The 72,089-nt window shown below is 40.2% G+C and overlaps 1 protein-coding gene and 2 pseudogenes across 3 annotated transcripts; all 3 read right to left on the bottom strand.

Annotated features, from left to right (window-relative positions):
* LOC143656331 (sorting nexin-5-like) overlaps nucleotides 1-5,751 on the bottom strand; it is a 9,510-nt pseudogene extending 3,759 nt beyond the window's left edge.
* Nucleotides 5,752-20,943: 15,192 nt separating this feature from the next.
* LOC143673389 (protein SPATA31F1-like) lies at nucleotides 20,944-54,717 on the bottom strand. 3 transcript variants are annotated; one of them, XM_077147840.1, is made up of 5 exons: nucleotides 54,487-54,710; nucleotides 53,965-54,010; nucleotides 53,396-53,456; nucleotides 51,899-52,395; nucleotides 49,263-49,824 (listed from the first exon to the last, which is right to left on the bottom strand). In XM_077147840.1, exons 1-5 carry the CDS (start codon nucleotides 54,628-54,630, stop codon nucleotides 49,466-49,468), a joined length of 1,107 nt encoding a protein of 368 aa, XP_077003955.1. In that variant the 5' UTR covers nucleotides 54,631-54,710; the 3' UTR covers nucleotides 49,263-49,465. The 3 variants fall into 3 exon arrangements, with proteins under 3 accessions (XP_077003956.1, XP_077003953.1, XP_077003955.1); XM_077147841.1 differs by lacking the exons at nucleotides 49,263-49,824; nucleotides 51,899-52,395; nucleotides 53,396-53,456; nucleotides 53,965-54,010 and adding exons at nucleotides 20,944-24,855; nucleotides 26,153-26,213; nucleotides 26,732-26,777 and having other exon boundaries at nucleotides 54,487-54,717; XM_077147838.1 differs by lacking the exons at nucleotides 49,263-49,824; nucleotides 51,899-52,395; nucleotides 53,396-53,456; nucleotides 53,965-54,010; nucleotides 54,487-54,710 and adding exons at nucleotides 20,944-24,855; nucleotides 26,153-26,213; nucleotides 26,732-26,777; nucleotides 27,416-27,666.
* Nucleotides 54,718-66,108: 11,391 nt separating this feature from the next.
* LOC143660491 (destrin pseudogene) lies at nucleotides 66,109-66,854 on the bottom strand (annotated as a pseudogene).
* Nucleotides 66,855-72,089: the final 5,235 nt, after the last annotated feature.

Raw genomic sequence — 72,089 nt, 5'->3', positions numbered from 1 at the left:
GAGGATCAACCTCTTCTATACAGTAGGAATTTTTTCAGTTAAAGGTATATTAGTAGCTCTTAGACTTTCCAACCACAAAGACTCTCAGGAGACGCTTCAGTAAACTGTTTATCTTACATCACTTTAGTCAAGGGAAAAACTTACCTATACCTCATTCATTGTTCTAGTTTCCTAGCTGCCAGAACGCAATAGACCAGAAACAGAATGGCCTTTAAAAAGGGGAATTTAATAAGTTACAAGTTTACAGTTCTAAGGCCATGAAAATATCCAAATTAAAGCAAGTCTTCAACAATGTCCAAACCAAGGCACCATCAAGAGATTACCTTCATTCAAGAAAGGCCAATGAGTTCAGTGTTTCTCTCTCACCTCGGAAGGCACATGGAGAACATGGCGACAGTCTGCTAGCTTCCTCTCCTGGCTTCCGGTTTCATGAAGCTCCGCAGGGGCGTGCTTCTTCATCTCCAAAGGTTGCAGGCTAGTGGACTTTGTGGTTCTCTATCATTCTGTTGTGGTTCTGTGGCTCTCTCCTCGTTCTCAAAAGGGAACTTGCTCCAAAATATCTCCTCTTTTATAGGATTCCAGTAAACTAATCAAGACCCATGTAGAAAGGGTGGAGACACATCTATACCTAATCAAGTTTAATACCCACAATAGACTGAGCCACAACTTCGTGGAGAAAACCTAATCAAGTTTCCAACCTATAGTTCTGAATAGGAATTAGAAGAAACCGTGGCTCTCACAAGACTGATTAGGATTAAAACATGGCTTTTCTAGGGTACATAAATCCTTTCAAACTGGCACACTAATCATGATACCCTTAAAGATGGCCACCATCTTAAAATCAAAAGAATAAAATGTAGTTTTTAAGTAAAAAATTTAAAAAGATCCTAAGACTGTGCCCAGATCCAATCATAAGTAATGAAACCCCTTTAGAGAGTCCCTATCAGGATTGTTTTTATGAAATAAGATAGAGCAGATAGAAACATCAGAGAGTATCATACGTAGTAAAAGTGTGATTGTCTCACAAAACTTTGGGTTCAGTTACACATTTTTAAACATGTACACGTGTACAGGATCATGTTGTAAGATATATTTCTTACTAAGAGTCACAGTAAAAAAAATTGACCTCTAAAACCCCCCAAATAAGTAAATCAATAATACTACCCCTAAAGGTTCCTGAGGAAAAATGAATGATTCTGGAAATTTTAATTACTCATGAGAAAGATACTCAGTGAAGGGAGTATGCGTTTCAGTTTTGCATTCTTCTTCTTGTGCCTTTTTCTTCACTATTGATGGGGGCTTGCTTTCCCATATGCCCATAGTGCCTGGGTCCACTGGAACTCATGAGGCGCCTGGGCAGTTTCTGGGGACTGTAGGCCCAGCCTCTCACCTAAAGAACCTTCTGAATTGATAGCTTCAGCCAAAGTTTTCACACATGCATGCACACACTCCTCTCCTCAGGCTGGATGCTCCTGTTAGGTCTGTGGACTTTTATAAGAATTTGAGAGAAAGCACGAGCCTTCTAGATGTTTATAACAGAGGAGGAACTTGTGACTCTCTGTTCCTACTGTCATTAACAGGTAGAGAAGTTGAAGGCCATAGCCAAAATGCTGCATTTCCTGGGTCGTGAAGCAGCAGATTTAGAATTTAAAAAGCTAACAGGGATGTGGGCTTTGGGTCCTCTGAATGATGCCCGATGAATGCAGGTGGCTGAAGGATGCGCTGAAGGAGAAGTAGATTGGCGAACAATGGTGTATACTTATGAACGAAAGCTGTGCTGCTACAAAAAAGAACGGTGTCATGAGCCTTGCAGCGATGTGAATGAACATGTAGGACATTTGGTGAGACAAAATAAGCCAGAAACAAAAAAACAACAATGGTATGGTCACCTTTAGAAAATGCTTATAAGAAAACAGAGGCCTAGATTATAAGCTTTGAGAGCAGACACATTAAGTCCGGAGTGGTGATTATTATTTCTGGATTTTGAGAGACTGTTTTATATATATAACCTGATATTTAGAGATAAGAACAAAGCCGAACAGGTTGGGGTTAAAGTCATTTAGAACATAGGGGTAAGGAAGACAGTGTCTGTATTTTAGAACCACACATACTCTTTGAGACCAATGGAAGAAAGGTTTATTTGACCTGAAACTGAACTTTTCTGTAGTGCATAATCTAATTCAACCTATCTGTTTAGCTCACTGGAACAACTGAAACACAGGGAGCACAGAATAAGAAAGAGGTCCTTTAATCCCATATAGCTTATTGTAATGCCTGGAAACATCCTAGTGTATATTAAGCAGATAACCAAAAGGTATTGGCAAAGTCCCCTGAGGGAGGGAAGAAAGAATATGGAACTATTAAACCTTACCATCAGGGAATCCCCTGATACTGTGTCAAACTTTAGAGATACCCAAATCAATAGGCCATGCCCTTGATCATGAGGCTTACTCTTGTGAAGCTTATATAGGTAGCAGAGAAGCTTAGACTACCTAAAGGGATGCCTAAGAATTACTTCTGGAGGACCTCTGTTGTTGCTCAGAGGTGGCCTCAGTCTCTCTAGGCCCAACTCTGTAAGTGAAATCATTGCCCTCCCCCTTACATGGGACATGACATCCAGGGGTGAAAGTCTCCCTGGAGACGTGGGAGATGATTCCCAGGGATGAAACCAGACCTGGCACTGTGGGATCAACAATTCCATCCAGACCAAAAAGGGGAAAAGAAGTGTAATTAATAAAGTATCAGTGGCAGAGAGAGCTCAAATAGAGTCGAGAGGCTACTCTGGAGGTTACTGTTTTGCGAACTTCAGGTAGACTTTGCTACCTATCATAACCTGCCAACCTCCAACCAGGACCATTCCAACCAATCCTAAAGGACACGTAGGGTAATACATATAAGATTCCACAAGGGTTCCAGGCACTAGAGTAACTTTCCAGAAACCTACAACCTGCAGATGGGTCCCTGTTCCAGAGAAGTCCTGAAATCTAGCCCAGCTTCTTCAGAACATCAGATAGTTCCATATTAGTGACAGACCCTTCCAATATCAAAAATTTAGAATTACCATACCCCAAACTACCCCAAAGAGAGGTATGGAAAGATCAAAGGTGATGGTGGAATTATACATAGAAGATAAGACTTAACAAATGAATATGAATGCTGAATCATTAAATTGATATCTCTTTCAGTCTCCAGTATTTTAGAGCAGCTAGAAGTAAAAACCTAAAATTGTGAGCTTGTGACTCATGTCAAAGTCTGAAATATGTTCTACAACTAATTGTGGTGCTGTGCTTTGAAATTTATAGCTTTTTTGTATATATGTTATTGTTCACAAAAAAAAAGAAAGAAAAAAGGCCGATTGTGATGATAAAAAAGTATTTAAGCCCTCTAACCTCCTATATTCTAGAGCAACTAGAAGGAAAAATATGAGGGGATCGTATGGTAGCCCATGACAGACTCTGGGATCTGTCCTGTAACCACTTGTTGAAGAGTCCTTTGAAAACTTTTTTTTTATTTCTTTGCTTTGTATATATGTTATACTATACAATAAAAAAAATTTTAAAAAAAAGCTACCAAGCATAATACCTGTTTTTTTTTACTGCTTTTATTGTCAAATATACATTTAGAAAATTCATAAAACATATATTTATAGTTAACAAGTCATTTAAAGCAGCACTTGTACAACCATTACCTAGTTTAAGATATAGGACATTACTTGTTCCAGGGGCCCTTCCCAGACCATAGCTCTTTCCTCAACCCCGTGCTTAGCCCTTAACTTTTTATGCTCACAGCAATGCTGTGAAATGTGTTGTATTCTTCCCATATTATAGACAGATAGATAGATAGACTAATGCTCAAGAGATTCAGTAAATATACCAGGGTCATACAGAGAGAAAGAGGCCAGGATGGGAATAGGCCCAGGCATCACTGTTTTGATTTTTAATTTTTTTCATTAAGTTGTAGTGAACGTGCAGAAGAAATTCACCTTTATTATTGCATAGTTCTGTGAGTTTTTACTGACCACCACCACAATCAAAATAGAGAACAATTTTATTACTCCCCCAAGTTTCTCAGTGCCCTTTTATTGCCAGCCCCTCCCCACAGCCCCTATCCCTAACAGTCAGTGATCTTTGTGCTATCCCTATAGTTGTCATTTTCTAGAATGTCATATAAATGGAATCATGTAATATGTAGTCTTGTTTTACTTAGTATGATACAACTGAGATGCATCCATTTTGTTGATTATTCATAGTTTTTTTGTTTTTTTGTTTTTGTTTTTCTGAGTAATTTTTTTTTTTTTGGTTTTGAATTTCTGAGGACAAACTGCTTACCTTCGTACCAGTTGAAGGACATTTGAGTTGTTTTAGTACAAGTGTTTATATGAACATTTGCTTTAATTTCTGAGATTGATCGGTTGTATGATAAGTGTATGATTAACTTTATGATGAACTGCCAGACTGTTTTCTGCAGTGGCTGCACCGTTTTGCATCCTCACTTAGAAATCTCCATAAGACTTCCTTTTGCTCTGTATCTTCCCTGGCAGTTGGTGTTGTCAGTTTTTTCAATTTTAGCCATTCTATAGGTGTGAAGTGGTATCTCATGGTTTTAATTTGTATTTCTTCAATGACTAATGATGCTGAGCATCTTTTTAGTCACTTGTTTGCCATTTTCTGATATCTTCTTTGGGAATTGCCTGTTCAAATCTTTTGCCCATTTTTTTCAGTGTTTTAAAAAATTATTAGTTAATTAATTTGGGAAGTCTTTATAGAATACATTCTGGATACAAGTCCTGTGCCAGATACGTGATTTGCAAATATTTCCTCCCGATCTATGGTTTGTCTTTTCATTCTTGTAATGTCTTTTAAAGAGCAGAAGTTGTTAATGATGATGAAATCCAATTTATCAATATTTTTCTTTTATGAATCATTCTTTTGGTGTTGGCCAGGTCATTTTTGTATGTGGTATGAGATATGGGATTTATTTATTTGGTTTTTGGCATAAGAATATGCGATTGCTCTAGCACCTAATGTTAAAAAGACTAACCTCTTTCTCTATTAAATTGCCTTTGTGACTTTGTTGAAAATCGCTTGACCATATATATGTGGATCTATTTCTGGACTTTGTATCCTGTTCCATGGAACTGTTTTTTCAGTCTTTATGCCAATACCACACTGATGCTATGGTAAATGATACTTTTTCTTTTAAATTCTAATGTTCATTGACAGTATATACATATATGATTGCTCCTTGTATGTTTACTTTGTACCAGGTGACTTTGCTAAACTCACATATTAGTTCTGGTAGTTTATTTTCTTCCTTTGGGATTTTCTACGTAAACAACAATGTTGTTTGAGAAGAGGGCAGTTTTGTTTCTTCCTTTGAGATCTGATTGCCTTTTATTACTTTTTCTTACCTTATTGCACTAACTTTCAGATTGATGGTAGTAGGAGTGGTGAGAGTGGACTTTCTTGCCTTGTTCTTGATAGTAAGAGGAAAGTATTTGGTCTTTAATCCTTAAGTATGATGCTAGCTGTAGGATTTCTGTGGTGCCTTCTATCACATTGAGAAGTTCCCTTCTATTCCTAGTTCTTTGAGCATTTTATTGTGAGTGTTAGATATTGCCAAATGCATTTCCTGCACTTATTGAGATTTGTATGGTTTTTCTTCTTTAGTCTATTGACATTGTAACTCATACTGATTGATTTTCAAATGTTTATCCAGTCTTGCATTCCCATGATATACCTACCTGGTCATGATGATTTACATATTTTTAATATATTGTTGGATTAATTTGCTGAAATTTTGTTAAGAGGTTTTGTGTCTATGATCATGAAGTGTTCTTTTTTATAGTTTTCCTGTAACATCTTTGCTTGCTTTTGTTATTAAAGGAGTATTCACCTCATGGAATGAGCTGGGAAATATTGCCTCCTGTTCAGTTTTATGGAAATTGGTAGGTTGTATTTTCTTCCTCAGTGTTTGGGAGAATTCACTGGTGAAGCCACTGGTCTGGAGTTTTCTTTGTGGGAAAGTTTTATTATTATTTTTTAATCAGTAAAACCAATTCACATACAACATGAAAATTCTTAATGTATGAACATTTCATACTTGGTGTGCAGTCAGTGGCCCATGAGAGCATCACATAGTTGTATATTCATCACCACGATCATTTCTTAAAACATTTACATCACTCCGAAAAAAGAAATAGAAAGAAAAAACTCATACATACCATACCCCTCACCCCTCCCTCTCATTGACCACTAGTATTTCCCTCTACCCAATTTTTTTTAACATTTGTTCCCCCTATTATTTATTTATTTTTAATCTGTATGTTTTACTCTTCTGTCAATACTATAGATAAAAGGAGCATCAGAACAAGTTTCACAATCACACAGTCACATTGCGAAAGCTTTATCATTATACAATCATCTTAAAGAAACATGGTTACTGGAACACAGTTCTACAGTTTCAGGCACTTCCCTCTAGCCTTTCTAATACACCTTAAACTAAAAAGGTGACATCTATATAATGCATAAGAATAACCTCCAGGATAACCTCTCAACTCTATTTGAAATCTCTCCGCCACTGATACTTTCTTTGTCTCATTTCTCTCTTCCCCCTTTCAGTGGAGAAGGTTTTCTCAATCCCTTGATGCTGAGTCCCAGCTCATTCTAGGATTTCTGTTTGTGGGAAAGTTTTTAAAACAATTTCAGTTTCTTTATTACATATTGGGGCTATTCAGTTTATCTGTTTTTTCTTAGTGAACTTTCATTGTTTGTATTTTTCAATGAAAATTTCCATCTCATTTAAATTTGTTCAGTTTATTTGCATAAAGTTGTTCATAATATTCCCTTTTACCATTGTAATACCTGTGGATACTGTAGTGATAGCACCTCTCTCATTCCTGATTTTGATAATTCATATCTTCTCTCTTATCAGATTGGTCTGGCTAGAGTTTTATCAGTTGTTCTTCTAAGAGAATGATTCTCTGGTTTTCATTAATTTCACTGTTTTTCTGTTTTCTATTTCAGTGGTTTCTGATTTTATTATTTATTTTATTCTGCTTACTTTGTATTTAATTTGCTCTTATTTTCCTAGTTTCTTCTTTTTATCACTAGCGTGCCATATATTTTATTTATTTGTATTGTTTATCATGTTTCTCACCCCCACCCCCACACTGCATTGTAAGCCCCTAAGGGCAAGGTTTTTTGTCTTGTTTTGTCTATTTCTGTATTCTTAATGCCTGCACGGATTTTGGCACATACTGGCCCTTAACAAATGTATGTTGAATAAATGAACCAATGGGGTAGGCTGAGGTTTTGCTGCTCAAGAGATTACATTCTAAGATTGACTCCTGGTTAAGAGTGTTTGGAATCAGGTTTGGGATTGAATCCTGCCTTCTTATGTGACTCACTACCCCCATGACCTTGAACTTCACTCTCCAGAGCTCCAGAGTCCACAACTGTAAAATAGGGGGAAAGAAAACTTCTTTGGCAGGATTGTAATGAGGAATAAGTGAGCATATAAGGACTACTCATCTAGCATAGTAGGTGGAACAAATGTTCACTCAGTAAATAGGAAGAATTAATATTTTTATTTTTATTGAGAAATATACACACACAAACAGTCCAACCATCCTATATAATCATTGGCTCACAATATCATCACATGGTTGTGTAGTCTTCACCATGATCATTTTTAGAACATTTGCATCACTCCAGAAAAATAAATAAAAGAAAAAAAAGAACTCATACATCCCATACCCCTTACTCCTCTCTCTCATTTACTAACAGAATTTCAGTCTACCCAATTTTTACCCTTTATCTCTCCCTATTAGTTACTCATCTTTTATCCTTTTTTTTTTTTTACTCATCTCTCCATACTCTGGATAAAAGGAGCATCAGACACAATGTTTTCACAGTCACACAGTCACATTGTAAAAGCTATATACTTATACAGTCTTCTTCAAGAATTAAGGTTACTGGAATACAGTTCAACGGTTTCAGGTATTTTCCTCTAGCCACTCCAAAACACCATTAACTAAAAAGGGGTATCTATGTAGTGCATAAGAATAACCTCCAAGATAACCTCTTGATTTTGTTTGAAATCTCTCAGCCACTGAAACTTTATTTTGTCTCACTTCTCTCTTCCCTCTTTTGGTCAAGAAGACTTTCTCATTCTGATGATATCAGGTCCTGGCTCATTCCAGGAGTCCTGTCCTACTTTGCCATGGAGATTTACACCCCTGGGAGTCATGTCTCACAAAGGAGGTAAGGCAGTGAGTTCACCTGCCAAGTTGGCTTAGAAAGAAAGCCCACATCTGAGCAACACAAGAGGTTCTCTGGAGGTGATTCTTAGGCATAACTATCAGTAGGCTTAGCTTCACTGTAGGAGAAATTATTTTTGAAATGTGCAAATGAGCCGTACAAATTATGGGAGTCCAGAGAACTAGAGTTCTGCCAGCTTTTCTTTTTGGGAGGTCCTAGGGTGGGAAGAAGGGTGAGGAGTAATGAAAGACAGTGTGTGGAGGCGGCTTTGCTGAATGAAGACACACATATTTAGAACAATAAACAGCAAAGCAGTGAGATCTTGGCATGGAGATGGGGGCAGAGGGACCTATGGTCTTATTGGGCTCAGGGGAGGGGGCTATAAGGGAGCCATACACCAGAGGGGGTTGAAAGATTGGGGCAGACCATGACTCTAGGCATGGCTGTCTCTCTTACTGGCATTGTGTCCCTCTCCAAGTGTCTGTAAAAGTGGGGTCCTTGTGAATTCTAGCAAGGAGTCTGAGGTAAGCCATAAAGGAGTGTCCATGATAGTGACATGGTATCTGCACTGGGGAGGTGTTGCCTTAGCAGGGAGGTGATGCCTTTCCTAGTTTCTTAAGGTGGAATCTTAGATAATTTGAGACTCTTCTGCTCTTTTAATATAGCATTTATTGCTATAAATTTTCCTTTAAGCACTGCTTTAGCTGTGTGATGGTTAAGTTCATGTGTCAGCTTGAGTAGGTTATGGTGTCCAGTTGTTTGGTCTAGCAAGCACTGGGCTGATTGTTACTGTGAAGTTATTTTGTAGATTTAAATCATTAGTCAGTTGATTACATATGTGGCTGATTACATCTACAGCCAACAAAGGAAATTGCCTTCAGCAATGAGAGAGGTCTCATCCAATCAGTTGAAGGCCTTAGAGGAAGAATTGATGTTTTTGCATTCAGAAAGAATTTCTATCTCTATTTCAACCAGCCAGCTTCTCCTCAGGAATTCATTGAAACCTTCATCAGTGTTCCTAACTTGAGGTCTGTCTTACAGAATTTGGTTTTGCCCATCACTGTGGTTGTATGAGCCAATTCCTATAGTAAAGCTCATAATATATACATACATATACATATACTTATACTGATACTTATATTTATATATCTTGTTGGTTCTGTTTTCCTGGAAAACCCTGACAAATAAAAACTGCATCCCTCACTTTTAAATATGTTGCATTTTCATTTTTCACAGCCGAAATATTTTAAATTCCTCTTTTAATTTCTTCTTTGACCCTTAAGATATTTAGAAATGTGTTATTTAGTTTCCTGAGAATTTTCCTGATATGTTTCTTTTACTGATTTCTCATTTAATTCCATAGTGTTGGAGAACATATACTGCATGATTGAAAACCTATTAAATTTCTTTATTTATATAAATTTATTCTGTGGCCCCACCTATAGTCTGTTATGTTAAATATTCCATGTGCATTTGAAAAGGATGTATATTTTGTTGCTGGATGAAATCTTCTAAAAATGTCAATTAGATGGGGTTGGTTGGTAATCTTCTACTGTCTAAGGATCTTCGGTCCACTTTTTCTGTCAATTATCGTTAGCGGGGTTTTGAATTCTCTTACTTCAATTGTAGTTTCATCTATTTTTCCTCCTAGTTCTATCAGTTTTTGTTTCATGTATTTCAGCGCGGTGTTACTAAGTGCTTAAATGTTTAGGATTTTTATATCTTTTTGATTAATTGAGCCTGTTATCATTCTAAAATGATCTTTGTTTGCATGGTAGTTAGTTTTCTTTACTTTGAAGTCCGGTTTGATTAATCCATCCTTTGCTGGCTTATTACTTATACCTTTTTAAATTTTGTTATGTTTTGTTTTTACAATGGTCGTTTTAGGACTAATACAAATTGGAATTATCTTTCTGGTGGTTTTTTAATGTGTTCACTTTGCTGGGTTGAACTAAAGTTCCCAGAATCCCCTTCCCTTTATGTTTCTGGTTTTGAAGGGCCACAAGGGAGATTCTTATGGAGATTTGGAGAGCAGACATGAAGCAGCAGCCATTGTATAGCTAACTTACATATCATTTGTCTGCTGGCTTGACTCATTGGTTGGTTGCAGGCTGGTTGGTTGCAGGCAAGTTGCAGGTTGGTTGCAGGCAAGTGCTCCATCTTTCCCTTGATCCTCCATCAGCTTCTTCCCCTCCTGAACCAGATGTGTGTGTTTAGCTCCTTGATGAAGTGTCTTAGGTTCTGCAGAGCATTCACACCACCAAGTGACAACAGAATTGTTATTTTCCTTCTCCTGGGAGTCAGCTCATACTTGTGAGTTCCAGCTTGTTCTTCCTATCTAAAATTTTACATTCATGTTTCCTTCCAATTTTTTGTCTTGTGGACTTCAATCTCCAGCATCAGAAATGAAGATAGCAATCTTACAGGACTGCTTAAATCAGCTCCCACACTTAAATAAGGTCAAATCTCTGTAACAAATACATGTACATATATATATTTATTTATATTAACTATTCCCTAGTGGTTTTTCTTCCTTGATTGAACTCTAACTGATACAAGCCTCAAGTAGTATTATGACACTGAGAGTGCAAGAACATTACAATTTCTCTTATACTTCTGACCTATGTGCTATTTTCATTTGTTTTACTTCTCCATTTCTGATAAACCTCAACTACATTGTGGTTTTTATTTAAAGTCAGTTATCCTTTTTTTCAGTTATCTTTTAAAGTAACTTAAAATTAAGAATAGAAATTTTCTATTTACTCATATAGTTATCATTTCTGTGTTTGTCATTTTTTTTTGTATAGTTCCAGATTTCCACATGGTATCATTTGCTTTCTGCTTGAAGGACTTTCTATAACATTTCTAATAGTGCACATCTTTTGGTGATGAATTCTTTCAGCTTTTCTATGTCTGAAAAAGTTTTCATTTTAAAAATTGAGATATAATTCATATACCATAAAATTACCCTTTAAGGTGTATAATTAATGCAACCATCACCACTGTCTAATTCTAGAATATCTTTATACCCCCAGAAGAGACACTCTACCCATTAGCAGTTCTTCTTCATTTCCAGAAAGGAAGCATGGCATGGACTTGTGTATGGCGGTGGCTGTGGTCATTATTTGGATGTGTTATATAATATCACAATGACCGCAGTTTCTCAAACATGAATGCTCTTCAGATTTCCTTGAAAAGCTTATTAAAGTACAGAATTAGAGGCCCTATACCCATCCTTAAATAGAATATTAACAGAGTGGGACCAAAGAATGTTTATTTTTACCAGGTTGTCCAGAAATTCTTATGTACAGACAGCCAAGTTATTAGGAGGGGTGGGATAGGGTGATCCATTTGGGCCTATTCTGCTTCCCATGCCAAATTCCAGATGGGAATAAAACCAGTAAAAGCAAACCAAGGTAGTCTGGGAAAAGGAACTCGGGTGATGCCCCCTTAACCTCCCTCAGAGGGGACTTTCTTGCCTAGCATAGCTTGTGGGAAAAATTAGGGGAGAGATGGTAGGGAATAGGAAGGGACTGTGCTGATTCTTCTCCGAAGATGCCAGGCTCTCTGTCTCTAATAAAACACCTTACCTGTCCTTCTATCCTTGTTGATGCCACCCTGGGGGACCTTTCGTTGGTGTCCATAGCCACCTTAGGTCTTATCCTCACATGCCTTTCCTGGATTCATAAAGTTCTTTCTTCCTCTACCTTAAGGACCTATCTCTTAACTTGAGTGTACAATGGTGGCCCAGCTTCAGGAAGATGTTCCATCCTGGAAGATCTGGAGCCTCCCAGCTTGCTCCTGGGCTTAGAACCTAAATTAGGGGCCCTGAGGGAAGGGAAGGAAGCATGGGGCTTTGACCGAGGTCAGTAGTTTGTCAGACAGAATGCCAAGGCAGAAGACAACTGCCGTGAGAGCAGGAAGGTGATAACAAGATCCTACCCCAGTCTGGGCTAGAGGAGTCTGAGCCTCTGGTGTGGGGCTGGAGGCATAAAGGTGAGGCCATGAGGGAGTCTGAAGGGGGGCTGAGAATGTAAGAAGAGTTCTTACCCTTCTCTGGGACCCCAAGTCCTCCCATCCAGCCATTCCTCTATCTCGGCTGCTAACCTGGGATCCTCCAACCCCCATCTAGCTTGAACTCCATGGCTGGGTATGGAGTTCTAGAGCCTGCAGCCCTGAATCAAATCCCTCTCTTAGTCCTCAGCCTAGATAGGATGTGGAAATTGGTGGAGGGAACATGAAGATTCAGATGGCAACTGGTCTAAAATGTAAGTATCACCTGAGTTCCAATCCTTTTGGTGAAGACTTTGGCTTGGTGAGCTTCTGAAACTTTGGTAGTATTTGGAAATCTCTCTGGGGTGGCCGAGGTGCAGAGGAGTGCTACACTGGAGACCCAGTGGCCTAGGGGTGGGAGTGAGGAGGTAATACCAAGCTGACTTCAGCTTTGCCCCTGGTGATGAGAGCAGACCTAACATACTCTACCACCAGATTGAGACCCTGGAGTAGGAAGAAGAGGTGGGTCTAATTCTAATTCATGCCTCACCTCAACCAGTGCCAGCCAGCCCACCATCCATAACGACAGGTGCTCTGGGTTAGGCTCTGGGATCGTGGTCCTAGGTGTGGGTATTGTAAGAGTCTGGAAATCCCACATTGGGAAGTGGTTATATTCCCTCCTGCCCTAGATCCCAGGCCCATCTGCTCCTGCCTGGCAGAGGATTCCAAGGCAGCAGATGCACCTAGCTTAGTAGGCAGAACCTGGGGAGGGGTATAGTGGGAATTTCAGCTCAGAAGCTGGGCTAGTCCTGGAACAGGGCTTTGGGTGGGCTTGAATTTCCAGCAAGGATCAAAGGGCCTGGATGCTTTGGTACTTCTGGGTTTCCAGCTAAACATTAAGCCCTCCAGGGATAAGGTGCCCTGTGGACTGTATAGCTGTGACTGAAGAGCTAGTAAGCTCCTTGGGGTGCAAAAGACATATGACATTTATAAATGTTTGGTATTTGTGTGCATAGGGTGGTTACAGAAATTACTTGGTATGTATACCCACCTAGAGTTAGGTTAGAGTTAGGATTATGCTTAGAATAGAAAGTGTTGATGTAGTGGTTACAGATTGGAGTTAGATGGAGGTAAGCATAGGACTGGAATCATGGTAATCTTAAGGTAGAACATGGAATAGGTTTTGCAGTTCAGGTTGATAACAGCTGTTGTACCTTGGGTTAGAATTGTGTTAGGATTGGAGTTGGGCATTGCCTGGGTAAAGGATTGGGTTTAAGATTGACTTAGAAAACAAATTTTGTGCTGTGGGTATTTTTAGGCTTCTAATATAGTCTAAAGAGGGATTTAGCTAAAGTATATTGTATGGCATTGATCTGGTTTAGATGAGAGGTTCTTGGCCATTTTTGACCTTTCACATCTGAGGAGTATGAGTGGCCCCTGCAGCTATGATTGTCAACTAGAGAAAGGTAGTCACCCCGCTCCTGAGGAGAGGAAACATCAAAATTTTCTAATAAAACTTAGTTGTTTGTGGAACCTTCCTGATGTACAGTTGGTCCAAGGGTCACACTAGAGTAGCTAGTTCAGAAGTGTCTTTGGAAATACGATGAAAGCTGGGATTAGAGTACATATGGGACTGGATGGCTGTATGTTCAAGTGTCTCTGTGAGAGTCTGCCCTAGCCTATCACTTTACCCACCCCCTTTTCTCCTGATGCACTCCAGCTGCCCGTGCTATTTACCAAAATAGGCTTCTTTCCCGCAGTCTGGATTCCCAGGAGTCAAGTTGCCTGCTTAGGGCCCTGGCCCTGCAGCCTCTGTGGCAGTCCTGACCTTGGGAATGATATACTCTGGAAATCCCCGGCATGCTCCTTGCCTGACCATGGACCCAGAGAAGTTATAGTGGAGGAGAGGGATAAGGCAAGGGGAGATGGGGGGGCAGTTGGCAGTGCCCACTCCTCCTTCTGGAAACAGGGGTGTCCCTCTGGCCCCTTCTGAGGCCCCCTTCCTCCCCATGCTCTCATCCAGATCAAGCATTCAGGGCCTGACTCATTGTCTTCAGGAACAGGAATGGGACATCTCTGTAAGCCTGGCCATACCTGTTAGGTATCTGGTATTCCATGTTCCCCAGCACCTTATCTACCTGCGTGGTGCTTCTTTCACATCCCTCTACCCCAGCCCAAGACAACCCAGCCTCCTTTCCTCTCCACCAGAGGCCCAGCCACCTCTTCCAAGGTAGATACAAGAAGGAGCACTTCAATGGGATCTCACCCCTCACTCCTGTGCTCAGCATATTTTGCCCTCCCTAACTGGGGTGCAGTGAGCAGGTAGAAAAGTGAAACAACTGTGGTCCCATCCTGAATGACTTAGCATTTAATAGGAGAAGTGATGTTGGGGAGAAGCCGTTCTCCTCCCACTGCTGGTGCTCCTTTGCTTGAAACTACCTTAGAATTCTGAGGGGCCCATCTGGGGAGCCTCTAGCAGGTCAGAGCTGCTCACCACGACTTGATGCTACTTCAAAGGCCAGAGATGAACAGGAAAGTTCCCAAGCAAGCAAGTAGCATTTCCCAGTTCTGGAGTAGTAAAGTTTTAGAGTTTGTGCCTTGCTTTAAGGCCTTGGTTCTGATTTTACCAGGGTGGGGTTGTGACAGGTTGTTACAGGATGTGCTAAGCAAGCCATCACTCCCCACTCCCCCGCCCCCTGCAGCCCAACAACATCCTGCCTGAATTCATAGAATCTGACTCCGTTTTCTCTTGGCTATTGACTTTGCTGAGAACTCAGAATCTTGAAGTCTCAGTTCCAGCTCATCTCACTGTCCCCAGCCCTTGATCTAGGAACTTTGGTCAGCAGTTTGAGCCCATGCTGGACTGGGGCAGGTTGGGTCCTGTGAGGCCATGGGAAGGACTTGCTCCACCCTAAGCCAGGATGTGTGCACACTAACCCTGGCTAACCACCTAATGCTGCTGTGACCCTTCTGAGTCACTTCCCTTTACTCTAGGACTTCATTCTAATCTGTCCCTGTTCTTTGGCTCTCTTCCCAACTGCCACCAGGTATGGAGGATGTGCCTGCCAGAAAACTTTGGTATTTTCAGGTGCTTTAGAAAAACATCTTGAGAGTTTTTCTTTCCAGCCCACAAAATGGGCTGGGTCCTATATCTTAGGCACAGAATCACCACTTAGAGAAGGAACACATGATTCTTCATATCCTGGCAGTTCAGCTGACAAATTGTGCTAAACCCTACCACTCGGAGAAAGGAACTCCAACCCACAACCACCTCTTACTAGTTTGATGGAATGGTGAGTGATCCTGGATTTCCTTAGGAATCACTGAGGCATCATGTTCCACTATCCTCTGTGCCACTTCATAAGGAAGGTATACTACTTCCTGCCCTTTCTCCAACTCTTGGCTCCAATGTGGTGGGTAAGGAGGAAGATACACAGATAGCACATTTGAGGGATCCTGGGTGGTCAATGCAGAGCTCCATCCCATCTGCCCAGTGCAGCCTTTTTGTCTTCTTGCTTCCCAGTTCTTGCTCCTGGTACTCTCTAGTCTCATACTGAGCATGAGCATGAGGATGTCATTTCTGCCCTGTTTCTCTCTCTTCATACTCATGTTCTTTCTCTGGCTCTCTGCTCTTACAGCTTTCTCTGCAATCTCTCCGTAACTCCAAAGCTCCAAGAGTACCTGCTCTACATTCATGATCAATATCTTCAACCACCTTTCATGCCTTAGATCCTTTTTTATACTTATCTCATGGCAATGCTATCCTGTCTCATGGTTTTAAATTCATCTATCTATCTATCTATCTATCTATCATCTATCATCTTTTACCTATCTCATTGACCTATCTACCAACCTACCTATTTATCTATTCTATTTGCAGAGCCTGGACCCTTCCCTGAACTCCATACCATATGCCCAGATTGCCTAATCAACATATATTCCAGTACTCATTTCAAACTGTAAAAATGAACTCCTGACTCCCTGCCTCCACCACCACCCAATTGCGCATACCAAACTGCTATAATTGAAGTATTGCCCACATCAATTAATGACAATTTCATCTTTCTAGTTGTTCAGGCCAAGAATAGCCATGTCATTCTTAAGATTCTTTCTGTGTGTCAACATTTAATCCATCAGTAAATCCTGTCTTTGACTTCAAAATGAATCCAGAATCTTTCCACTTGTCACTCCCTCTGCTGCTACCATCACTGCAGTAGCTTTATAACTAATCTCCCTGCTTCTACTCAAGTCTGTATCCCTTATAGCCTATTGTTAACACAGAAGTCTGAGTAATCTCCTTAAAACAAAAGTTAAATCATGTTATTCTGCTGCGCATACCCTTTAATAGCTCCCCCATTTCGCTGAGTGAGAGGCAGTGTCCTTGCAATGGCCTATTAGGCCCTATGCCATCTAACCCCTGTTATTTCTCTGACCTCATCTTCTACTACTTTGTCTTTGCTTCTTTGTTGTCAGACTCATTGGCCACCTTGATCCTTGGAACTTGCTAGGCATGCTTCAGCCTCCAGACTTTCGCATTAGCTAAAATTTCTAATTGGAATGACTGACTTTGTCATCTCCTTCAAGTCTTTGCTCAAATCTTGATTTCCTAACGTCATCTACCCTGAAGTCAGTTTAATCTGCACTCTTCCCCAGTCCTCCCCAACTCCTTTAACCTGATTTTTTTTCATCTATCCAGTCACGTTCTACATAGTGTATTTTTTACTTATTCTTACTTTAAGATACCTGCAAAGTAAGCTCCTTGGAAGCATTGGGCAGTGGGGGACGGGGTAGGGGAGGGTCTCTTTTGTTTAACTGCTGTATCCCCAGTGTCTTTGGCATTTAGTAGGTCTTCAAGAATGGGTGAATTGCAGTTTTGACAGCTGATCAAATGGTATCTAAGTTAGTGTTTTATGCTTAGAATTTAAGAACTTTGCTATCTGAATATGTAGATCTTTTTCCTTGTTGCCTCAGTTTTAAATTGGTTTATGAAACTTACTGTACAAACACAGGCTTTACAATGATTATATGGATACTTTATTTAAATATGTCTATGGTTAAGCTAACTAAGATCCATTTTTGGTGGTTCTAAGTGTGTTGTTTATTTTCTTAAATTAAAAAAAAATTGTTTTTAAAGAATGGGTGAAATGATGCCATCCATTCTCCACCTTGGTAATGTCATCCTGAACCTCAAAATATTTTAATGTACTTTTATAATTAATACAGAGATTTTTCCAGCTAGTCACTATTTTGGTATGGCTATTTTCCTGACATGCTTTGCTGATGTTATAATCTTAGTCTTGATTGTAATCTGAATCCCATTCTCCACACCCTGTAGGCTAACTTCTACTCATCATTTGAGACTCAGTCTAAGCATCACTTCTTGAGCAAACGTTCCATAAGAACCCCACAAAACTAGGCCATAAGTCCCCGAGTGTTATTTCACCTGCTTCCTCTAACCAGCTCTCATCACATTGCTTTTAATGACTTTTTGACTTTCTATCCCTGATACCATATGCTTCAAGGGAGCAAAGCCTGTATCTTCATTGTTGTTTCTGGCACACAGTAAGTACTCAAATATTTGAACTCTTGAATGCAGTAGTCAGGTCAAGGTCATTTTTTGTGTGTGACCATTCTGAGAAGGACTTTTCAGTTAAAAACTTCTTCCTATGCATGCCTACACTCTGAAGCATTAATCACACCGATATACTGAGAAACTTCTAAACTGGTTGCTAAACAACCACTTTCTTGAACCCCACAAGCGCTTTCCTGCTACCCTGTTCACCCCAATCTCTCTGCCCAGACTTCTAAACTTCACCACAATCTAGCAAGTAAAGAATTAATGCTGGCAGTGCAATGGTGGCTCAGTGGCAGAATTCTCGCCCGCTTGGCCAGAGACCCAGGTTCAATTCCCAGAACCTTCCCATGCCAAAAAAAAAAAAAGAATTAGTGCTAGTCATAGCCAGGGGTCTCCAAGACTGACACTGGGAAACAGTTTGGTGAGGCGGAGAGTCCGTGTTTTAAGGTTTGAGTTAAATTGGTACCTTCAGACCAAGATGAAATTTTTCCCCCTTGCTGTTGGCTGTACAGTCTGGAACTCAGGGAAGAAGACAAGATCATAGAATGCATGTGATAATCATCAATACAGTGGTAAAAATAGAAGTTTAGGTACGGCTAAACATTTATCCTCTTAACAGATGAAGAAACTGGGGCTCCAAAATGTTAGGTAAGTTGTCAAATTGCAGCGTTATGATTCTCACCCTGATACTCTCCCATGTTCCATCCCTGTGACCAGACCTTAAAACCTGCATCTGCCCCAAAGGTCAGACATTTGACCAAAAAATTGTAAAAAGATTTTGTAAAGTTCTACTTGGGTTGTGATTTTGCTTCCTTTTGTCTCTGTATCTCATCTTACTCTGAAATAATTCTCTGGCTTCTTCAGCCAGAAGTTTCCTTTCAAAGGGAAGGTGATGACCCAAATCTTTTACCCATTGTAAACCCGCTACTGAGTGGAACAATCACAGCCCTGAGCTCTGCTGTTCAGCTATGGCTCCAAAAGACATCTAGGGGCTCCAGTTTTCCTTCAAGAGAGACCAGTAGCTGTCACAACCCAGTAAACAGCAGATGGAAGCACTTGGGTCTTGTTAGGAGTTCAAGGGAATATGGCCTTAATGGCCACCAATGAGGGGTCAGACCCTTCTGCTCCCTGGGCTACTAAGGCTGCCTTTGGTGGTAGACGATCCACTTAGTGATGGCATTGGGGGTGGGGGTTCAGGTTTGGCTGAACAGAAAGGAGGAAAGAGTTCTAAGAATGCCCCAGTATGGCAGGCTACCCAAGAGGCCTCTGAAAACAGGCCTCCTAAAACAGACTTCATTTGGTCTGTGTGTAAGGGAACATGTCACGGGACATTGCTTGGAGGGACTTAGATTTCTTAGCAGAGCTTAAAGATCTCAGTTTGTCTGTCAGATTCCCTTTGGGTTTCTCCATTTCATCCAAAGAGTTTCAGAGAATTATACCTAATATTTTAATTAAGGATAAATAGGTATTTCCCTTAAGCTGCAAATTATTAGACTTTCTTTGAGAGGCAAATGGGCCAAGTTCCACCTCCATTCTGAGCAGCTGATCTGTTTGTGAAAGACTCATGTGTGGCATTAGATTCTAGATTCCTAGCATTTTCAGTGGCCAGACAATGGATGGGGCACTTTCCACAAGACTTAGTCTCCTTTTGGCAGTCAAAGTGAATAGATTTGATGTTTCTGCAAATGTAGTTGTACATAAAGAAGAGATGGGGAAGGATGAGGAGGAGCAAGTTGAAGTTGAGAAGTCTGGAGCCTGCAGGCTTATTTGATGTAGTCCTTGATGGGGGAAAAGACAGGAGTCATTCTCTGAGGGCTAGGCACCAGCAGATCCCAGGACAGGATACAACTGTTCAGTTAAGCATCCTTTGCTTATCATCAAAGTATATTCAGGAAGGCAAGGCTAGTAAGAAAGCAGGGCTGTGGAGGACCCCAGATATATGTGGTGTGTAAACAGGACTCAGCTATACGGACAAAGCCAAGCTGCTGGCAGTTAACTCGAAAGCTGAGATATGTCTAGAAAACCCCTTGAGTCTGTGGTTTTTTCCCAGAAATTTCATGCTCAACTGACTGCTTTTCTTCACTCTGTGGGCAAGCAGAGAACAGCTCAGAGTTTATTCATCTATTTCCCCCAAGAGTACCGGGACCTTGGGCCTGCTTCCTGGCTCTGGACTCTTCAATGCAAACCAAACTGGCTGGCTTTGCTCCCTAGGTACATGAAAGCTGCTCTCCAATACATCTCCAGCTACATGCTACCTTTCACTGTTTCTCTCCTTGTCCCTGGGAGTAGAGGGACAGACTCTTTTCAGCACCTATTCTGATTTTCATTCTAGAAGGCATTCGTACAGCTGAGAGGTAGTGGAGGTTGGAACCAGGCAACAGGACAACAGCAGGTTACCAGATGGGTTCCCCAGAAAAATCTCAATAATAACAACAGGGAGGAAAGGGGGAGATTCTATATTTTGGTGTTGACATCTATCAAAACACGAAATGCAAAATCCTCTCCTCAAGGATGGAGCCCATGGTTCTCTTAGATAAAACCTTGTCAATGCTATCATCACATCCATGTGGTTCCTTTGGGGACCAAGGATATAATGGGAAGCTATGATTGAATCAATTCTGACCTCACCCTCAACACACATTAGACAAGGTATACTCTGCTCAAGCCTATTTATCCACAGGGCAGGGTAGGCTGAGAGGAGTTGTGTGGAATGCGGACTATCTGAAATATGGATTTAAGCTCCTTCCTCAGGTAAGGATGCCTTTTTTTTTAATGACACAAAATGGTTTAATTAATAAACAGATAGCAGCATAACTTAGGACTATAAAATAACAATACATTTGTTGGGTAAATTCCCCCTTCATTTGGCTCCTTAGGGACACTTCAGTTGAAATTGGGTCTGGAAGAACTGGTGAAAGCAAGGATAACTCTTCCAAGGCACAATCTAACTGCACTTGACATCACCCAAAGGAATAATATGACATTTCCTTCATATTTATTTTAATGACACTTTCTATAGATATATTATTTACAAGGTATGGATGACTTTTTAATCTCCCTCATGGCTTTCCTAAGACACTGCTGTGGAGAGAAGAAAGAACAAACAGGCAACTCTTTGCGTAGAGATACAGAGTGTATTTAGGGTGGTGTTCTGCCCCACCTGCACATTAATGAAAATGGCAATAGCAGTCCTCGTCCAGAGATGCAGACAGAGCTCTGGGAGCTTGCAAACTCTCTTTGATTGCATTGGGTCATCCTAGGCAGACCAGTGTTTCCTCAGAGGAGGGAATCGGGACCTATGGTAGACTCCCTGATTGGGAGGCACAAGCCTCTCGATGACAGTGCCGAGGGCAGTAGCAGAGTTGGCCCAGGACTGAGGAAGAGTGGACCTTATGAGAGAGCTTCCAGAGCTGACTGTCACGGGACTGAGGGCCATGCAAGAAGGCCAGGCCCACCTGCATCTCAGTGCGTGGAGATTGGAAGTTGATGTCCCCTGTTGTCTTCTTGGACTTAGCTCTTGCCACAGGGTCTTTTGTAGGGGCTGAGACCTTTTCAACAAATTTTTTTCTTGTTTTGGCTGCTTTCTCAGCTCCAGAGAGAATGGATTTCTCATGCTCTTTGCCTTTTGTCTTGGGGTTAATACAGTGCAGAAAGTGTTTCATCTTATTTCTCAAGCCAGACTCTGGAAGGCTGGGGCTCCTGTGAGCATGGGCTCCCGTCGCCCGGCCCTGTAAAATCTGACCATGCAGAGGCTTTCCCTGAATTAGTTCGTTCAGGAAAGGCTGGGCCTGTGAAGAGTGAGGCACCATACACTGGGCAGTCTCAGGAATCCTTTCTGCTTTGATGATGACACCTAGCTTGGTTTGATTGTCTTGCAGATTATTCTTTTCAGATGCTTTTCCCCCAGGGACTCCTGGAGGTAGCTCAGCGAGCTTAAACTGAGGACAACGCTGGAGACTTCGCTGCTGACCGGGAGCTGCCCGAGGTAAGTTATGGCTTCTTCCCCAGGGTCCTCGGAGTGTCCTGTTCAGAAGTGTCCCTGCTGGCCTCTGGTCTTCAGCAGGGTGTCTTTTTTCTCTGATTGTGGAGAGCCCAAACCCTGCATCCCCTTCTCCATAGTCCCCTGCTGTTTTGGGTTTCCGCACATCCTCTCTCTTCACTGTCAGCGAGGAAACTTTGGCTGAGTCCTTGCTCTTGCTAGGGCTGTGGGGTTCAGGGCTCCAGGCTTTCTCCAGGCTGGGGTTGTTCACTTCTGCTTCCATCTGAACACAAAGCACCTGGGCCTCTGTCTTGTCCCCACTTGGCTGTGCGATCTTTGAGGTCCAGTGGGCAGAACCATGGGGTATTGCTCTGGAACGTGCTTGGTTTTGGCTCTGCTGAACTGACTTTAGCTCAATAGCCAGCTGATCTTTCAGGTGGGCCCACTGTGGGTCTGGGGCATATGGACTGTCTGGTGGGAGGGGGAGTTCCTGGAGCAATGTTTTCCCTTGGCTGTTCAGAGACTCTTCACAAGTCTCCTTTGTGGATATGTTATCTGGGACCGCTATGATTTGTTCCCTGGACTCCCTTGCCTTTATGGGAATTCCCAGTTGTATCTCTAGGGCCTTTTTTCTCAAATGGAAATTTAGTTTATTCAAGACGGGTGTCTGGAGTGAGTAGTTGCTAATAGGCTCCCCCTGGCACTCTGGAGGCACTACCTCCATCACCCCTTCCTCCTGCACTTCAGTCTGGAACTCCTGTGCACTGTCTGCAGAAGTTTCATTGGCATCTTCAAAGTCTGGCTCAGGATCTATACATTGGTCTTCACATAGGATTGCCTGAGTCTGATGTTCTGTTGGGCACACAAAAGGCTCAGGGACCATCTCTGTGATGGTACATTGACTGGCAATTGCTGGGATCATGGCCCTGGAGAGAGCCACATAATAAAGAGCAGGCAGCCCTGACAAGAAGGCCAAATATTTGTGCCGTAAAGTCGTCTCCAGCTTCTCAATCGCTACCTCGGACAGGGCCTGGGACAGCTTAGAGTGTTCATTGCTGGCATCTGATGAGGCCTGTTGTTGGCAGCCAAGGGCCGTTGGCATCCAGGGCATAATGTCCTGAGGTAGGTCAGAATCAGCTGCTGCCTGCAGCTCTACAGGCTTGCTTTCTGGAATGCAGGGAAAGGAAGCCACTGCCAGGCCCCCAGGAATTCTGCAGTCCCAGGAGCTAGCCACAGGGGCAGGGACATTACCCTGGCGGATCTGCTTACATTTCATGTCAATGTGTCTCTGCAGTATTGCCTTGGCCCTAGAGAGCAAGTATGGCATGGGGTGCAACAATGGGGACATGTTGGGTGAGAACAGGTCAGTGGACCCATTGGCTTCTGGGGCTGCAGGCTGGGAGACATGCACATTGGCCAGGGCAGTGCTATTCCAGGGTAGGGCCTGCTGATCAGTGGGGGATAGGAGCAACTGGATGGACTGCTGGATCTTCTGGGGTAAGCCCCAGCGATGGTGAATCAATTGTTTCTGGAGATGGAATTCTAGCAGCCTCTTGGCATGTTCTGGGAAGAAGAGGAGCTCCCTCGTGAAGACTGAGATGTGCTTTCCTGGCCAGGAAGGGTCCACTATCTCAGGAGACTGGGCCATGTCATGGGGTTTATATGTCATGGGGCCATGGCCTTGCTGAGCTCTCTGGAAAACAGCTGGCAAGCCCCACTGAAGCTGCAGCTGCCTCTGCAGCAGGTGCCACTCCAAGGCTTCACATTCGGCCAGAGTCAGAAATGGGACATTCATCTGGGCTTGTTGATGGTCAGGTGGAGAGGCCCAATATGGGGAAGGTGAGGCAGAAGATAGTGGTGAATGGGGTCGACTTTTTGGCAGCAGGGAGAGGAAAGACAGCTCATTGAAAAGAAAAGGAACATTCAAGGGGGTCTTGGACATGCTCCTATTAGTGGAGAAGCCTTCAGAACCCAAGAAGGTGGCAACGAGGGACTCACTGTGCAGAGAAGGGAGGCCACAGAATAACTGGCTATATTTCTGCTGCAGATGACCCCCTGAGTCATCATCCTGTCCCCCAGACAGTGGATAAATGTCCCTTAGGACTTTAACAGCTGGAGGGGGTAAGGTCAGAGCCATATGGTTTGAGGTTTGCTGGCTGTGGTATCTTTGTTCTCGGTCTATAATGGACCATTCAGAAACCCAGAAGGCCTGGATGGGCTGGCCGGTCATACATGAACCCCAGGTCTGGTGGGAAATGGTCCCAAGTTTTTCAACAGAGGCCTTAGAAATATTATTCAGGATGAGAGAAACTGGTTGGTTATTTCCAGGCTGGTTAAACAGTGGTGGGTCTGGCATAAGCTGCTTCAGGGACTCCTCCACACGTCTGGGGAGCCCCCACCTCTGGAAATGCATCCATTTTCTGACATGTAACTCAAGAAGCCTCAGGACTTCAGGACTGAGGAATGGCAGGTGGGCAGGGAGGGCCATATGCAAAGCCATAGGATGAGTCAAGTTAGTGAGCTCTGGGTTCAGGGGCAGCAAAGGGACCTGGGATTTTAAAGGCTGCTGGCCTTGGTTCCCCTGAGCAATTTCAGAGCTTCTCGTCTTCTTCTGGTTCACTGGAACTTTAGGCCCCTCAAGCCTTGAAGGAGTCACTGACTCTGTGGCTCTGGGCACATCTGATGACGAAAGTCCCTGCCCTAGAGGCAGGTGTTTAGTCAAGTAATCTTGGATGCTGAGTATACTGGGTGACTGGGCAGCTGTCTGGGTTAAGGATTTCTGATCTGTTAATTGTGACAGTGTGGAAGTTAGAGATGCCATTGAAAGCTCCCTAGACTGCTGGGATGGCTTCTCCAGAGTCTTCTCAAAAGAACCACTAGACATGGATGTAATCTCTAGGCAAGAAGAGACCTGCGATGCCCCTGATGAAATGTTCTCACCCGCCAGCAGTTGCTGAGTCTCTAGAGCCACAGCGTTGCAGACAAGGCAGGAGGGATCTGCACACAGGAGCTGCCGCACACTTCCCTTCTGAGGAAGCCAGCCATGGCTAGGAACAGAAACACAGCAGCTGTTACTCAAGCAGTGTCCTCTGCCTCCTTGAAAGAGTATGACTTGGGGGATAGGCACTGCCCTCTGCTAGTCTTATTAGCTGTAAGGCCTACCCTGCAAGAATCTATCCCTTAGGTTTTCTTCCTGAGAAAATGGCATTTGGTGGGTTAGCACTGGCTGAGCTGAAGATCTGGAATGTCAAGGTCTTGGACAGCCCAGGAGAGGGGAGGACCCTAAGTGAGTGCCTGGAGTTTGGGAGTCCATTGTTGACCTGTTTTGAGAAGCTGAATTAGGAGATGGGAACCATGCATATAGGGCCACCAAGTGGTTAGCTGATGTGACATCGCCAGGAACATCATCAGGCAGAACCCTGAGTCAGTTTTGTTTAGGGCTAAAAACATCAAAGCTTGGTAATGAGCATTTTCATATTATGGGGGATGATATCCTTGTGGGAACCACATTCTGCATCCTGGGGGCTGGGCCCTGTTCCTGGCCCATGTACAGAATATCTGTTTGGAACCAATCCTGTCCTCTAGAGAATTTTTTTTTTCATTTGGTTGTACAGTAATGAACTTTACTTTCCAGTACTTTTCATAAATACAAGTCATGTGTATACACATCACCCTTCCATTTAGGTATTTCTAAATGAATCTGGATTAAATATTTTGTATAGGAAATAGTAGGCTTTATTTTATTGAAGAGTGGGTATATTTTTTGTTGCAAGTGAATGTAAGTGTGTACAGATTATATAGTCCTTTGCCTTTGAAAAGATATAACTATTCCTCTCTTGAAATGTCTCTATAGATCTTAAGAAGAGGTTAAGCTGATAAGCTTCTATCTGATGGCTGTCGCAGGACCTGGCCTTACCAAAGACCAACCACAGGATTAATGTCAGCAAGATCCAGACACTCAGAGAAGTCTACCTTTGAAAGGGCTTAGGTATAAATAGAATATGATAATGATGACTTATTTATGCAAAATCCATTCCCTTGACTGGATAACTGTTTCATTGCTGTGTTCAAGCCCATGTAGAGTCTTTTATGAACTAATCAATAGTTAGCCCTTGAATTCCAGGTTGCTGTGGCTCTAGCACCAAGAGCAAAATTGAGAGATTCTTCCCTCTTGGGGTATCTGACCCTCTCTACTCTGGCGACCTTCTCAGCCTGTTAACCAGGCTCCACTTTGCATGGCTCCTGCCCAGTCCTTATAGCTTTTCTCATCCTTGCCCTGGACCAAGCTGACAGCTCATCAAAGGCGATGCTAGAGTTTGGGAAACAGTGAAAACAAGAGATCACCTTTTCATTAGGGAGAGCAGCTCCTGCGTTTTCTCAGCTACTTTCTTGGAAGCTCTCCTATCTGAGAAAGCAGAATTGTTATGTGGGATGGGAGAGAGATCACATCACATCCTAGGAAACTGAGTAATAAGACCATAGACTTTGAAAAGAGGGTGTAAACCACAAGAGCCAAGTCTGTATATATCTTAAAACATTTATGGTGTGCTATCTCAATCTTAATTTCATTTGATATCACATCCACAGCCTGAAGCAGTATTGTCAATTTCATGCCTATTTTATGGGTAACAACATTGAGACACAGTGGCTTCCTCAAAACCTTAAAACCAGTAGATGACACAGTTTAGGACTTCTGCCTACTTCCTTATCTCTTATTCCTAGGGAGATAAGGCAGAGAGGTTTGGAATATACCCAGGCTCTGATATTCCATTCAAGGAAGAATGTGAGAAGTTGTCATTTTTGGAATTGGAGCCTTCAGTGATTAGAGGACCTGGCTCTTGGGCCCTCAAGAGCCAAGGAGTCAGGATCTATGAGGCTGTTGCCTGTAGTGGAGGGGAGTATGAGGAGAGATTGAAACTTTACCTCCTGATGCTCCATCTTTAGCCCTTTGTCTGACTTTTTGATGGCACTTAAAGACAAAAAAGTTAAATGTGAAACTTAGACAACATTTTCTTTTTCACATTCATAATGAGACAAAACCCATAAATATTTCCTAATCCCTTTGTATGTTTTTTATATACTCTCTGACTTTCTTTTCCCCACTTCACTTTTTTTTTAACTCATTTTCTTTCTGTATTCATTTCTGACTCACTTTGAGGCTCTTCTATACTCCATACTTCCCACCCTATTTCAATGGTAGTTTTGAGGAAGGATCAGGATGAGAAAGAAGATGAGGAGAACAGATTAAAGGGTAGTTGTTTCCAGTTGCCAAAGGGCTTCAGCTTACTAAATTCTTAAGCACCAACCAGAAAAATCACCCAAATTGGGAGGACTTCTGAAATCCAGTGATTAAGACTCTATATCCTCTACCACACTTCGCCTCAACCCAACCAGGTAGAGAGATTTTTGGCTTTTTAATTAGAGTACACTGTAGGGAGGGCCTGGTAAGGATTAATTTCTAGGCTCTAAGAAGAAAAGCACTATTCAGTAGTAACCGAATGTATATTTTTTAAAAATTGAAGGGGGTGGTAAGGAGAGAAACTGATAATTTAAAAGTTTCCTAACTAAGGCTTAACCAGTTTAATTTAGGTTATAGTGTCTCCATACCCTGCTGCAGCTTCTCGTGGGTTCCAACTTTAATCCATTACGACTCCTTTTCACTTGCCAAATAATTAGAATAATGATGAATATGGAGCTGCAGGTATATAAGGGATATCCAGCACCCCACAGAATATAAGTTGGGCTCAACATGGTCCAAACCTCATTAGCATGAGGAGACCAGCCATCCCTGAATCTAGGCGTCCAGGATCCTGGTGCCTAATGATTCCTAATGCTATGCCTTGTCATCTCTACCTCACAGACGATGGAACCAGGCCACCAGACTGCATCACAAAGCCCTCCTGATTCCCAAGGACATAGTAATGTCGAAGGGAAGTTCGTGTACTATTTTAGTCTAGAGATGAGGGCATCTGTTTGTCCGTGAGAGTTAGAGTCTGGGACCAAAGGTACCACAGTCACAGGCAGTGTCTGTATTCCCATTCTCTTTCCATTTTCCACGCCTACATTAAGCTGATGCCTCAGTTCTCTAATTTAAGACAACATCTTCTCTCTTCCCCAGAAAGCTGAGCGTTTATGCACACAGGGAACCTTATAAGAAAGAGTGACATTAATAGAAGCCCCTCCACCAACTCCCCCATCATTAGCTGGTTATATACCTGAAAAGCACAAAACAGGTTAGGGCAGCCAGAATTGGTTAAGGCTTGGAAACAAAGAACTTTGATGTTACAGGTATTATTACTGGTGATTAATGGAGATTAAGGCAGAGGACCTTGGCTGATGTGGCAGGAAAACACCAAGGCAGCAGCATCTTTAAATAACACTAAGCAGAGTCTTTGTGGGCAAGAGAGGGTAAACACTGCCTTTAAGGAACGCGTGTGAATGAGGCTCACTTCTTGAGGCCTGTCCAACACTTGATATTCCAGACCTGCCTCTGTAGCGTTACAGTATTCTGCCAGCAGAGATGGCAGGGACCACTTTCACCTAAGGAACACAAAGGAGTTACTCATGGTTGGATCTAGTCCTCTATTCTTGATGTAGGTTGTTTGCCTAAAGAGTTTTGTTTTAGCTTGAAATTTCAAAACCTTAGGCTGGGCCGGGCAATGGGGGTGCAGTGGCAGAGTTCTCACCTGCCATGCTGGAGAGCTGGGTTCGATTCCCAGTGCCTGCTCATGCAAAACAAACAAACAAACAAACAACAACAACAAAAAAAAACCTTAGGTAGGGCAGGTGTTTCCCACTCTGCCCTAGAACCCATTACTCTTATATCTATATCCTGCTTATTCATTTATACACTTATGTTCCCTCCTCGGCCCTTTGGTCATTGTACTATATCGCCAATACACTAGGATTTCTCAATTTTCTTTGAGAAGTTCTTGCTCTAATGAGCATGATTCTACAGCCCCAAAATGAATAGGCTAGAAATCTCTGAAAAGGCTATTTGATTCTTCTTCCAGTATCCAGTACCCCACCCAGCAGGTGTGATAAACACTCAGACACTAAGCGGGTCAGTATCAAGGGTAGAAAGACATTTGAATTTATTGCATGCCCACTCTCAGGATACTTAAAAAATCTAGTTTCAAATATAAGATTAACTTCACATATAGCAAGAGTCAATGATTTTCTTTAAATAATTTTATGTCCTCTTGAGGCTCAGGTCTCAAACATAATCTTTCAAGAGAGAGAAAATTGAGAATCAGGGTGACCAGAAAGGGTTCCTGGGAAAAATGTGACATTGGAGTAGGGTCTAAAAGTACAGGCTGTAGGGGAAAGGAGAGCATTCCAGGTGGGAGCATAACTTACCAACAAATGAAAACACTGAGGCATGGCGCACAGATTTCCTTTAGCAATGAGAAATGAAGTTTAGTTCTAAACAGATGTGCAGTTGGGTGGAGTGGAGAGGAATTGTGAGGGAAGATTGGCGGAGCAAGCCTGAGTCTACTTGAAAGAAAGCCTTGGCGTTTATTTTATTTCAAGCACTACATTTTTTTTGAAGGAAAGTTACCTGAATACTATTATAAATGATGGACTATAGTTAACAGTACAATTATAAAAATGTTCTTTCATGAATTGTAACAAAAATGCCACACTAATGCAGGGTGTTCATAAAGGCATCATGTGGGAACTCTCCATTTTATACATGATTTTTCTCTAAACCTACAACTTCTCTAATAAAAATAAAGTAAACGTACCTATTCATAGAAAGTTCAAAAGGCACAAAGGGTATATAGTATGTCTCTTTCCCATCCTTGTCTCCCACCTCCCATTTTCCTTCCCTGGAGTCAGCTACTCCTCTTAAAATCTTGTGTATTTTTTTCCAAAGTAATCTATAATACACAAAAATAAATGAATTTTCATGTTTTTCTTTATAAATGGAAGCATATTATGCACACTCTTTTCCTTCTATTTCATTTAATAATATAAATATATTTAGTGCATATAATTTTCTCTCATGTCTGTACTCTCTTGACATGGCTGTATCACAGTTTACCTTCAGTGCCTTATTTTTGGATGTTTAGTTATATTTTTTACTATAATAATGCTGACGCATGACTCTCATATATACAAGTCTTTGTATATGTATGCATATATTTGCAGGAAGAATTCCTAAGAGTGAAATTTCTGGGTCAAAGGGTGTATTTATTTAGTATATTAAATATTGATATTGCCTATATTGTATCATACTACACAATATTGATATTGTACAATATCAAACTCTCAAAAAAGTTTTAGTGCCTCTTCTCATATCCTTGTCAATTTACTTTGGCTAAATCTTATAACTTGTCCATCCAAGAGGTGGAAAATGTTATCTTGTAGTTTTGTGAGTTTTGTAATCCTCTTCTCAAATGATTGTCTATCTCAAGTGATTGTCTATCACAATTAGTTTGCATTTCTAGAATTCCATATAAATGTAATCATATCCTTTATGCACACTTACATCTGTCTTTCATTTGGCACAACTATTTCAATGTAACCATTTTGTTGTGTGTATCAGTGGTCATTCTTTTTTATTGCAGATTAGTATCCCAATGTATGCATATACCGCAATTTCTTTATCCATTTACTGATTGATAGACATTTGAATTTCACCTTTTTTTAACTTGGAAAGTCAGGTTTATTTACAAATGTTCTCTTTTAAACAAAAATGTCATTCCATCCCTTCAAAATACTATAACTGATAATTTCCACAAAAAACATTGCAAAGTTTTAACCTTTTTACACAAAATTGTATTATGGGGTGAGCAAATAACCTCTCAAGATGGTCTAAGACTTAAAAACAAAAGCATACGTACAGCTTATCCAGCATAAATGTTCTATTGTCAGAAAGAATGAATGATTAAATTCACACACCTTTAATGTTTCCACCAGGAAATGTAAACGTGATCATTTTGGGGGAGGTAAATCCTTCACAATAAACATAGTCTTTTTATGTAGTATAATTTTTTTTGTATTCATCATCATGATCATTTCTTAGAACATTTGCATCAATTCAGAAAAAGAAATAAAAAGAAAACAGAAAAAAAATCATGCATACCATACCCCTTACCCCTCCCTTTCATTGATCACTAGCATTTCAATCTAAATTTATTTTAACATTTGTTCCCCCTATTATTTATTTATTTTTAATCCATATGTTTTTTTATTTAAAATTTTAAAAAAACCAAAAAACACCAAACAAACACAAACATTCATAACTTTTGATCATTCTGTTCTACATATATAATCAGTAATTCACAATATCATCACATAGTTGCATATTCATCATCATGATCATTTCTTGGAACATTTGCGTCTATTCAGAAAAAGAAACAAAAAGAAAACAGAAAAAAATTCATACATACCATACCCTGTACCCCTCCCTTTCATTGACCACTAGCATGTCAATCTAAATTTGTTTTAACATTGTTCCCCCTATTATTTATTTTTAATCCATATGTTTTACTCATCTGTCCATAAGGTAGATAAAAGAAGCATCAGACACAAGGTTTTCACAATCACACAGTCACATTGTGAAAGCTATATCATTTTACAATCATCTTCAAGAAACATGGCTACTGGAACAAAACTCTACATTTTCAGGCAGTTCCCTCCAGCCTCTTGGTTACACCTTAACTAAAAAGGTGATATCTATTTAATGTGTAAGAATAACCTCCAGGATAACCTTTCAACTCTGTTTGGAATCTCTTAGCCATTGACACTTTATTTTGTCTCATTTCTCTCTTCCCCCTTTTGGTCAAGAAGGTTTTCTCAATCTCTTGATGCTGAGTTCCAGCTCATTCTAGGATTTCTGTCCCACGTTGCCAGGAAGGTCCACACCCCTGGGAGTCATGTCCCACATAGAGAGGGGGAGGGCAGTGAGTGTGCTTGTCGTGTTGGCTGAGAGAGAGAGGCCACATCTGAGCAACAAAAGAGGTTCTCTTGGGGGTGATTCTTAGGCCTAATTTTAATTTTAAGTAGGCTTAGCCTATCCTTTGTGGGATTAAGTTTCATATGAACAACCCCCAAGATTGGGTGCTCAGCCTATTGCTTTGGTTGTCCTCACTGCTTGTGAGAATAGCAAGAATTCTCCACTTGGGAAGAAAGGAGAAAAAGTTCCCCCTTTCTCATCATTCCTCCAGGGGACTTTGCAAATACTTTTTTATTCGCTGTTCAAATCCCTCTGGGATTTGTCAGGGCATCACTCTGGACAAACCTACAAAATCTCATGCCCTACTTAAGGTTCCATGTACTTATGGTGTTCATTTAAGCTGTCCACATAAGTTATATTAGGAAATGCACTAGTCAAAATATAAATTTTGTTATGTAGTATAATTTAATTGTGATTTTTTAGGATTGCTCTTGTAGGTTTGTATTTATGCTAATTAAAAAAAATAAATCATCATTGTAAAAAGGGCACAGACTTTTCTACACAGATTTTCCTACCAGTAGAAATATGGTTGAGTCTAATTATTCAGGCAAATCGATTAAATAATAAATGCATGAAATACCCTAAAACAAAGACACAATCATCATGTGAATGACTGATTTACAAAATTAGACTTCTCCCTGAAATCAGAGAGGTCTGCTCCTTAATAGTTAATATAAATTTGATTTTTTCCCATGGCTGAGACAATATGTAGCCACATTATTTAACCAAAAAGTTGTACATTACCTATTTATTGTTTTATATGTAATAATTAGTTTCAAAAGTCTTTTATAAATTTTTTCTAGGGGACTAATCAATCTCACATCATAACTAAGTCGTAAGGAATGTCAACAATTTGGGAAAACAAAAACAACAAAATCATCCCTGAGAAGTAAGGGAGAGAAGAATCTCTTATGAACATAAACGTGACAGTCTTGGTCCTTTTTAACAAATTTTATCATGGCATGGTAAAAATATCAAATGTATTTCAGTTCTCAATACTATCTCTGTTGTATTAATCTGATCTTTTTGTAATGAAACTACAAGTACAGCATTTTTAAAAGTCAGGTAAATAAGAACTCTTATTTTATTGTCAACTTTACATTTTTGTCAAATGCAACGTTGGCCAGCTAAGATATCTATGTTCCAATAATGACTGAAGAAATAACTTCTGCTTGCATTGCATGTCTTCTTCCGGGTCTCCATTTCCCTTGTGTATCTTCACTCAAATTATAAAAGTAATACAATTGCAATTGGGTTTGCTGTTATCAATGGCACTCTTACAGATCAAATGAAGTTCATTAGCTGAGATTTAATACCTGGCTTCTCTCCCAATCTGTCCATTCCCTGCTCTGTTCTCCAGCACTGTTCTTGAGGACGCTCTCCTCGCGCTGAGTGGCTCTGGCATCGCCACACAACAGGGTCCCTGCAGCAGCAAGGACAGGATAAAGGCCATGTCTCCCTGAGCCGCTCTGAGCCCAACCGTTCACGCTTGCACTGCCGACCAGGACCGAGCGCCATCACTGTCTGCGCTCTCCGATTTTACCACTTTTGGTTATTACAAATAATGCTGCTATAAACATAAATGTATCAGTCTTTATATGGACATATTTTTCCTTTTCTCTTCGGTTAATGCTCAGGAATGGAATGACTGAATCCTGTTGTACTTATGTTCAATATTTAAGAAACCATCAGATTGTTTTCCAACATGGAAAAAATGGTTGTACCGGTTTTTTTTTGTTCCCACTAAGAGTATATGATACTTCCAGTTACATACATCCTTGCCAATTCTTGGTATGTTGTCTTTTTAATTTTAGCTATTCTAATAGCTGTGTTTCTCACTGTGGTTTTAGTTTGTGTTTCCCAAATGACTAACAATGTTGAGCTTCTTTTCATGACCTTACTGTGCTCTCCATATATCTTCTATGGTGAAGTATGTGCACAAATATTTTGTTCATTTTGTTGACTAATTGAAGTAAATTGATCATTCAATAGCAAAATACAACCAACCCAATTAAAAACGGGCAAAGGATTTGAATAGACATTTCTCCAAAGAAGATAACAAGTGGCCAATAAGCATATGAAAGATGCTCAACATCATTACCCACTAGGAAAATGCAAACTAAAATCACAATGAGATACTACCTTATACACGCTAGAATGGCTATAGCTAAAAAAATGGAAAACAAAAAATGCTGGTGAGAGTGTGGAGAAATAGGAACACTCATACACTGTTGGTGGGAATGCAAAATGGTGCAACCGCTGTGTAAAGTAGTTTGGGGATTCCTTGAAAAGTTTAACAGAGAACTACTGACAATCCCACTTCTAGAGACATACCCAAAAGAACTGAAAGAGGGACTTAGATATTTGTACGCCAATTCCATAGCGGGATTATTCACAATACACAAAAGTGGGAAGCGATGCAAGTGTTCATCAACTGATGAATGGATAAACAAAATGAGATATATACGTTCAATGAAAAATTTTTTTTGCCTATTCTATGTTATCTATCTTTTCAAATGCATTTTAGAACATGATTTTCAATTTCCATAGTGTCTAGTCTGCCTTTAATCTCATTTAGTATATTTTTCATCTCAGACATTGTACTTTTTATCTCTAGAAGTTTGTTTACATCTTTTAAAAGTATCTTCCATGGTTCTACTTAACACGTTCAGTGTTTTCTCCTGCTTCTTGAATATCTTAATACTGTTATATGTTTTATTATCCTCATCTACTACTTTATATATATAAATTCTGGATCAGTTTAGATTGGTCAATTGTCTTCCTCCTCATGGAGTGTATTTTCCTACTTCTTTGTATGCCTGATAGTTTGGCTGGATGCCAGACATTATAAATTTTACTTTGTTGACTGAAAGATATTGTTGTATTCTTGAGCTTTGTTTTACTTTAACTTTTTGAAGTAACTGGAAAGAGTTTTACTTTTTTTTCGGATATTCCTATAAGCTTTATTGGGCAGACGATATCAGTGTTTAAGTCCAGGATAATTTTTCCTCACTACTGAGGCAAGACCTTAAAAAAAGGTAAAATACTAAAGAAAAGTACTGTATCAATGTCCTATTATTATAAGGTTTTCCACTATTGTGCTGGAATAGGCTCTCTGCCTACATCTGCATGTGATCTATGGCTACTATAACAGTATATCTTTTTAGGTGTTTTTTAATCCCACCTTAGATGCTTTACTCACATGCATGTACTGCTGAATATCCAGTGGTACCTTCTTTAGGTCCCCAGAGTTTTGTGTCCTGTCTTTTCTTCTGGCTGCTCTGGAACTCTGGCTGCCTCTGGTCTTCTCGGGCTCCCAGCTCTATCCCTTAACTCGTGGTGACTTCTGGGTACTGCCTGGATTCCTCCTCCCTGTACCACAGCCGGAAAACTTTGTCTAGGCAGAAGGCTGACACCATTGTAAAACATACTTTATTTGCTTCCCGTTTCTCAGTGATCATTGTCATTGGTTTCTTGATTTCCAAAGTGTTGAGAGCCATTGTACATTTTGTCTGTTTTTCAGTTGTTTCAGACAGTAGGGCAAATGTAAGTCCTGTTACTCCATCTTTACTTAAAGTGGCAGTCTTAGCAGAGTTGTACTATTTTCATTCTATAAATCTTGCATGATTTTAGCTGAGGGTTTATTCCTATGTTTTTCATCTTATTTTTTCTATTGGAAATGGAATTTCTATTAAATATTTTTATTGGATACAACAAACAAACATACGAACATTCTTGACTTACAAATATTTTATACATGGTGTACAATCAGTGGTTCACAATATCATCACATAGTTGTGCATTCATCACCATGATAATTTTTTTGAACATTTGCATCTCTCCAGCAAAAGAAAGAAAAAAGAAAAAACTCATACATGCCATGCCCCTTACCTGTCTCTCTCATTGATCACTAGTATTTCAATCTACTCAATTTATTTTAACCTTTGTTCCACCTATATTTGTTTATTTTTTATCCATATTTTTACTCATCTGTCTATACCATAGCTAAAAGGAGCATCAGACACAAGGTTTTCACAATCACACAGTCACATTGCAAAATCTGTATGACTATACAATCATCTTCAAGAAACGTGGCTACTGGAACACAGCTCTATAGTTTCAGGTACTTCCCTGTAGCTACTCTAATATACCATAAACTAAAAAGGGGATATCTATATAATACATAAGAATAACCTCCTGGATAACCTCTGACTCTGAAATCTCTCAACCACTGACACTTTATTTTGTCTCATTTTTGTCTTCCCCTTTTTGATTGAGAAGATTTTCTCAATCCCATGATGCCAAGTCCTGGCTCATCCCAAGATTTCTGTCCCACATTGCCAGGGAGGTTTATACCCCTGGAAGTTATGTCCCATGTAGAGGGGGGAGGGCAGTGAGTTCGCTTGCTGTGTTGGCTTAGAGAGAGAGAGAGGCCACATCTGAGCAACAAAAGAGATTCTCTGGGGGTGACTCTTAGGCCTAATTTTAATTATAGGTGTAGCCTATCCTTTGCAGGGATAAGTTTCATATGGGCAAACCCCAAGATCGAGGGCTCGACCTATTGATTTGGGTGTCCCCACTGCTTGCAAGAATATCAGGAATTCTCACAATGGGGAAGTTAAATATTTCTTCCCTTCTCCCCAGTCCCCCAAGGGGACTTTGCAAATACTTTTTAATTCTATGCCCAGATTACTGTGGATATATCGGGGCATCACTCTAACCAGTACATTCCAACAAGATCTCATGTCCTATTCAAGATTCCATGTAATCATGGTGTTCAATTCAACTGACCATACAAGTTAAATTAGGAAATGCCCTAATCAAGATATAAAATATAAATTTTGCAGCAAGTAAACATATCTCCCTTTAGTCTCACACAGAAGTGGAAGTTTTAAAATATGAATGACCATCTATTTTCAACACCCTGCAATACTGACATTCCTTTGTTCTTCCTCACGCAACACATTTTTAAATTTGTTCATTTAGTCAATATCATTGTATACTCTAGGCATTCATAAAGTACACCATCTGTCTTTATCATCTATCTTTCCTTCTGGTTTCATACGTACCCCTAACCCTTCTCCCTCTGTCATTCTCACATTCAGCTTCATTCGCTGTACTTAAATTATTGTGCTACAATCAGGAAGTATTGTGCTATCCATTTCTGAATTTTTACAGTCAGTCCTGTTGCACAATCTGTATCCCTTCAGCACCAATTACTCAGTCTCAACTCTGTTGCTAGCTCCTGATGACCTGTGTTCTTAACTGAAATTCTCCAAGTTCACTCATTAACGTTAGTTCATATCCATGAGACCATACAGTATTTGTCCTTTTGTTTCTGGCTAATTTCACTCAGCATAATGTCTTCAAGATCCAGCCATGTTGTTACATACTTCATGATTTTATTCTGTCTTACAGCTATGTAATATTCCCTGGTATGTATATACCACAGCTTGTTTAGCCACGCATCTATTGATGGACATTTGGGCTGTGGAAATGGAATTCTTCTTCTGTAATATCTTTTAACTGATTCTTGCATATATGTATGGTTGAGGCCATTCATTTCTAAATATTAACTTCATAACCAGGATTAAATTTTTCAGTTTATTTCATTGTGTTTTAAATAACCATCATCCATTTGAACAGTGAATAAAAAAGTGTTTGCAAAATCCCCTGGTGGATGGTGAGAAAGGGGGAAAATCCAGCTTCCCCAAGTGGAGAATTCTTGATATTCTCACAAGCAGTGGGGACAACCAAAGCAATAGGCTGACCCAAAAAAGAAAAAAGAGAGAGGATACAAATAAATAAAATCAGAAACGGAAGAGAAGGCATAATGACTAAACTTGCAGAAATAAAGGAGTTAATAAGAGGATACCATAAGCAACTATATGCTATAAACTAGACATCATAGATGAAATGGACAGTTTCCTGGAAAGGCATGAACAACCAACATTGACTTGAGAAGAAATAGCTGAACCCCAAAGAGAAGGCTGGGAACAGGAGATGCCACCATATGCCTTGCCATGTAATGAGCTAAGGATCCCAGAATCACCACAGTCTTCAGAGAGAAAGCATCATTTTGTTGGGCTTTCTTTTAGCCTCAAAACCATAAGCTGATAAATTCTCATTGTTTAAATTGACTTTTCATGATTTTTCTAAGAGCAGCATAGGAAACTGAAACAATTATAATAATGGATTATAACCTGAATAAGAATCAGTTAATCCATACTGATATGAATAAAAATGGGAGAAGGAAAAGCTCTTCCTTACAGAAGAATGCCAGTTATAAATATAGAAGGAATGATGAAGTTTTAAAATCTGTAAAGGTTTCTGCAACTGGTGGGTGAAAGTTTGATGAAAAATGGGATATTTTTAATAGTCTCAGAAAATCTTCCCACAAATTAAGGTACTACCTTAACCAAAAGCTGACATCACCAGTATTGGGACAAATCAAATCATATGCCTCCTGATATAATGCACTGAGAAGAACACAACATCACTTCGGTTGTATTCTTGCCAAAAGAGCATAACTTGAACCTAAACCTGGGGAAACTTGGACAAAATCAAATAGAGGAATATTCTTCTTCAAAATAACTGGTCTTGAGTGATTTGATCAGTGAGTGGAAAAGTATTTAAATATTTAAATATTTAAAGTATCTAAATATTTTCATCAATATTTAGAATTGCAAAGCCCCCTTTGGGGAATGGTGAGAAGGGGGAGAAATTCAACTTCCCCAAGTTGAATTCTTGATATTCTCACAAGCAGTGTGGACAACCAAAGCTATAGGCTGAGCCCCCAGTCTTGGGGGTTGTTCATATGAAACTTAACCCCACAAAAGATAGGTCAAGTCTATTTAAAATTTAAGCCTAAGAGTCACCCCCAAGAGAGCCTCTTTTGTTGCTCAGATTTGGCCTCTCTCTCCAGCCAACACAACAAGTAAACTCACTGCCCTCCCCCTGTCTATGTGGGACATGACTCCCAGGGGTGTGGACCTTCCTGGCAATGTGGGACAGAAATCCTGGAATGAGCTGAGACTCAGCATCAAGGGATTGAGAAAAACCCTAGAATGAGCTGAGACCCAGCATCAAGGGATTGAGAAAACCTCCTCTACCAAAAGGGGGAAGAATGAAATGAGACATAGTGTCAATGGCTGAGAGATTCCAAACAGAGTTGAGAGGTTATCCTGGAGGTTATTCTTATACATTAAGCAGATATCACCTTGTTGTTCAAGATGTAGTGGAGAGGCTGGAGGGAACTGCCTGAAAATGTAGAGCTGTGTTCCAGTAGCTATGTTTCTTAATGATGACTGAATAATGATATAGCTTTCACAATGTGACTGTGTGATTGTGAAAGCCTTGTGTCTGATGCTCCTTTTATCTACCTTGTCAAAAGATGAGTAGAACATATGGAATAAAAATAAATAATAAGGGGAACAAATGTTAAAATAAATTTAGTTTGAAATGCTAGTGATCAATGAAAGTGAGGGGTAAGGGGTATGGTATGTATAATCGTTTTTATTTTCTCTGTTATCATTTTTTTTTCTGTTGTCTTTTTATTTCTTTTTCTGAATTGATGCAAATGTTCTAAGAAATGATGAATATGCAACTATGTGATGATATTGAGAATAACTGATTATACATGTAGAAACGAATGATATGTTAATGTTTTGTTTGTTTGTTCTTAATTTTTTAAATTAATAAATAAATTTTAAAAAATAACTTGTCTTTACTCTTCGCAATGGAAAAATCAAACAAAGATTGAAGGAGACTAAAGAGACAAAGCAACTAAATGCAGCATGTAAGGAAAACATAGCTATAAAGCACATTAAGGGAATAACGTTGTCAGTTTTATTCTTTACAAAAATGACTCCGTTTTCTTGATGGGTTAGACTTTCAGGGAGCAAGTATAGAAAAGAGTACATTAGTATTCTGATGTAGTAGCCCAAGATAGACATAGTGGGGTCTGAAGCGGAGTTTAACAGCAGATTTAGTAAGAAGTTATCCAACTTAATATATATTTTGGAAACACATTGTGCCGGTCTGAATCTGTGGTGGACCCCAGAAAAGCCATGCCCTTTAATCCTCATTCAATATGGCTGGGTGGGAGCATTTTGATTATTCCCATGGAGATGTGGCCCACCCAATTGTGGGTGGTAACTTGATTAGATGATTTTCATGGAAGTATGTCTTCACCCATTGAAGGTGGAATTGTTTACTGGAATCCTTTAAAAGAGGAAATATTTTGGAGAGAGTCCTTTTTGGTAGAGCCATGAGAAAGCCAGCAGATGCCGCCATGTTCGCCATGTGCCCTTCTAGCTGAGAGAGAAATGTTGAACGTCGTCGGCCTTCTTGAACCAAGATACCTTAGATTGGACATTTCTATAGACTTGTTTTAATTGGGACATTTTCTTGGCCTTAGAACTGTAAACTAGCACCTTATTAAATTCCCTTTTTTAAAAAGTCATTCTGTTTCTGGTATATTGCATTCTGGCAGCTAGCAAACTAGAACACACATCTACTGATGGATCGAATCTTTAGTGTGAAGGGCAAAAAGAATTTTTTGAAAAAAACCTCTTTATTCTTTTTTTTTTTTTTCACATGGGCAGGCACCGGGAATCGAACCCGGGTCCTCTGGCATGGCAGGCAAGCGTCCTTGCCTGCTAAGCCACCGTGGCCCACCCGGAAAAAAACCTCTTAAGTTATTATTTGCCTAAAGAATTGGATGGATGGATGGTCCTATTTAATGACTTGAGCTTAGGAAATGCAATTTTTAGGGGGCATCAGTAATTCATATTTGGCCAGACTATGTTTGAGGCACCTTATACATTAAAGTGGAAATGTCATGTAAGGAGATGGATGGTTTATAAGTCAGGGCATAGGTCTCAGCTGGAAATATAAAGCTGAGAATCATTAGGTAAACATAATTGAAGCCATGTGGCCAGATAAGTTCTGAGAGAGAGTATAATTAGAGAAGGGGAAAAAAAATGAAGTGGTCAAAGGATAGAGTACTGGGTTAGTTCAACACTTAGAGGCCTAGTGGTGGAGGAAGAGGAGCTAGCAAAGGAAATTGAGAAGGAATATATGATGAATTTGAAAGAAAAGGAAAGTACAGTGTCTTGGAAGTTAGAGAAAAAAGTGTTTCAAGACAAAGGGAGTGATGAACTGTGTCAAATGCTAACAAAAAGTAAAATAAAGAGAAAATTGGCCATTGGATTTAGTAAGATGTGGGTCATTTGTAACCCTAACAAGGTCCATTTCAGTGGAATCATGAGCAGGAAACCTGATTAATGTATATTCAGCAGAGAGTCGGAAGTGGAAAAGTAGGGCAAAAGAGTGTAGACAGTGCTTTCAAAAAATTTTGCTGTGAAAGTGAGCAAAATCATTGGCTTATAAATATAAAGGATTAGAGCCAAGGTTGTTTTTTTGTGTGTGTGTATGTGCACAGACACTAAATTTAGTACTGCCATACTTTTGTGTGCTGATGAGAATGATCCAGGAGACAGGACGAAATTGATGGAATGATGAAGAGAATACTCGATGGAGTTTCATCCAGAGGAAAGGCAAAATATGTGTAAATGGATGGAGGAATATTGGTAGAATTTGTGATGAGAAAGTGAGAGCATTTCTTTTCTAATTGTACTTATTTTCTATATGAAACTGTAGTAGTTCATCAGATGAGTGTGAAATGGTTTTCTTGGGGAGTAAAAATATCTATAGTGTGAGTGCCCATTTGAGATTATGGTTATAAATGTGAAGTGATTTCAGTCAGCACTGTGAAATGATTTTCTCCTGCAAAGTTGGTCTGTGTGGACTAAGCAGGTGATTGGGTTTAGCCAGAGTGTGAATTTTACCAGGCAAGAACTATAGACAGAAAGAAGGAACAGGTGGGTTTGGCATTTACAAGTGCTGGACCATGGGCCCTAGGCTGGCTAAGAAGGGAAATGAACATAGGATAAATAAATAAGATAGTGGAAGAGTGTAGTTATTGAATGAAGTCTTCCCTACATTGGAGACTATTGGAGAGAGACATCAGAGAAAAGAATCTAGAAAAATAGAGTGTGATGATATGACAATGGAGTGTCTGTAATGGAGATTTTTTAAATGGTACATTTTTTGGAGATGACATTGTAAAGGTGGGTGGAGGAAGAGATCATTGTTGCTAGGAAGGCCTAGGAAGGGAATGTCCAGAGTGCTAAATAGTACATCATAAGTAGCTGGTGAGTTAATCAAGAACGGTGATAGAAGTGGCGCTGGACACACATATACACATATATATTTTCAGACTGTGACAGCACTGAATTGAAGTGATAAATGAAGCAGTGACATGATAGTTGTGCTGGTTTGAAAGGATGTATGCCCCCTAGAAAAGCCATGTTTTAATCTAAATCCAATTTCATAAAGGTAGAATAATCCCTGTTCAGTACTGTATGTTTGAAACTGTAATCAGATCATCTCCCTGGATGACGTGGTTTAGTCAAGAGTGGTTGTTAAACTGGATTAGGTGACGATATGTCTCCACCATTTGGGTGGGTCTTGATTGGTTTACTGGAGTCCTATAAAAGAGGAAACATTTGGGAGAATGGGAGATTCAGAGAGAGCAGAGAATGCTGCAGCACCACGAAGCAGAGAGTCCACCAGCCAGTGACCTTTGGAGATGAAGAAGGAAAATGCCTCCCAGGGAGCTTCATGAAACTGGAAGCCAGGAGAGAAAGCTAGCAGGTGATGCTGTGTTCACCATGTGCCCTTCCAGATGAGAGAGAAGTCCTGACTGTGTTCGCCATGTGCCCTTCCACTTGAGAAAGAAACCCTGAACTTCATCGGCCTTCTTGAACCAAGATATCTTTCCCTGGATGCCTTTGACTGGACATTTCTGTAGACTTGTTTTAATTGGGACATTTTCTAGGCCTTAGAACTGTAAAGTAGCAACTTATTAAATTCCCTTATTTAAAAGCCATTCCGTTTCTGGTATATTGGATTCCGGCAGCTAGCAAAATAGAACAATAGTCATAAGGAGTTTCTGGGATGGCAGAATCTAAAGACATGAACTTCAGAGGAGCTGGAGTTTTTGAGGGAGGAAGGAGAGGTTGTGTGGAAGTGCCTACCCTACCTCCAGACTCTGAGGAATGTGGAGTATAGGAGAAAATAAAACCTCCCTCTGAGAAGGCTGTTAGAACAAGGTATAGGAAATGAGTAGAGAGGAAGTTGAGATGTAGGGAAGTTTTCTGATAATCAACAATACATTTTAGTGTATGTGCTGCCAAAGTGAGCACAACAATACATTTTAAAGAGCTGAGGGGAAAGGGTTGGGAGGACAGGGATGGATGTGGGGCAGGGGAGAGGGAGTACCCTATTAGAAGATATTCAGAGCAGTATTGAGGTAAGTGTTTATGCCATGCTGGAAATGAGAGGCTTGACTTCTGGTGGTGAATCAGGTATATAGTGGCACACGGGCCTAATAGGATTGGTCCTGAAAGTCAAAGCACAAAGCAAAGGTAAGACTTGGAATTGCAGATCATGGCCCCCGAGCCTGTGGATGAGTGAAGATCTCCTTGCAGCTGGTAAAGCCACCTCTTGTGGAGGTGAGGAGCCAAGACTGTCTGAAGTAGCGCTACTTACCTGAGAGCATAGTCTGGCCATCTCACAAGTATCCAGCAGTCAGTAAACCTAAATGGGAACCCATTACCACTTCCTCAATATACTTCTGTTTTTCTCCATTTTGAGTATTATTGTCATGACCCACTCTGTTTCAAACAGGAAACCTGGGATCATATTAGATTCCTTCCTCTAATTTCCGCTTTCAAAATTGCTCACTATGTTGTATCTGTTCCAATGAAAATTCCAGCAGGCATTTTTGTAGAAACTGAAACTTATTGTAAACTTCATATGCAATTTCATTGGACCTAGAATATTCTGTAAAACTTTGAAAAAGAACAAAGTTGGAGGACTTCTATACTCCCTGACTTCAAGAATATTTTAAAGCCATAGTAACAAAGACTGGGGTTGGACTCAAGACAGGAAAATAGATCAGTGAAGCAGGATAGAGATTTAATCAGTAGAGCCACATATATAATCAATTGATGTTTTTACAGAGTACAAAGACACTTCAGGAACGTGTGCATATCTTGAAGGTACTGATGGTTTCAGGAGGATATACATATGTCAAAACTTATCAAATTGTACACTTTAAATGTATACAATTTATTGTATGTCAATCAACCTCAAGTAAAGCTGTTTAAAATACAATCTCCCTGACTTGAGAGAACATTAGAGCACTTTCTTTCCTACCAAAATGAACTTTGATCCATATCTCATACCATACACAAAAATTAACTCATAGCTGACCAAAACTTAAATTTTAATTCTAAAACTTTAAAATTCCTAGAAGAAAATATAGAAAATCTCTTTTACCTTGATTTTGTATCTTGATGGGTTGGTTACAAAGTTTTATGTATTTGTCAAAGCTCAGTAAGTTTATGTACCTGATATAATGAATTTTATTGTATGTAAATTTTACATGAAAAACCGTAGTGATAGGTTGAATTGCAGTTCATTATGTACATGATGAAATATTTAGGGGAAACTACTGATGTGTGGAATTTATTTCGAAATGCATTAAAATTAAGATGGATTAATGAATGGATGAAGGCATGGACAGGTCAATATGTGATAAAGCAAGTATAAGAAATACTAATTTTAGAATCTGGTGGGTATAAAATGTTTACTGGAAAATTCAACTTTGATGAAAATTAAAAGTTTTTCAGAGTGGAACATTGGGGAAAAATGGATCCTCTATGAAGTGCTCTCCTTAAGAAACATTTTAACTAATACATGAAGAAAGAATGAAAGACTTAGAAAACCACCATTTTGAAGTCTCCAGTGAATTGATGGATCTAGTCAATGATCATCAAAGGCCACAAGCATCATGAAGGGACAACCAGATGTTATATGGCTCCTGCTGGAAGTACAGAACAGCACCTGTGAAGTATTCTAGCCAAAAAGAATTGAACCTGAGTCTTAATGAACTTCTATGCCTAACTACCGATTTACAGGAAATAATGGGGCCAGAAGAATATGTTAAACCACATAGATGGAATCAGCAGAATCAAACCTTGGAGATTTCTACAGGGCAAATTATTTGTTTGCTTTCACAAATAAATTACAATTTAAAAAGAGAGCAATGGGGAAGAACCTATATATTAAAAGAGAAAGAGAGGGTGCACGGGTGGTTCAGTAGTAGAATGCTTGCCTTCCATGTGGGAGACCTGGGTTCAATTCCTGGACCATGCACCAAAAAGAAAAAAAAAGAGATGAGACTTATCAACAAATTACGGTATGTGGAACTTATTTAGGTCTTAATTTTAACATTACCCCCCCCAAATAAATGTAAAAAATAAAAATTATATTAATCTTTAAAAAGTGAACCATTCATCAACAATGCCATCCTGACCAAAAGGGGGAAAGTGTAATAAATAAGGTATTAGTGGCTCAGAGATTTCAGACAGTCAAGAGGCTACACTGGAGGCCACTCTCACACATGCTTCAGTTAGACATTACTACCTATTGTAACTTGCCAAACTCCAACCAAAACCATTCCTGCCCATCCTAAAGAATACCTAGGGCATTCTATAAGATTCTACAAATATTCCATGCACTAGAGTAACTTTCCAAAACCTACAACGTCTAGATGCGTCCCTGGACCAGATAGATCTTGAAATGCAGAGGGGCCAGCCTCTCCCAAGCATCAACTAGTTCCATCGCCCTATCCCATATTATCAACAGCCTCTTCCACGTGGGGTTATACAGAGAAGGTCAGGCTTAACAAATGAATATGAGTGCCGAATCATTATACTGATGTTTCATTTAGCCTCCAGTACCTTAGAGCAGCTAGAAATGAAAACCTAAAATTGTGAAGTTGTAACCCATAGCAAACTCTGAAATCTGTTCTACAACTAATTGTTGTGATGTAGTTTGAAATTTATTGGTTTTGTGTATATTATTATTTAAAGAGGAGGAGTATAACAGAGAAGATAAGATTTGACAAATGAGAATGGCTGCTGAATCACTATTGGTCTCCAGTGTCTTGGAGCAGCTGGAAGAAATGACAATCATAGAACTGTAACCCATACCCAACTTTAAAATCTGTTCTATGCCTGTTAAAATGTACTTGGAAATTTATTGCTTTTTTGTATATATGTCACATTTCACAATTTAAAAAAACAATTTAAAAAAGTGAGCCATTCATGGGAATTTGGACACTAATTGGATAGTTGGTGATATTAAGGAATTATTATGAGCTTCTTAGATATGATAATGATATTATGAGTTTTTTTCCTCTAAATTTTGGTCTTCCAGACATCATTACTGGAATGTTTACAGATACATGGAGATTTGTAATTCCCTTACTTTTAATCAGTCTTTCATATATAGGTTTGATCCTCTCCTCCATTTAGCGTTGTCTTAGTTTTCCAGGACTGCTCTCTATAAATACCACAGACCAGTTGGCTTAAACAACAGGAATTTATTGTCTTACAGTTTGAGGGGGTAGAAATCAACAGGATTGTGCTGTCTCCAAAATCTGTGCTGTTCTGGCAAGCCACATAGCCATCTCTCTGCTGGTCAGTTTTCTCCTGTCTCCTATACTGACTGCTTATAAGGACTCCAGTCATATCGGATTAGAGTTTGGCCTTACCTAAACTAATAGAATCTTTGAAGATTCTACAAACAAATGTGTTCACATGCAAAAGACTGGGGTTTAGGATTTGAACACGTCTTTGTGGAAGGCATGATTCAATCCATTACAAACATTAAGGACTTTAGCTTTGTTAATAAAGCCTAATTCTGTTGCAGCCCCACAGTTTACTCTCAAGGTCAAAGCCACTTCAATTAAAAAATGATTTAGGCTCTTATTTGCATTTTAATGTTTTCCTTTTAATGGTTCCACTCTGCATTTTCTGCCCTTTCTGACATAAACTGATCTAGAAAACTGAGCAGTTGTAGTGCTCACAGAGACTGGTCAGGGCTGGAATGTGGGATTGTTTTTTTAGGTTTTTAATGTTTGTTTGTCTTACTGGTGGATGTCAGCTTCAGTCTTCATCAAGATTTCTTTAAGGATAAAATCCGAAAACCACAGCAATAAATTCATTAACAACTGATATAGCTTAAAGTGATTCTTGATACTGTTACAGAGAATAATAGGCTGTAGCAGGACTACAGTGTGTTAGGGGATACCTGTAGTTAGTTTGCTGATATATTATTAATGGATCAGTAACCTAGTTTCTTAACTAGGTTAAGTGCCCTCTTGTGTTCTTTCATCTTCTTCCTCCTAATTGGCTGGACAAGTAACTCTTGTCTTAGCTGTTCCATAACTCTTATGTCATCTGCAAAACTCAATAAAACCATATACTTAACACTGATTTTTTTTTCTCTAATGAGTGACTTTTTGTGTGTGTGCTGTGTTGTGGGCGTCACATTTCATTCTTTTTCCATGAGTTTCCATGAAACTCAGATGAATAACCTGTTATTGCAGCATCATTTATTGAATGTTTTTGCTTGTTTGTTTTGGAGTGCATGGGCTGGGAATTGAACCTGGATCTCTCACATGGCAGGCGAAAATTCTACCACTGAACTTCTGGGCACCCCCAAATGAGTGATTCTTTAAATAATGAATATAATATATTTATCCAGGTCTCCAAATTATTATTTCACAAATTTTTAACCCTCTTTCTGATAAAACTAAAAGTTTATGACTGCCACCTAAAATTTTTTTATTCAGCTCTGGGATGGGCCTCCCCCAGTTCTTTGAAGAGCTCGTACTTCTGTATGTGCCCAGGAACCAAGAAGATAACGTATATCTCTGCTGTTTTGTAGTCTCAATACCAAAAAAAAAATCTTTATTTTTTGAAACATCAATATTATAATTGGCATGCTTCATCAATCCACTCATTTCTACACACCCTCCTATATCCTACTTTTACTACTCTGATCTCATCCTTGACACTTTCTTCTTTGCTTTTCCCCCAGTTATCCATGTGGTTTGCTCTCTCACCTCCTTCCAGTCCTTGCTCAAATGTTTATTTCTTAATAACATCTTCCCCAGACTCCAATTTAAAAATTACACCCCAGTTAAGTCCTCCCCACACCTCTTACCCTGATTTTTGTGTGTATATGTGATCACATTCTATACACCATATTTTTACTTCAGCTCATTTTGTCGCTCTGCCTGGCACATTCACAATTTAGTTCTTTGTGGTAACTTATTTTTCTGTTTGTTCACTGTGTGTCCCTTGTACCTTTAAAATGCTTAACACATAGTAGGTACTTAATATCTGTGAAGGAAGGAAAGGAAGGATGAATGCTTGCCATCCATTCTTCAGCTTGGCAAGCTCATTCTGAATGCTCAAACATCTCACATATTTTTGTGATTGTTACAGAAATTTCTCCAGCTAGTCACTATTTTCTGACATACCATGCCATTTTCCAAGTTCATGCTTTTGCTCATGTTGTACCCTTAGCTTGGAAAACCCTCACCACTCCCCACCCACTGCTGCCTAACTCTATCATCCTTTGAAACTCAGGCAACATATTGCCTCTTCCAGAAAACTTTCCACAGACACACCTCACAAACTAGGTTAAGTGCCCTCTTGTATTTTTTCACCTGCTTCCTCCAAACAGCTCTTATGCATTGCTTTTAAGTGGTCTTCTACATGACTGTCTACCCCTTCAGGCCATGAGTTCCATGAGGCCAAGATCTTATTCACTACAATGCCTGGTGTATGGCATAGTACCTGGCACATAGTAAGTACTCAAATATTTGAATTGTGGAATCGACTCAGCTCTGAGTCATTTTCATTGTGACCCTTTTGGAGACCTCCTCATCAACTGATCTTCATTCTAGGAGGTATTCATTTCATGCAGCTGACAGGCAGCGGCAGTGGCAAACAGGTATCTGGGCTGCAGCAAGCTGCCAGATGGAGTACCCTTAAAGATCTCATCAATATCAACAAGAGGCAGAGAGAGGAGATTTTGGTTTTGACATCTGGCATAATAGCTATATGCTTTCAATAAATACTAAAGCAGCTCTTGTCAAGGATGGGCCATGCAGCACTCCACTAAAAAACTTTCCTCCATATTGTGGGTATATATACCATTAATGAATGAATTTTGCCTTTGGATGGGACAAGAATGCACTGGGTTTTCAGCTACTCCCCCTTGTCAACACTATCATCATGTCCACGTTGTTCCTCTGGGGCCCACTGTGGAAAGCCATGATTCCAGGCTGACCTTTAACCTCAATGCACCTTAGGCAGTGGCCTTGCTTCTCTGCTCAAGTCTCTTTTTCCACAGTCCAGCATGAGGCTGGGAGGAGTTGTGGAGAATGCTGACCCATATGAAATGTGGGTTGAAGCTCCTCTATCAGATGGGAAATATTTTCTGCCTCCCGTACACACTCCATCATATGCCACATTGAAAAGAAGGAGGCACACACAGGGCTCTTAGAGGTAAGAAATATATTTTGGGAAAGTCCTGCCTCACCTGCATATTAATGGAAATGACAGTAACAGCCGTTTTCAGGGGGATGCAGAGGTTTGGAAACTCCTTCTGCTGGGACGGGGTATTCTCCTCGTGTAGATCTGTGCCTTCCATGGAGGGGAGAACTGAGACCTGTGATGGATTTTCTGTTTGGGGGGCACAAGTCAGTTGAGGATAGTGCTGGGGGTTGTGATAAGGCTGGCAAAGGACCCAGAAAAGATGGACTGTAGGGGATGTTGGTGGTGCTGATTGTCTGGGAACTGGAGGGTGTTGAAAATGGTCTGCCTGTCCTCAGTCCCGGGAGTCTGGGCCTTGGGGTTCCTTGTGGTGTCCTCCACTTTAGCTCCCCCTGCAGAGTCTTTGGTGCTGGCTGGCCTCCTTTCAGTCTTTTTCAATCTGGCCTCGGCCTCTGTCTCAGCCTCTTGGTGGAGAATCGATTCCTCGTGCCCTTGGCTTTTTATCTCAGAGTTAATCCAGTGTAGGAGGTGCTTCTGCTTATTTTCCAAGTCAGTTTCTGGAGCTTCTGGAAGGGTTAAGGTTTTGTGAGAATGGGTTTCCCTTATCAGACCCTGCAACTTTTAACCCTAGAAAATGTTCCATTCAAAAGCTAACTACAAAACCTGATCCTGGAAAATTAGGCCTTTTAAAGACTGGCCTTGCAAAAACTGGCCCACTGAAGTTTTGTGAGGCTGGCTCTGTAGCCCTGAAATAATTGACCCTGGAAGTCTGGCACCTTCAAATACTGTACCTGCAAAATTTGGCCCGGCAAGTTGGCCTTGTAAAGTCTAGCCCTTCAAGGCCTTGGGTACTGCATATTTGCCACTGCTCTAGATTCCTTGTTTGGAAAAGGTTGTTTATCTTGGTTTAACTGTCTTACGTGTCACTATTTTTTTTGTTTTGATTGGGGGGAAGGGGATTTGTTTTCTTTTTCTCAGTGTTATAGACAAGTTGTAGGAATAGGACAACTGACACTTCTATATTTGTTACTTCAAATTCAAGAATAGTTAATATTTTGACACATTTGCTTAATATCTCTATGTATATATGTGTATATACTATTTTTCTTTTTTTTCTCTGAACCATTTGAGAGTTAATTGCATGTTATTCTTATCAGGCGTTTTGGCCCCAGATAAACCTGGAAGAGGCTATCAGACCTCAAGATGAGACAGAAACTGTTGAAGGTGCTGACAGAGAGCAGCAAGCTTAGAGAATGGAAATGTTGCCTCTAGAGAGCTAAACAGCATTGCTAGCCCCACTTAATTCTAGGCACTCATTTGGCCAAACTAAATTTCATTTGCACTTGTGGGAAGGGATGGTGGCCTAGTGGATCTTCCCATATTTGAGTGAGTGTGTCTTTACAACATTACCCTGGCCTGGATGAGCATCTGCAGCTTGGGGAATTACCATCAGCTGCAGTGAGTTAGAAAAAGTCAGGATTCCTATTGGCCTCTGGAGCTGCAGGCTTGGGGAGACTCATATTGATCAGGGTTGCACTGTTCTGGGCAGCAGCTATCAGATCAACTTCTGGAGGTGTAATTCCAGCAGCCTCTGGGCATGTTCTAGGAAAAATCTGGTTCCCTTTTGAGAACTGAAATGGACTTCCCCAACTAGGAAGTCCCTGGGTCTGGGGGAAGGAAATGCAGTATGTCTCAGAGCCTATGTTGTAAGGTTCTCTGTGTCTGCAGGAATCTCTGGACCACAGTTGGAAAGCTCCACTGAAACTGGAGCTGCCTCTAAAGCAGGTTCCATTCCAAGCTCACACATGGCCACAGTCAGAAATAGGACACTGATTACTGATGGTCAGTTGGAGAGGCCCAACTTGGGGAATGTGGGGAAGAAGGAAGGGCTGACTGGAATGGGAGTAAATTTTAGGTGGTATGGATGACGAAGGGGGAACCACTGAAGAGAAAGAAACCAGGATTTCCCTTTCATGTACTTATTTCTAGAGGCAGCCCAAGGACTCAATGTGCAGAGAAGAGAAACTACAGAAGAGGTAACTGTGTTTCTCTTACAGCTGGCACTGGGACCTCAGCATATCTCCAGGCATTGGAGTAAGGCTTCTAGAAGCTGAAGAGTGGGAGATCACAGAGGCAGAGCTATGAAGTTTTGGATTTGCTCATAGTGATATTTTTTGTCCTGGGTTCACAGTGGATCCATTAAAAGCCAGAAAGCTAGTGCAGGCTGTCTAGACTCTCATGAACTCCACCCAGTTCAGGGGAATAAAAGGTTCCCATGTTTTCAACAGAGGCGAGAGGTAGCATTCAGCATTCACATTTTCCCCCAGGTTTTGAAAAGAATGAGGGCAGTGTGATGCCTTGGAAGCCCTCAAGTGTGGAAATGCATCATCCATTTATGTACTTGAAAAACCTAGGTCAATTGGAGAGGTCCACATTGGGGAATGTGGGGAAGAAGAAGGGCTGACTTAATGGGAGTAAATTTTAGGTGGTATGGATGATGAAGGGGAAACCACTGAAGAGAAAGAAACCTGGGACCTAGGAACAGTAGATGAGCAGGGAATGTGGGGTCACAGGGTGTTTAGGTTAGTGAACTCTGGGTTCAGAAAAGGCAAAGGAACGTAGTATTTAAGGGCTGCTAACCTTGGTTCTCCTGGACAAATTCTGAGTTGCTCTTGCTCCTCTTCTGCTGGCTGACAGGATTCCTAGGCTCCTCAAGGCTCGAGGAGGATGGAGCTTCTGTGCCCCAGGACACATCTGACAGTGGAAATCCCTGCCTGTGCTGCAGGAGCTCAGTGCAGTAGTCTCGGATGCAGACTGTACTGGGTGACTTGGTGGCTGGCTGGCTTAAGGATTTCTGATCTGTTAACTGTGACAGTGTGGGGGTTACGGATGCCAGGGAAAGCTCTCGAGACTGCTGGGAAGGCTGCTCCAGACTCTTCTCAAAGGAGCTACTAGACATGGACAAAATATCTAGGCAAGAAGAGACCAGCGATGCCTCCGATGAAATGGAGGAGATCATGGTGTTCTCACCCACCAGCAGTTGCTGAATCTCCAGAGCCACAGCATTGCAGACGTGGCAACAGGGATCCGTACACAGGAGCCGCCGCACACTTCCCTCCCGAGGAAGCCAGCTGTGGCTGGGAAGGGAAACGTGGCAACCATTACTGAAGCACCCTCTGCCTCCTTGGAAGAGTGTAGCCTGGGGGGATAGGCCCTGCCCTCCCCTAGTCCTGGAAGCCCTAAGGCCTACCCCACAGGAGTCTATCCCTCTTCTTTCCTCCCTATGATAACGGCATTCGGCAGTTGTAGGCCACCTTGACTGAGGATCTGGGGCTTGGACTACCCAGAAGGGCTGGTAGGACTCAAAGCTGAAAGTTAGGGGGCTAGTTTTTGCTAACCTGTATTGAGAAGCTTAATTAGTAGGGAATCAGGGTGATGCAAGAGCTAAGTGGTTATCTGATGGGGTGTCACCAGGTAGAACTTTGGGTCTGTCTCTTTTGGGGTTGAGAAACAAAGCCTGGAATTCAGCTTTTCCATACTATGGAAAATGAGATCCTTTCATGAGAACTGTACGTTTACGTTCTGGGGACTGTCCTTGGTCCTGTGCACAGCATCTCTTGGGAGACATTCCTGTTCCCGTGAGATCCATGAAGAGGATAAGAAGTTAGACTCCTGTCTGAGAACTATCCCAGGAAGTGTTCTCCCCAAAGATGGTCCAGGGGATTTATGTCAGTAGGGTCCAGCCAGACTCAGATGAGCCTGCCTTTGAAAGGGTATAGGTGCAAAGTGAATAAAACAATGATTATTTATTTGTGAGAAATCCAATCTCTTAACTGGATAACTTTCATTATGGCTGATTTCAACCCCAGGTAGAGGCATTTATTACTTATGCACTACTTAGACCTGAATTCCCAGTCTAATGTAGCTATAGCACCAAAAGTGGAATTGGGAGATTCTTCCCTCCTAAGATGTCTGACCTCCGTGCCCTAACAACCCCCTCAGCCTGTGAACTAGCTTCTATGGAGTGGCTTCCTGTCAGCCATTATCCCTCTCCTAATCCCTGTTCCAGGCCACCAAGGTGAGAATTAATCACAGGGCAGGATGGAGCTTGGAAGACACCCATGAGCAAGGGATCACCTTTTTATGAGAGAGAGAAGCTCCCATGGCTTTTCAGCTTCTTCCTGGGAAGCTCTCCTAGCTGAGAAAGCAGAAGACAGTGTTACATGAGATGGGGGAAAATTAATGGACACACTATAGGAAACTAAATAATAAGGTCTTTGATTCTGAGTGAAATGAGACTATAAACCCCAAAAGTCAATGCTCTAAGTTGTGTCTGTGTACAACTTAAACATTTATGATGTGGTCATTCCTAATCACCTTTTCATCTTCACAACCACAGTGTGAATGATCATCAGTGTTGTGTCTATAACAAGACTGAGATGAGAAGTGCCTTCCACAATGTCATATAGCTAATTAATGACACAGTTAAGAACTTCTGCCCTACTCCCAGTGGTGTAAGGTTGAGGATCCTGAGATATTCCCAGGTTCTGATTTCCATCCAAAGACATTTTTTCAATAAGTTTTCAGTTTGGGAATTGGGACCTTTGATGGTTAAAACGCCTGACTCCTGAATATCAGAGAGAATCAGAATTCATGGGAATCTCACCCATAGTGGAGGGGATTCAGAGGAGAGATTGGGACTTTACCTCTTGATGTTCTATCTCTAGCCCTTTGTCTGACTCTTCGGTGACTCTTAAAGACAAAAAGTTAGAGTGTGAAACTGGAACACTATTTTCTTTTCACATGTAACATAAGACAAAACCCATAAACAGTATGTAATCCTTTTCTATATACCAATTTTATATACTCGTCTACATTTCCTTTCCCTGCTCCTCCCTTTACACTCATTTCCCATTTCTGCTTTTTTCTGATTCACTTCAAGTCTCTTCCATACTCCATACCTCCCACTACCCAATGCAAGTTTTACGGGGGCACTTAGAATGAGTTAGCAGGAAAAGTGAAACAGAATAGTGTCAGTGGTTTAAGTAATCAAATGACTTTAGCCATCAACAACAACCAACAAATTCACCAAATGGGCACTTTCGTGGGATCCAGTATGGAAAACCCCACAAAAAAGTTGTAGGTAAGAGTAATAAGTGAAAGTGAGGGATAAAAATTTTCTTGCTTGACACTTAATCAGTTCAGTCATTAATATAACAAAAACCTACCCGGCAACAGCTCCTGGTAGGTTCCAACTTTAATCCTTGGTGGCTCCTTTTCACTTTCCAAATAATTAGGATAAGGATGAAGATGGAACCATAGGTATATAAGGGATATCCAACATCCCACAGAACAAAGGTAGGGCTCAACATGATCTAAACCTCACTAGCTATCCATCTTCCTAGACTTCCAGAGTCTTGGAACTTAATGTCTCCAGATTCTAGATCTTGTCATATTTGCCTCACAGAAGATGGAACCAGATCAAAAGACTGCATCATCACAGAGTCGTAAAGTTTTATTTTAACAAGACAGACATAGCTTCACATGTCTTTATTTGCTTAGAGAAGCTCATGTATGATTTAGTGTTTAGATGAGGGTGTCTTGTTTGTATTGGTTGCAGAACCTGAGACTAAAGGTGTCACAGTTATAGTTAGCACATCTCTTCTGATGCTCCCACATCCTGATGGCTCACTTCACTCCTTTATGACAATAATAGTCACCCATCCTGGATAATTGAGTCTTTAAGCACACAGTTTGCCCTTTAAGAAATATTTTGAACTCCATCAACTCTGTCACTTGTACAAGGAAGATAACAGAAAACACACACAAGATTATGGGGCAGTACCATCTTGTTAAGACTTAGAAACAGAGTTTAGATGTCATAGGAAATGTGTGGTCAGTATTGAGAGGTTCAGGAAGAGGACAATATCTGATGTAACAATTAAAGAACAAGTTGCTCATCCTTTTAAATATTCTGAGAGTTAAAGAAGGACTCTTTCAAGTCTGTGTGGTTAGGCTTGCAGATGAGTGGAAAGAATGTAAACACTAGCTTCCATGGAGGTACATGAATGAGGCTCACTTCTGGAGGTCTGTCCAAGGCTTGTTCCAGATCTGCCTCTATAGATCTTAAAGCATCCCATCCAATTATGGAGATGGATTATTGACAAGTCTTTTAATTACAGGCCAAATTTGTGGCTCTTTGATTTACTCTGCCACGATTGTTATATTTGGCTAAAAGAGTTTTTTGAAAATCTGTGTTTGAACTCTTTAGGTATGCAGGGTTTTTCCTGTTCAAACCCAGTATCTCAATACTATATGTCTACTGATTTATACAGTACTTTCACTTATGGCCACTGTGAATGTTGTGATATACCTCTGTTTCAGTTTGTTAAAGCTACCAGAATGCAATATGCCAAAAATGGAATGGCTTTTATTAAGTTACAAGTTTATTGTTCAAAGGCCATAAAAATATCCAAACTAAGGCATCCATGGAAAGTTACCTTGACTCAAGGAAGGCCAATCTGGAAAGGTACATGGCTAGCATCTGCTGGTCCTTGTTCTCGGTTCATTGCTTCCAACTCGTGATGCTACTGTTTCCTCTCTAAGCATCTGTGGGCCTTCACTTAGTTCCTCCAGGACACAACTCTGGGTTCTGGCTTGCTTAGCATCTCTTGGAAAGGTGTGAGATGGACTCTGCATCTCCAAACATCTGTGTCTGCATCTAAGGTTTCTGCAAAACGTTTCCTCTTTTAAAGGACTCCAGTAAACTAATCAAGACCCACATTGAATGGGGAGAGTCACATCTCCATCTAATCAAAAGGTCACACCCACAATTGAGTGGGTCAGTCTCCCTGAAAACAATCTAATCAAAGATTTCCACCTTAAACAATAGATCTGGCCCCACGAGATAGGATCAGGATAAAAACATGGCTTTTCTGGGGTATATAATAGTTTCAAACTGGCACATTCCACTCTCTTGACCCCCAAGGGACAAGTTCTTTCCATATACAAAATACATTCACTCCATCACAATGTTACAAAAGCCTTAAACCATTTCACCTACAATCCAACATCAAAAATTATTTATTGGCATGGCCTGTCCTAAGACAAAATTCTCCTCTAACTCTGGACTTGTGAAATTCAGAATAAGTTATCTGCTGCCAATATACAAAGGAGGGACAGTCATAGGACACATGTTTCCATTTCCATGGGGAGAAATCTAAATGAAAACGGGTCACTAGACCCAAACAATTCTGAAAACCTGCAGGATAAGCTAAACTGGATTTCAAAGTCTGAGAGTCACTTATCATCAGGCCTTTAGAAAGCAACAGTCCCACCCTTTCCAAAGGCCTATGCAGCAGTCCTGTTCTCTCCAAATGCTGTAGTGAGGGTTGCAACATTTGGGCACATTGTGGGGATCACCTTTCTTTTGGTTCAACCCTCTCCAAGCATGGGGCAGCACACAGGCTCTCTGCCATCTCTGGGGCATGTGCTCAACTCCTCCAGAACAATGGGGTAACTGCCAGGCTCCCCCCAATTCCTGGTTTATGCGCTCCACCCTTTCTGAGGCCTGCAGTGGCAAAACTCTTCCTGAGCAATGAAGAGGAAGGCCTGCCCTCTGCTTCTGGGACAAACTCACCGTCTGCACATTATAGGTGGTTCCACTCTCCTGGCCTGAGATTTCCTGGCTCCAGACCTTAGCTTCCATGGTTCTGCCTCTGAAGTCATTTTTCCTTCAATTTGTCCCTTTTCTGTCCCTTTTAGTCCAGACTAGCAGTAGTTCCATTTATACAGATCCCACACACTTTTGGTTTTCTATGCAATATGCAGGGGCCACAACCATCAAACAACAGGACTTTCCTACAAATCCATTCTGGATAACTCCATCTCCAGTCTTCACTTGTCCTGCTTCCATGTTTGATTAAATCTTCATATGGGGCCTTATTCACTAAGGTCTCAATTTCTGGAAGCCCAGAATTTTCCAGACCATCAGTTTCTGGTTTCTTTGTACCCAAGAGTTCAGTTCTCAACTTATATCTTTCCTGTCATATTTTACTATAAGCTACAAGGAGCAGCCAGGCTGCATTTCCCACAATTAGTTGGGAAGATTTCTCAGCTAAGTATCCCAGGTCATCACCTTTAAATTCTGACTTCCATCCAACAGCAGTACTCAGTTTGGCCAATTTCTCTGCCACTTTAAATCACGGGTCACCTTTCTTCCAGTTTGCAATAGCACATGCATTATTTCTGTCTGACGGCTCATCAGAAATATATTTAGAGTCCATATTTCTACCAACAGTCTCTTCAAAGCCTTCTCTATCAAGAGCCTCACAACTCTTCCAGGATCTTCCCCTTACCCATTTAAAAAGCCACTCCAACATGTTGGTATTTGCAAACAACAGCACCCCACCTCTAGTATCAAATTCTGTTTTGGTTTGTTAAAGCTGCCAGAATGCAATATATCAGAAATGGAATGGCTTTTAAAAAGGGAATTTATTTAGTTACAAGTTTACAGTTCTAAGGCCATAAAAAATCCAAACTTAGGCATCCAGAGAGATACCTTGACTCAAGGAAGGCTGATTGGGAAGGCATACGGCTGGCATCTGCTGGTCCTTGTTCCTGGTTCATTGCTTCTAGCTTCTGATGCCTGTGTTTCCTCTCTAAGTATCTATAGGCCTTCACTTATTTCCTCCAGCACACAACTCTGGATTCTGCTTTGCTTGGTAACTCATGCGAAGGCACATGGTGATGTCTGCTGGGCTCTGCATCTCCAAACATCTGTGTTTGCATCTAAGGTTTCTACAAATGTTTCCCTCTTTAAAGGATTCCAGTAAACTAAAGACCTGCCTTGAATGGGCAGAGTCACATCCCTATCTAATCAAAAGGTCACACCCACAATGGAGCGAACCAGTCTCCAGGGAAACAATCTAATCAAAGGTTTCCACCCTAAACAATAGGTCTGGCCCCACAAGATTGGATCAGGATAAAAACATGGCTTTTCTGGGGTACATAATAGTTTCAAACCAGCACAAGCTCCAACAGTCCAGGATTTCTGAATTTCCTTGAGAAAGCCATCCCTTGTGAGAGTGATCCCACAGCCAAACATTTTTAAAGATGAAAATCTCTGAAGAGGTTATTTGGTCCTTTGTCCAGCATTCAGTCCCTGACCACTCAGTATGTGCTTAGCCATAAGCTTTTTAGTGTCAAGGGCACAACGACATTTGACTTTATTGCATACTTACTCATAGGACACTTAAAAATCTAGTTTTAAACGCAGGACTAATTCACATAAAGCAAGAGTCAACAACTTATTTCAGATAATTTTATGTACTCACTTTTGAGGCTCAGATCTCAATTATAACCTTTTTTTCCCCTCTGTTCCTCATACCCGTATTTTTTTTCTTTTTTGTTTAAATTTCAAAGCACAGAATAACAATTAGTTGTAGAACAGATTTCAGAGTTTTGGTGTGAGTTACAATTTCACAATTTTAGGATTTTACTTCTAGTTGCTCTAAGATACTAGAGACTAAAAGAAATATCAATATAATGACTCAGCAGTCATACTCATTTGTTAAATCCTACCTTCTATGTATAACTCCACCATCACCTTTGATCTTTCTCCCACTTTTTGAGGGTATTGGAACTATGCCCATTCTAACTTTTTCATTTTGGAAGGGGCTGTCAATAATTTGGGATAGGGAGATAGAACTAGTTGATGTTCTGGAGAGGCTGACCCCTCTGCATTTCAGGACTTATCTGGTCCAGGGACCCATCTGGAGGTTGTAGGTTTCTGGAAACTTACCCTAGTGCATGGAACCTTTGTAGAACCTTATGTAATGCTCTAGGCATTCTTTAGGGTTGGCATGAATGGTTTTGGTTAGGGTTTGGCAAGTTATGATAGGTAGCAATATTAAACTGAAGTGTGTGTAAGAGTGACCTCTAGAGTAGCCTCTTGACCCTATTGAACTCTCTCAGCCACTAATACCTTATTTGTTACACTTCTTTTCCCCCTTTTGGTCAGGATGGCATTGTTGATCCTGCAGTGCCAAGGCCAGGTTCATCCCTGGGAGTCATCTCCCATATCACCCCTGGATGTGATGTCCCTTGTAGGGAGAAGGGCAATGATTTCAGTGGCAGAGTTGGGCTTAGAGAAAGAGAGGCCACACCTGAACAACAAAAGAGGTCCTACAGAAGTAACTCTTAGGCTAGCTTCTCTGCTTATATACATAAGCTTCACAAGAGCAAGCCTCAAACTTAAGGGCTTGTCCTATTGATTTGGGCGTGCCTATTATTTGAGATGGTATCAGGGGTTTCCCTGGTGGTGAAGTTTAATAGCTATTTTTTTCTCCCATCCCTTAAGGGACTTTGCCAATACTTTGTGATTAACTGCTTAATATATCTTGGGATGTATCCAGGCATTACATTAAGTATACAGGTTTAAAGGCCATCATTCTTATTCTGGGCTCCCTGTGTTTGAATCGTTTAAATGATCTGTCCAGACAGGTTGAGTTATATTATGTGCTACAGATAATTTAGGTTCTGGACAAAATAAACCTTTCTTTCTTTGGTCTCAAAGAGAAGATGAGGTTCTAAAACATAGACACAATGTCTTACTCATTCCTGTATTTCTGAATTACCTAATCCTGACCTGATTGGCTTTGTTCTTATCTCCTAATACCAGGTTATACATGTATAAAACAGTCTCTCAAAATCCAGAAATAACAATTACCACTCCAAACTAAATGTGACTTGTATAAGAACTTACAATCTAGGCCCCTGTTTACTTAAATGTATTTTCTAAATGAGACCCTACAATATTTGCACTTTTGTTTCTGGCTTATTTTGCCTTACCAAATGTCCCACAGGTTCATTCAAAATGTTGCATGCCTCACAACTTTGTTCCTTCTTGTAGCAACACAATATTCAATCATATGCATACCCCATCATTCACCAAATCTACTTCTCAGTTGGTGTAAACTTCAGCCACCTCCCTTCATTGGGCATCCTGTATAATGTCCAAAGTCAACAGGCCATCAGCACTCTCAATTTTAGATAGTTTCATTGTTCCCAAGAGACAGATAACCAATAAATGTGTTGGTTGTAGTGTTAATCAGTGGGACACATGGGTGTATACAACCCCTTCCCATCATGTTAACCTTCAATATGGTAATGTTACTTATAGACCCACTAGTGAACTGCCTTCACTTCTATCTATTCCCTTTTATCAAATATAACCTTTTAAGAGGGAAAACTCAGAAAGAATCAGTGGGTCTAAAAGTGCAGACTGTGGGGAAAAGGAGGGCATCCAAGGTGGGAGAGAAACTTACTAACAACTAGAAGAACTGAGGCGTGGCCCATGGATTTCCGCCTCTAAGCAGAGGTGCGGTTGGGTGAACTGGAGAGGAATTGTAAGGAAGGAGCGGCAGGCATAAGGCCTCTTGAAGTAGGACTTTTGTGTTTATTCCAATCACTAAAATTAATTGATCTTTTAAAGTAAACATGCCTATACGTAGGAGAAAATTCAAAGGGCACAAGAAGGTACATAGTATGTCTCTTTCCCATCCTTTTCTCCCACCTCCTATTTTTCTTCCCTAGATCCAGTCACTCCTGTTAGATTATTGTGTGTCTCGCACAGACAAAAATAAATAAATTTTCATGTTTTTCTTCACAAATGGAAGCATACCATAGATTTTTTTCTTTATCTTATTTCATTTAATAATATAAATATCATAATGCATATTATTTTCTTTCGTGTCTGTACTCTCTTCCTTGATATGGCTATAATGCAATTTACCTTCAGTGCCCTATCTTTTTCAGCTCTTTTTTAAAAGTTTCATTCATACATCATGCAGTCCATCTGAAGTGTACAATCAATGGTTCTTGGTATAATCATATACTTATGCATTCATTGCCACAATGAATTTGAGATCACCTTCATTTCTTCAAAAAATCCCAAAGCTCCCATACCCCTTATTTTTTACACTTAGCTTTGGTATAGTGCCTTTGTTACAATTGATGAAAGAATATTACAACGTCATTAAACTATAGTCCTTAGTTTGCATTAATTGCATTTTCCCATATACCACCCTATTATTAATACCTTGTGATAATGATGTATATTTATTCTAGTTCATGTAATAACTTTCTCATATTTTTACAATTAACCACAGTCATCATCCACTATAGGTTTCGCTGTTATACAGTCCTGTTTTATCCTCTAGCTTTCCTTCTAGTGACATACACGAACCTACCCTTCCCCTTTCAACCATACTCACACTCAGCATCGTTAGTTATACTTAGGAGTATTTAATGCCCTTTTAGTGGATATGTAGTTATAGTCTTTGCCCTAATAATGTTGACATGAACTTCATAAGTCTTTGTATTCATGTATGGGCATATATGTAGGAAATATTCCTAAGGATGAAATTGCTGGGTCAAATGATGTGTGTATTTTAAATGTTTGATATTGCCTGATTGCCCGCCAATTGTAGAAATTCACATTCAAGTATTTTTTAAGACTGCTTCCCTTCTCATATCCCCATTGATTTCGTTTTTCCAAATTTTTCTCTTTGGCTATTTGAGAGGCGAAAACTATTATCTTGTAGTATAAGTTTATTTGTATAAATTTATTGTACAGGAGCTTGTGCATCTTTTGTATATCTATTACCTTTTCTCCGAAATATGTGTTCATATTAATTTCTGATCTTTCTACCAGATTATCTTTTTCTTATTGACTTATAGGTGCTTTTATATTGTAAGAAAATGAGCCCTTTGTTATATGTATTGTAAACTTTTTTTCATTTGTCTTTTGATGTTTGTGATGATTTTGGCCAACCATACATTTGAAATGTTTATATGGTTTAATTTATCAACCTTTTATGTTATGTCTTTAGTTATTTTATGTCACAGTTAGAAGGGCCTTCCCCTTTCTGAGATTATAGAAATTCTTCCTGCTGTATTTCTTCAGAGTACTTTTAAAAGTGATTTGATTTCTTATGCTTACATCTTTGATTTTTCTAAAATGTAGTTATTTTTATGACAGCTTTATTGAAGTATAATTATATAATAAACTACATGTACTTAAAGGAACAATTTGATAATTTTAACACACGTATACACCTTTGAAATCATCACTGCAATCAAGGTGGTAAATAATACATCATCCTCAAAACTTCCCTCATGCCCCTTCTGTAATCCTTCCATTTACCTTTCCAAGCTCCCCCTTTCCCTAGCAACTACTGATCAGTTTCTCTCACTACAGATTAATTTGCATTTTCTACAGTTTTATACAATCATATAGTATGTACACCTTTGTGTCTGGCTTCTTTCACTCAGCACAGTTATTTAAATATATCCATGCTATTATGTGTATCAATAGTTATTCCTTTTTATTGAAGATTAGTATTCCATTGTACAGATGTACCACAATTTTTATTATCTATTCGCTAGCTGAGGGTATTTGGGTTATTGCCATTTTGGGTTATTACAAATAATGTTGCTATGAATATTCGAGTATTAGTCTTGATATGGACATATATTTTCTATTCTCTCGGGTAAATATTCAAGAGCTAGAATGACTAGATCATGTAGTAAGTACTGCCAAACTGTTTTCCAAGATGGTTCTACCATTTTTAAATATTTATTATTCTTTAATTTCTTTAGAGAAACAATTCTAACATTTGATTAACAAGAACACACATGTAATTCTGGATTGTACTATTTTATATTCACACCAGCAATGTATGAGAGTTCCACTTTTCTTACATCCTTGCCAACCCTTGTATAATTGTGGTTTTAGTTTGTGTTTCCTAATGTCTTAATTTTTTACTCTTAACAAAATGGGAAAAATATTTGGACAGATGTTTCACCACAGAAGATATATGAATGGCACATAAGCACATGAAAAGATGATCAATATAATTAGTCATTAGGGAAATGCAAATCAAAATCACAACAAGGTACTCCCTCACACTCACTAGAGTGGCTATTATTTTAAAAACAGAAAATAAGAGGTGCTGGCAAGAATGTGAAAGAATAGGAACCCTCAAACACTGTGGGCATTTAAAGTGATTTAGCTGCTATTTAAAACAGTTACGGGCTAGCAATTCCGCCCCTACATAGATATGTAAAAGAATTTAAAGCAAGGATTTGGACAGATATTTGTACACTAATTATGCTGATTTGAAACTATTATGTACCCTAGAAAAGCCATGTTTTAATCCTGATTCAATCTCGTGGGGCCAGACCTATTGTTGAGAATGGAAACTTTGATTGGATAGTTTCAATTGAGATGTGGCACACCCAGTTGTGGGTGTGAACTTTTGATTGGATTGTGTTCTAGTTTGCTAGCTGCCGGAATGTGATACACCAGAAATGAAACAGCTTTTAAAAGGGGGAATTTATTAAGTTGCAAGTTCACAGTTCTAAGGCCATGAAAATGTCCAAATTAAAGCAAGTCTATAAAAATGTCCAAATTAAGGCACCAGCAAGAGGTTACCTTCACTCAAGAAAGGCCGCTGAAGTTCGGGGTTTCTATGTCAACTGGAAAGGCACATGGCAAACATGGTGACATCTGCTGGCTTTCTCTCCAGGCTTCTTGTTTCATGAAGCTCCCCTGGGGACATTTTCCAAAAGTCTCTGGCTACGTGGGCTCTCATGATTCTCATGGCTTTAAAAAGGGACTCTCTCCAAAATATTTCCTCTTTTAAGGGATTCCAAGAAACTAATGAAGAACTAACTAGTATGTGTGAAGTCATATCTTCCTTTAATCTAAAGTTAATACCCACAACTGGGTGAGTCACATCTCCATGGATGTAATCTAATCAAAGATTCCAACCTACATTATTGAATAGGAATTAAAATAAATGGCTGCTCCCACAAGATTGGATCAGGATTAAAACATGGTTTTTCTCGAGTACATAAATCATTTCAAACAAGCACAGATTGTTTCCGTGGAAATGTGACATGCCGAACTGTGGGTGTGCCCTTTTGATTAGATGGAGATGTGACTCTGCCCATTTAAAGTGGGTCTTGATTCGTTTCCTAGAATCCTTTAAAAGGGGAAACATTTTGGAGAAACCTGAGATGCAGATGCAGACAGATTTTTGGAAATACAGAGGCAGCAGGAGCTCAGATCTGACTAGATGCAGACCTTGGAGATGCTTGGAGTGCTGACAGAGAGAGGCCTAGACAAGGACATTTGGAGATGCAGAGCCCAGCAGAGGTTGCCATGTACCTTTCCTTGAGATGTTAAGCAAGTCAGAATCCAGAGTTTGGCCTTCAGAAGTTAAGTGAGGGCCCACAGAGACTTATAGAGGAAGCTACTGGAACCAGAAGCTGGAAGCAATGGAACCAGGAACAAGGATCAGTAGATGCCAGCCATGTGCTGTCCTATGTGACAAACATTGGCTTTTCTTTGGTGTTAAAGTGTCTTTCTCTGGATGCCTTAGATTGGACATTTCTATGGCCTTAAAACTGTAAACCCGTAAATTAATAAATTCCCTTTATAAGAGCCATTCCATTTCTGGTAGCATTCCATTAGCGTTAACAAACCAATACACTGATGTTCTTAGCAGCATGATTCACAACAGCCAAAAGGTGGAAGCAACCCAAATATCCACTGGAAGATGAAAAGATAAACAAAATGTGGTATATACCTGCAATGGAATATTACTCAGTTTTTAAAAGGAATGATGTTCTTGGAGATAGCATAAAATAGATCATGTTCTCCATGATCTGCCAATCTTTGCCTTTTAATAGGAAAGTTTAATCCATTGACATTGTGCTGGTTTGAATTTGTAGACCCCAGAAAAACCATGATTTTAGTCTTCATTCAGTATTGCTGGGTGGGAATTTTTAAACTGTTCCCATGGAGATGTGACTCACATGATTGTGGGTATTAACTCTTTTTTTAAAGTTAAAAATGCTTCCTTTATGACATAAAGCCAATACTGCTACTTCTAAGTTCAACTGTTTGTGCATCTCTATATTGTCCAAAGTGTTATGCCTGTAATGTTAAAGACAGTCTACCTCAACGTGTCATCAGTGGTTGCTTCATGTGAGTGCGAAGCATCACACATGTTCCCCATTTCACACACAGTCAACAAACGGCTCCAGGAAATTGACAAGTTTTCTGAGGCTCCAAGAGTTTACTCCAAAGTAAACCTTAAAGTCCCCCACACCCGACTGTACCAGAAGCAGCCAAGTTCTGAAGGAAATGCAGTTAATGCTCTCACAGATGTCCTGGCCTGCCCACATGCTGTCCACGTTAATCAGGTATATTCCAATGGAGCCCTAACTCGCACTCTAAGGAGATTTAGGTGTTTCAGATACTGCACACTGTCCCGAGGACACACCATGGTTTCTAAGATGCAGGGTCATGCGATCAGTCTCCTGGCTGGTGCCTGGGGAGCCCAGGCACAGGAACTGCTTCCTGGATTCCCACCAGTGCTCAAAACAGTGCTCAGCGAGATCAGCGTTTACTCTGTGGGCAATTGTGAGGCAGTCTCCACTGGGTACGAGTGAAGACTGCCTGACTCAATCTTACTGTAGTTAGTGTATTAGTGTTATTATATGCGGTGGGGAAAATTCTTTTCCATTACTCAAGCTCAAGGAAAAATAAAGAATTTGGGCCAAGATTATAACCAGATTATGACCAATTCTCCAAGGCAAATAGACAAAGGAACTGCCACAGTTAGAATAATTCTCTTCACATAGCCCTGTACTGTTTTATGAACTGTATCCTTAAAAATCCTAAGCTTAACAATAATCCGTACATTCCAACTCATCAGAACAGACGTTTGGCCAAGTAAGAATTTAATTTCACACCAATACTATACTTTAGAGTTTAGATTTATTTAGGGCCATTTGCACACGTTTATAAAATACTTAGTTTGCTCTAGAAGATGACAAGACAGCTCCCCCTTCAGTGAGACTCTGGCCTAAATATTTATTTGCTTTACTTATATAGCAAGAGGATAACAATAAACACGGAAGCTTTTGATTTGTGGCACTGAATGACAATCTACACAGGGCATCCTTCAAAAGCTACAATTAAGGATCTACCTAGCTTTTCAGCAATACAAGCCCGATAGAGGTCTTCTGGCCCATTTGTTTGACACTTGTGTTTTAGGCCTTGGAATTTCTTTTGATTGCATCCTTGGAGCTCGTGTAGATCATTTTACTTTTCAGAGGTGCCAATTCTGATGCCCACAAAAAAACATCAACTCCTCTTTTCTGGATTCCTTGGTTTCAAAGCTTGCATTATACAAAGCATAGCGACAATCTTTTTCAGGAAGCATTCCCACAAAATGCTTGAAAGGATTGGTTATGGTTACCCCTACATCTCCAACCAAAATTTCTTTGCCTTCTACGATGATGCACTTTTTATCGGCACTGAGACAAAAAATGACAGCCTTTTTTCTTTTCTTGATTTCTTCCGGTGTAGAGCACTTCCGAGCTTTCATGTCATAAAAAATGTGGCATACTTCATCAGCAACTTGTACTCCTGAGGCCACCTTCACCACACTGGTCACAGAGAAGCAGGGAATCGAGCAAGCAGGCACTGAGTCTGCAGAGAGTCATCCTCACAGAAGCTGCAACAGGTGAGTGAGGGAGGAAGAGAGGTGGAGCATGAGTCTACTAGTTCTAACTTTTGATTAGAGGGAGATGTGACTTCATCCATTCCAGGTGGGCCTTGACTGGAATCCTTTAAAAGAGGGGAGATTTCTGGAGAGAGTCCCTTTTTAGAGCCATGACAGAATGGCCAGAGCCACAAGGAGAGCCCATGCTGCCAGAGACCTTTGGAGATGAAGAAGGAATTCGTCCCTGGGGGAGCTTCATGAAACAAGAAGCCTGGAGAGAAAGCTAGCAGACATCACCGTGTTGACCATGTGCTTTTCCAGTTGAGAAAGAAAACCTTAACTTCATCGGCCCTTCTTGAGTGAAGGTAACCTCTTGTTGGTGTCTTAATTTGGATATTTTTATAGACTTGCTTTAATTTGGACATTTTCATGGCCTTAGAACTGTAAACTAGCAACTGGTTGAATTCCCCTTTTTAAAAGCCATTCCATTTCTGGTATGTTGCATTCTGGTAGCTAGCAAACTAGAATAGACACTGAAGGTAATAATTGATAAGGAAGTATTACTTCTAACATAAAGAAGAATTTACTTCTACCTTTTAGCTATTTGTTTTCTCTATGTCTTTTAGTAGGAAAGTTTAATCCATTGACTTTGAAGGCAATAATTGATAAGGAAGTATTCACTTCTATCTTTTAGCTATTTGTTTTCTCTATGTCTTGTACATTTTTGGTCTTCAATTACTCTAATACTATTTTTTTCACATTTAGTTGATTTTTTTGTAGTGTACCATTTTGATTTCCTTCTTTCCTTTTCTCTATATATTTTTAGTTGTTTTCTTAGTGGTTACTTTTGTAATTACAATTAACACCTTAAACTAATAACAGCCTAGGTCAAATAGTACCAACCTAGCTTCATTAGTCTACAAACACTGTATTCCTATATATCTCCAACCTCCCCCTTATACTGTTATTGTCACAGATTATATCTCTATACATTGTATGCCCATTGACAGAAATGTTAATTATTGTTTTACACATTTGTCTTTTAAGTCATATGGGAGGGACCAGTTACAAACCAAAAGTACTTAATACAGGATTTTATTTGTATCTATATAGACCTTTATACATGTTCTTTATTTTTTCTTATAGCCTCAAGCTATGTGTAGTATCTTTCAATTCAGCCTGAAGGACTCCTTTTAGCATTTCTTGTAGAGCAGGTCTTCTGGTAATGAACTCTTTCAGCTTTTTTTTTTATCTACAAATGTCTTTATTTCTCCTTTTTTTTTTTCGCGTGGGCAGGCACTGGGACTCGAACCTGGGTTTCCAGCATGGCAGGTGAGTATTCTGCCACTGAGCCACCTCTCCTTAATTTTTGAAGGACAGCTTTGCTGGATATAGAATTCTTAGTTGACAGGTTTTTTTTTTCTTTAAAGACTTATAAATATGTTATCTCACTGTCTTCTGGCCTCTATGGTTTCAGATAAGAAATCTGCTGTTAATCTTATTGGCAATATCTTGTACATCACAAGTTGCTTCTGTCTTGCTTTAAAATCCTTTGTCCCAGGATTTTGACAATTTTACTATATCTTGGTTTAGATCTCTTTGAGTTTGTCCTACTGGGAGCCTACTCAAAATGGATCATACATTAAATATAAAACTAAAACTATAAAATTTACAGATGAAAACAAATGAGAAAACCTTTGTGACTTCTGGTTAGGAAAAGATGTCTTATAAACAATTCTGTAATTAGAATCTATAAAAGACAAATGGATAAATTGTACTTCATCAAAAATTTAAGAACATCTGTTCTTCAAAATATCATGCTAAAGAATGGGAAGATAAGTCACAGGCTGGCAGAAAATATTGCATATAATATCTGAAAAAGGATTTATTCCAAGAATATATAAAGAACTCTCAAAACTCAACTCTAAGAAAGCAAACAGCCCAATTTAAAATGAGCAAAAGATGTGCACATACACATTATTAAGAAGTGGTGAGGCAGGGATTTTTCTGTGTGTCCCAGGGTTCCTCCCAAAACTACAATATACTTACTGAAGGGCTTCCCTGATTCCTAGCTGTATTACTATTCCTTCATAACAAATTACCCCAAAACTTAGAAGCTTAGGACAACACACATTTATTCTCTCATTGTATCTATGGGTCAAGAATCCATGCATGGCTTAGCTAGCTCAGCTGCCTCATGGTCTCTCACAAGGTTGAAATCAGGGTGTCATCCTAGGGTCTGCAATCTCAGCTGTAGATTTAAATGGTGAAAGATCTTCTTCCAAGTGACTGCTGGCTTCATTCAGCACCTCAAACCCTGGACTGAGGACTTCAGTTTCTTGCTGGCTATTTGCTAGAGGCTACCCCCAATGCCTTGTAATGTGGGCTTCTCCAACATGGCAGCTTCCTTCATAAAAGCATGCAAGCTAGAAGTCATAATCTTTTGTAACTTAATCATGAAGTGACATCCCCTCAATGTTGTCATATCCTATTGGTCAGAAACAAGTTACTCAAGGACAGGGAATTATACAGTGCCACAAATATCAGAATGCAGGGTTCAGTGGGAGCCATCTTAAAGGCAAAGAAAATCTATTTCTCTGGGTCAGTTTTTTTCCTTCCTGAAATCCAATACATATTTCCTTTTAATCAAATTATTTGAACACACTATCTCCAACCAATTATTTTGGCTAATGATAGTTCTGATGTGAAAGCAGCGTTCCTATGTCTATCCAGCATCTATGATGGCTTCAAACAATCTGAGCTATGATGGGGTCCCCACAGAGCTGTGCACCTACCTTTGTGCTTACTGCCTTATGGAATGACCTTTTTTCCCTTATCCATTGCAGAAACTCTTAAACCTTTTTCAAGATTTAGCTTATACAACACCTTTTTAAAAAGTCCTCCAGTGGGACTTCCGGGTCAAGATGGTGGCTTAACAACGTGCACATTTTAGTTCGTCCTCCAGGACAACTACTAAATAACCAGAAATAGTACAGAACAGCTCCTGGGGCCACGTCAGTGACCAGATACACAGCATACTCCAGTCTGGACCAGCTGGACCAGCTGCAAGCACCCCCCAGAACCGTGAGTTCCCAAAGCTGCAGCGGCCAGTGCCCCTCCCCCACAGGCCGCTTCCCAGAGGGGAAAGGAAAGGGCTTTACCAGCAGCAGGGACTGGGCACAACCAAATACCAATTGTGGAACTAATTAACAAATTCTGACTATTAAAAATAGGCCCCAGGCTTAGGTGAACCTGATCAAAGCAGAGGTTGCTCATTTTTGCCCCGGCGCCAAGGGGGCAGGACTGACAGAAAAAGGGGGGGGGGGGGGGGGGAAAGAAGGAAACAGAGGTTTTTGTGGCTGTGTATCTACAAAGGCTTGACTGCCTCTGGATACAGCAGCAGGACTTTTCAGGCTGCAACTGCCCCAGGCATAGGCAGAAGTGAGCTCTTTTGGAGGCTTATCTGGAGCCTGTGCCTTCCCCAGGGGAGGGGTGAAGCCTCACCCAGGTGGAATCCCTCCATCAAGGAATTCAGACACCAGGGCTTGGTAATTTGAAGCCATTAAAACCAGCTTACAGCCTCTCCTCTGTCTCCATCACGCCCCCAGCAGGGAGAGTCTGCCAACGTTAAAGGTACTGCATCATCTTATGCTGGTGGGACCGGCAGTCAGACAAGCACCACATACTGGGTAGAATAAGAAAAACAGAGTCCAGAGACTTCACAGGAAAGTCTTTCAACCTGCTGGGTCTCACCCTCAGGGAAAACCGATGCAGGTGACTCTTTCCTCCTGATAGGAGGCCAGTTTGGTCTGGGAAAATCTGGCTGGGGTCTATAATATCTAAGTAGACCCTCCTAAGTGTGTGTGGGGGGAAAGGCACCACACAAGCAGGGCAAGAAACAAGAACTGAAAAATTCTCCTCTGTTAAACAAAACTTAAGCTAAAGGTCCAGATAAAGCTGAACGGAATGTCAAAGAACAGATAGACAACAAATTCATCCAGCAAGAAAACCCTAGAAAAAAGAAGTGAAAACAATCTCCAGAATAAACTGATTAAGGTAATTAAATGCCTAGATGCCAGCAAAAAATAACAAATCACACTAGGAAAATTGAAGACATGGCCCAGTCAAAGGAACAAACCAACAATTCAAATGACATACAGGAGCTGAAACAATTAATTCAGAATGTACGAACAGACATGGAAAACCTCATCAAAAACCAAATCAATGAATTGAGGGAGGATATAAAGAGGCAAGGAAAGAACAAAAAGAAGAAACTGAAAGTCTGAAAAAACAAATCACAGAACTTATGGGAATGAAAGACACAGTAGAAGAGATGAAAAAAACAATGGAAACCTACAATGGTAGATTTCAAGAGACAGAACATAGGATTTCTGAACTGGAGGATGGAACATCTGAAATCCGACAAGAAACAGAAACTATAGGGGAAAAAAGTGGAAAAATATGAGCAGGGACTCAAGGAATTGAAAGACAATATGAAGCACACGAATATACATGTTGTGGGTGTCCCAGAAGGAGAACAGAAGGGAAAAGGAGGAGAAAAACTAATGGAGGAAATTATCACTGAAAATTTCCCAACTCTTATGAAAGACTTAAAATTACAGATCCAAGAAGTGCAGCGTACCCCAAAGAGAATAGATCCAAGTAGACATACTCCAAGACATTTAATAATCAGAATGTCAGAGGCCAAAGAGAAAGAGAGGATCTTGAAAGCAGCAAGAGAAAAGCAATCCATCACATACAAGGGAAGCCCAATAAGACTATGCACAGATCTCTCAGCAGAAACCATGGAGGCGAGAAGACAGTGGGATGATATATTTAAATTGTTAAAAGAGAAAAACTGCCAACCAAGAATTCTATATCCAGCAAAACTGTCCTTCAAAAATGAGGGAGAAATTAAAACATTTTCAGACAAAAAATCACTGAGAGAATTTGTGACCAAGAAACCAGCTCTGTAAGAAATACTAAAGGGAACACTAGAGACAGATATGAAGACAGAAGAGAGAGGTGTGGAGAAGAATGTAGAAAGGAAGACTATGAGTAAAGGTAAAAAGAAGGAAAATTAGATATGACATATAAAATCCAGAAGCCAAAATAGTAGAAGAAAGTACTACCCGTGCAGTAATAACACTGAATGTTAATGGATTAAACTCTCCAATCAAAAGACATAGTTTGGCAGAATGGATTAAAAAACAGGACCCATCTATATGCTGTCTCTACTCAAAGGACAC

The sequence above is a fragment of the Tamandua tetradactyla genome, chromosome 2 (genome assembly GCF_023851605.1).
Source record: "Tamandua tetradactyla isolate mTamTet1 chromosome 2, mTamTet1.pri, whole genome shotgun sequence".
In the NCBI taxonomy this organism is placed as follows: domain Eukaryota; kingdom Metazoa; phylum Chordata; class Mammalia; order Pilosa; family Myrmecophagidae; genus Tamandua; species Tamandua tetradactyla.
The sequence above is the reverse complement of the archived record's forward strand: the minus strand, read 5'-3'. Positions and strand labels throughout refer to the sequence as shown.

Excerpts from the sequence above, each read along its gene's own strand:
- LOC143673389 (XM_077147841.1), bottom strand. The coding sequence starts at position 54,630 with ATGTTGAGCCCTACCTTTGTTCTGTGGGATGTTGGATATCCCTTATAT. Across the intron at positions 26,778-54,486 it reads CTACCAGGAGCTGTTGCCGG|TGCCATCAAAAAGTCAGACA; the intron begins GTAGGTTTTTGT and ends TTTGTCTTTAAG. Across the intron at positions 24,856-26,152 it reads CTGCTCTCCCTAATGAAAAG|CCATGGCTGGCTTCCTCAGA; the intron begins GTGATCTCTTGT and ends TTCTGTTCCTAG.